Genomic DNA, 69,789 nt, shown 5'->3' on the forward strand with positions numbered 1-69,789 from the left:
GATCTGCTCGCAAGCAGGTTTTTCTCCTCCAAGACATTTTGCACACCGGAGCAGCAGAACAAGCAATCCAAAAAATGTTCCTCTTCATCTTCTTCTTCTTTTTCTTCTCACCGCTATTTATAACCACCTCAGAGGGGGTGGAGAAACAAGAAGAGCAAAGTTTGGACAAAATACGGACGCTCCATGGAGAAAACAAAAAGAAAAGAAAAGAAACCTTCTCCCACTGGGCCCTGCTGACCACAAAGCATCGGTTTCCTGACATAATTTTCGGTCTCCTGCTTTTTTTCCCCCTCCTCCTCCTCGTCCTCCCTTCTTCAAACAGCAGCACTTCCTCGTTTAGAGAAACCAAAACTTAATGTGCAGCGTGTGTGTCAGTGTGAGCGAGACCCTCGTCCCCATTCAGCAGATTTTGCTGTTTCGCTCAGAGTCCCCATTTCTATGCAACCACAAACACACACCCACACGCACACCCCAACACACACCCACACACACAAAAGGCGACATATGACACGTCCCCTCTCGTGTGCGTCCTCATGTGATCCCGCCGGGACCGCCATGTTCTCCTCTTGCCCCACCCATCCACACCCCTGGCCACGCCCACGGTCGCCACGGCAACGGGGAGAGAAACCACAGCGTGCCGATGACTTTGCCGGTCCGTGGAAATAAGCGCTTACCGCTGCCGCGTCGCCATGGCTACGGGCGGTAAACTCACACACACACACACACACACACTCACGCACGCACGCAGAGCGCCCGTGATTGCTGCCCGCGCGTGGAAACACTTGGTCAGTGATCGTCAGCTGAGATTTCTCCTTCGCTTCCTGTCAGCAGGGCCTCATTGAGCAAGACGCGGGCGGTTCTCCCTCGGAACGACTGCGGGTTAACCTGCAGGCTTTACCGCCGGTGCTGCAGAACAATGCAAAAGCGATTCGAGGGGAAAGAGGAAGCGCAAGCGTTTCCCTGCAAGAGATTTCTGTTGGGTTTCTTTTTTTTTTTTTTGGTTTTCCTTTAATTTTTTCCAGTCTGTTTCCAATCCGACGCCAGTCGAACTACAGCCGTCCTTTGTTCCAGTCCGCCAGCGGTTTTGCAACAACCAGCAACAGAAAAAAAGAAAGAAGTAAAACCGCGATGCGAAATGCGAGGATTAAACTTTCATTTTCAAGACTTCCACTCAAATTGTCTCTAAACTCTCCAGATGAGTCTTGTCAGATAACGACAGCGCCGGAACCCGTCGGCCAGCCATATCCAGCCGCATCATCGGCACATGTGGCCTCCACATTTGACTTTTTTTTTCTTTTCTTTTTTTACAGGGAAAGAGAAACCAGAAATGCTTTAAATATACAACGGGAAGGCCTCACTGAGTGTTATGTAAAGCGTCAGAATGTCTGAGCATGAACTCATTCACCACTCGGGTTTATGGTCTGGGCAGCGACTTCTGCAGGCTGAAGGAAAGAGTCATCGGCAAAATGCCAGCACCAGTCTGCTCGACGGAACCGGAAGCTTCAGAACGAAAAGTCCAACAGTCGGCTGAGATGAACCGAGCTGGAGTGGTGCGAGTAGAAACCCTGCTGGGACTCACAAGCGCCCCCTGTGGAGCGCCCGGAACAATGCCGACTGTGTCCATGAGGGGCTTGGCGGTGGCGGAGAAAGTGAACGGAAAAGTAGAGTAACTGGCAAAACACACACACACGCACACACACGCACACACACTGGAGTGGAGCCTGGAAAAGAGAGTATTTTGGGTTGCGGTGCCGCTCGGAGGAGGACGGGAGAATCTGGTACAGTAAAAGTCCAGCTTTAGCTCACCCTCATGTTACACTTCTGTGAGAAAATGGACTGTGTGTGTGTGTGTGTGTGTGTGTGTGTGTGTGTGTGCACGCGCACGAGCATTCGGTTTTGTGCCCGGCCATCTGTGCAACGCCACCCATCATTTTACGATGTAAAGAAACTGCGGAGCCAGTCGGCGAACTCGCCCGGTGGAGGTGTTCCTCAAGGATGGGCGCTAGGCCCCGCCCCGTTTCCTTCACACGCCAACATTTTCAGTCGCTTCGCTCCGTTTCACGTCGCAGTTTTCACACAGTGGGGCCATGGCCTCTGCTGATTACAGCCGCAGACACCTGAGACTGATTAGGAACCCGCACGTATGCAATTCACAGGATGCAAAAACTCAGCTGAAAAAAGAGCCCATCCAGGAACGGCGGTACGATTTAGGACATTGGGAAAATGTTGGATTGAAAAATCGTACCAATGGAGTGGAGGCAAAAAGTTATTATTTTTTGTATCTAATTGACAATTTAACTTGAATTGAAATGAATGAATTAATGAATTAACAAATGAATGAATGAATGAATGAATGAATGAATGAATGAATGAACAAGTCCAGTCCTTGTTGAGCTCAATTGGACTTTTAACTTTAAAAGACTTTAGAAATGGGAATATATATATATATATATATATATATATATATATATATATATATACATATATATATATACGAATAAAAAGTGTACATACACATATATATATTTTACCAGCAGTCTGAAGAGCTCAACACTCCCATGCTGCTGCTAGCAGTGTAGCAGATCTCGTGTCATTTGCAATAAGCCACCTCACAGTGCGGACCTCACTGGGTTGCACTTCCTCTGAAAGCAGGAACTGCAGACACTGAAGACGACGCCACCAGTGGTAATGCCACCCCCCACCCCAGCCCCCACACTCTCCCTCAAGGCCCCTGTGATTAAATTGTGAAAGAATCGACAGCGGTACACAAGTGGACCCCGTGTGTGACCTTGGTCAGTTTGCTGTGAGACTCTGGAGTAAGCAGCAACTCTGTGCTTTATTGCCAACTCACCCAGACTGAGCTTAACAAGAATGTGTCTAAAAAACAAATGAATAAATAAATCTCAGTCCAGTCCATCTTCCAGGAAGACGTGCCCACCTCCATCCATCACAGGGCTCTTTTTTTTTTTTTTTTTTTTTTTACATCACTTTTCACCACCAGGACTTTCACCAAGTTACCAAACAAAAACAACAACAAGAGTGTGTATTTATGGCTTCCTGCCCTGGAAACCACATGTTTGGTCTCTATCTGTCCGTCCGTCTGTCGCTGTTGCTATGGAATTGAACTCAAACACTCCTCCGCCGCCTCCTCTTTCCGCTGTGACCCCGCCCCCTGTCCTCCACCAGAAGCCTCCACTCAGCTCCACGCTCTGCCTGCGGGCATGAGTCAGTGGCTTCAAAATGAGAAGCACGGGGACGCTGCCGAGCCCTCAGATTTCATATTTCATGTCTTCGCGTCTGTCTGCGGTTCTACTTCACTCTTTGTGTGTGTGTGTGTGTGTGTGTGTGTGCGCGCGTGTGAGCGTGTGTGTGTGTGCGTGATTGTGTTCTTCCGTCACTGCTGAGCCTCCTGAAGAACACCAAGCCGCAGTTTAATTGGCAAAGGCTGCTCCGGCACAACTTTTGCATTAACCCTGAGGCGCTATGCTAGGCTACACTAGGTTACATAAGGCACACATGCATCAAACCTCCTGCTGCAGCCACAGTGCCCCTTTCAGAAGGAACCAGTTGTGTGAAACATAATGTAAATGTGCACACAGCGGTGTGGTATGTTGTTGGGTTTGTGTGTCTCTGTGTGTGCGTAACATGGCACTAGAGGAGCCCGCGTGCACCCCAAGCTGCAGGAGGAGTTATACAGATGTGCAAATGCAAAACATGTGTAGCCAATGTTTATTTAATGCTTCCCCGCCTCCAGGGGCCCTCCTCAGGTACATCAATCCACTGACCTCTCGTCCCGGATGGGAAGTGGCTTGCTGCTGCCCCCCTTTTTGTGCACCGCTGGGGTGGGTGTGTCTCTGTTTGACGGCAAACACTTTACACAGCAAGTCCTGATTGCAGTGTTTAAGTTTGGCTGCTATGCGTCAACGCCGAGGTCGCTGAGTGACTTCCTTCTCCTCTCGGCTGTAATCAGGGCTCGCGATATAATGTAGGTGGCGCCGGTGAGAGTAGAGTTACGTAACGTGCCTGAATGATATCTTATCTCCCGTGTTGTGATCAGAGCAGGGTGCGTGTGCAGTGCGGCGAGAGAGTCGTTAAATGATAATTAGCTTTTTTATTTTATTTTTGACGAGCTGGTGTTTTTAAACCCTTTCACAGGGTCATGGCTTCTTAGCAGCACCATGGAACTGAACGGCTCGGCCAAGCAGCACTTTTTCTATTTATTTATTTATTTATTTTTAAGTATTTTGGTTTTGATTCGACTCACTCCGCTCACTCCAGCAGTCGTTTTGTGTTAAGTTAATAACATCATCGGCTCCGGGATCAGAAAAGAGTCTTTGAAGCCGAGCGACTCCGTGCTGGCGCTGTTTAAGTTAAGCTAGCCAATTTCCTGCGCCAGCATCAACGCTAAGCACGCAGACGGGCATCTCATTAGGAGTATGACATGGACTCGGCAGATTTTACAGGATCCGACCGCAAACATCAGGCTGCAAGGAGGTTTGTTTCACCCCCGAAAAAGCAAAACTGGACCTGCAAAGACGCGCGCACACAAAAAACTTAAGTGCAGATTTAAAGATAAAACTCGAGCCTGCGATAAGCAAATTATGCCGAAATTCAGACGCTGAAAATGGTTGGGAACAGACTTTACCCAGGATTTTGTAATAACGTTTGACATGAAAGCACAAAATACAGAAAGAAGAAAAGCAACAACTTGATGCTGGCTGAGACAAATAAACTCAAACATGGGCACAACTCGGGAGAAAAACATAATTATGAAGCCTTTGAAGAGGAACAGAAACAATGATGTTATCCTCTCTTTTTTTGACTTGTGGAATATAGAAGGTAGTACTTTATGTACATGTAAATGATGTGTGTGTGTTTAGCACTGCTTTTGTGCAGGCAGAAAACTCGCCCCCCTTAACTCGAGTGTTGTTGGGTTTCTTCCAAAGGCCTGCTGATCCTGCTCGCTGCCACAGAGGATCACACGGTTATGAGAAAACTGGCCAAAAGGTCGAGCAAGACGGCGAGCCGGCTCACCATAAAAGCACAAAGCTCCACTTCAAAAAAAAAAGAAAACACGAAGAAAAATGCAGCGGAATAGCAAAAGTCGGCGGCTGCAAGTGTTTAAGTCCAAACCGTTTTCTGCTAGCGAGTAGAGCACAAAGTTGGAAACATGACGTATTGTAAGCGGGTCAGAGTTACTTCCTGGTTTCTTCTAATTCGGATGATCGGATTCCACTTTGTGATACCTGATATCCACCGACTGCTCCAGCAAAGTAGATCAGGAAATCGGGCCAAAGGAAAGACAATTGCGCTGCGTCTGAGGTGTGTCTCCGCGGCACCGGCACAGTAAGGTTACACTGCATTCCCCCACACACAGTGTCGCTATCACCACCTTGCGAGACATAAAACCGGACAACCTTGACTCTTATCCAGCACGTTTACCGCGAGAGAGAGCGGGGGGGGGGACTAACTAACCTCGGTATGCGGTTATACAACAAGTCTTTTAACAGCCTCCAAAGTAAGCAAAGCAATAGGCTGGCACGCCGAGGGGAGAACAATTAAAGAGAAACACAATGGTGTATTCAAACAGCAGGCACTCACGGGAGGCAAATAAAGGAGCCGGCGTGAGTCACTGCCCCGTGGTGAGGAAAGAGAGAGAGACAGAGAGAGAGCGAGAGAGAGAAAGAAAGAAGTAGCAGAGCCATAAAACAAATATAATCTTCCAATCAGGCCCCGTGCCTCAGTGACTCATAACGTGCTACTGTGGTAGAGTGTGTGGAAGGGATCGAGGGCCTGCACAGTTTAGTTTAGCCATTGAAGAATACGGACCTTTTGTCTTGGAAGTGCAGATAAATCTTCAATAAAAGGAAAAAAAACTCATAAATGCCCCCAAACAAAGTCGGTGTAGCGGTCGTGCCGTCACAACTTTATTATTTTTCTCCCACTGTCTGTGTTTCAGTTTCTGGGAAAAGTGGGCAGTCTGGACTCACACGAGGTCTTTGTCCAGCAGTTGGTTCACAGCAGAGGGGAACTGTGATGAAAAGCAGGTATGATGACAGAGGATTGGAATGCAACGAAATGAACCCACGCAGCGAAGGAAGATAAGCAAAAAAAAAAAAGAAGAAAAAAGGGGGGGGAGGGGGTGAAGGGAAAGGGGATGGGGGTGACGTTGTTAAGGATGGAAGGGAGTCGACATGTTCCCACTGCCAGAAACACAGCGGCCTGGTCTGCGGCCAGAGGCGCTAATTGCTATTCTAGCAATGGCGTAAAACAGCAGGAACCGGTCAGAACCGGCTTGCATTCAACATTCTACGTACAATGGCAGGCGCAAGAGCGTATTTTCCAGAATGAAAGAAACCCCCCCCCCACTGGGTTGCAATCGTGTTAGCTTAGAAGCTACCAAGGCTGGGTGAGGAGCCACGCACGGCGCTCGTTCTGGGTGGGGTTGAGGGAAACACCACAACCCCACCATCACATGATGCTCAGGACTGTTGGAACGAGGTAATGTGGACATGTGGAAGTGTAAAGTTGCAACTGTTGGAAATTCACTCACTTTTTGTGATCTTGTCTGAAATTCGCGTTTGGCTAACACGGGAGAACGATACACATAAATGGAGTAAAAGTGTGAAATATTGAATGCTTTTATCAGTAATTGATGATGACATGATTCATTTGCAAGAGCAGAAAGAATCGTGATTGTAATTACTAATTACATTATTAATTAATTCAAATTATTACAAATGACAACTGAGTTTAGCTTGATGCTAACTACTGTCGTGTTAGAGTTGCTGGGACGTTTCGACGAGGGAGAGGAGCACTTGTCTCTTTGACGCTCCCGCCACTGAATCCCTTTTCCGTACTGCGTTTTGTCTGTTTGTCCATAAAGTTTTTAACTTTTGACAAATTTGCATTTGTACAACAACCTTGACCAGCCGCGCCGGCGCGAATCGCGATACAATGCTCACACCTTCACTGGACGTCAGATACACAGTGTGGGTGTGTGCGTGTGTCTTTGTGTGTGTGTGTGTGTGTGTGTGTGTGTGTGTGCGTGTGTGTGTGTGTGTGTGCGTAGTAATGGGGGCTGCGCAGCCAGCGGGAATGAAGCGAAAGTGCAATAAAAAAAAAAAGAACAGACGGCCGGAGCCAAACAAGAGCTCCAGTGTTCAGCGAGGGCCAGATTTATGGGTTTCGGGAGGAAAGAATGCGAGGTGTCCAATTCCTCACTTGCGCTCTGCCCACAGCCCATAATCCTGCTCCCTGAAAGCTGGGCTGAGAGGAGAGGGCGTTTGAAACACGGTGGGACCTGGAACATCCCTGGAACGGCCCTCCGCAGACTCAGAGCTTGAGTTTGCAGTGAAGCGAAAAGTTCTGCAAGACGGCGCTTACACGGGCGCTGACCCGCGATGTCACGCACTGTGTGATGCACCTATAGCCTCCTCCACCTCGGCCGCAGCTGCGAAAACAAACAGGATCTGAAGCGGCTTCCTTTAAGTTGCTCTTTCCTTGTGTTTTTTTTTTTTTTTTTTTTTTACCCCCCTTTTGTTTTACTATCGACTCTTCATTGCATAACAACTGATTCTCCCTGAGAGCAGCCACACCCGCTCCAATAACTCAGCCAGACAGTTGGCTTGAATTATGAGGGAAGTGACCCACCGGAGGAGGGTCCGCCAGGGATGGTGCGAGTCTTTGTGTGTCCGTGTGTGAGCGTGAGGAGGAACCCGTCGGACCGGGCTTTCCTCCCAAATCTAGTTCCAACGAGAACAGGGTAGATGAACGTCCACCTCACTGACCCTTTCACTTCTGCAGCAACCTCAAAACAGATGTACACACACACACACACACACACACACACACACACACACACACAAACGCGCACTACAAGCCCAAACACAGACCACGCACGCTAGAAATGCATCTTCGGCCCCGGGCTGCATGACAGCGGCGTTCAAATGCAAACTCGCCTCTCGCTGGTGGAGGAAAAATAAAAAAGGGAAGAACCTATCAGGGTGTCTTTGACCGACTTCTGACTTTACAATCCTGAAAGGGGAAACATACACACACATTCCGCATCCGCCCTGCTGCGATATTTGCGCAATTGCCGCCCGCTGTAAACGTGCAGTAGTGCGATGGCCGTGAAAAGTCTTTATCAGAGAGATAACAGGCGATTACACAGTCAATGTCGTTAACGATGCCAATTCCGGTATGTAAAGTATGTTGATATTGTTGTAGTCGTCGAATTCCCCTGTTTTCCTGCCACCGAGGTCGGTGGCACCATTGGTATCTGGAAAAACATAGCGGTGGTCAACAGCGTCAGATGGAGAAAAACTTTACTCATTTACCGAACAATACACATTGTTTGCGCCGGGTAACTTCAAAGGTACACATGCTCCCTGGCCTCCGATTGGCTGTTGCAGAACCTCCGCATCCGCCAACCTGCAGCGCAAGTCCGCGGATGGAGCGACAAGACCGGTTGCCAGAATCAAAAGCTGACATTTGTAAATAATTCAGTCACTCCGCCCCCAGGGGCGAGCACATGACATCACGTCTGTTATTTTAGATTCCGGTTGTTGCCAAACAGGTTGAAGCGCTAGCTAATATCGTGGCGCGTGTGTGTGTGTGTTTGTGTGTGTGTGTGTGTGTGTGTGTGTGTGTGTGTGTGTGTGTGTGTGTGTGAGTGAGTGAGTGGGTGGGTGATCCCTGTTGACTTCCAGCCATGGTGACGTGGAAATAACAGCTGATGCACGAGTGCAGTTACAAGTCACTCATTTTTTTTAATGTGTTTTTTGCGTTGCAGGTGATGTGTCGGACTTGCGGGGGGGGGGGGGAGAGACGCCGGATTCTGTTGCGTAACCCAAATTACATAACACGTCAAACGTTTTCAGTCATTCCACCTTCACGTCATCCGAAGCGATGCCTGATCCTGCTCCAAACACCCCAGCAGTCTGACTCCTGTCACTGAATTGCGATTCTTTTTCGCTTCACAATAAACTCTATGTGTCTGTCTGTCTGTCTGTCTGTCTGTCTGTCTGTCTGTCTGGCTGCGCTCCAACACAGACACAGACACAGCTTCCGTTTCATCCACATCATACAGATTTCAGCTTCCACCTGAACCACGGGCCTCGGGTTGTGAGGACCCGTTTCACTTGTTGCACATATTCAGCCTTGTTGCACATTTGCGTGACAAAGGTCCAGGGACCGAATCGTCGCATTAAAATATTCTGCAAGTCGGCCGTGTGTGACCATGGGAATTCTTTTTGTCTGTTTGGACTTAATCGTCACCCTCCGACGCACCGGCCGTGGAAATAGATGTCCGAGGATTTTTACCTTCTTGTCTCACATAAGAAAGTAGAAAAAAGCAGGATATCTGGCTTGTGAGTTTTGTGTGAAATAACGTAAAAAGTGTGTGAAAAATAATTATATGTATCTTATCGATTTTCTTATGTATATGTCAAGTCAAATCCAGTCAAAGTTTCTTTATTGAGCACTTTTAACACAACCTCTGATGAACAACAAACACTCAAACAGCTAATTACAACAATAAAAAAAGGCATAGTCATACACAATATAACAATAAATACAACAATGCTCAGGACTGTTGGAACGAGGTAATGTGGACATGTGGAAGTGTAAAGTTGCAGCTGTTGGAAATTCACTCACTTTTTGTGATCTTGTCTGAAATTCGCGTTTGGCTAACACGGGAGAACGATACACATAAATGGAGTAAAAGTGTGAAATATTTAATGCTTTTATCAGTAATTGATGATGACATGATTCATTTGCAAGAGCAGAAAGAATCGTGATTGTAATTACTAATTACATTATTAATTAATTCTAATTATTACAAATGACAACTGAGTTTAGCTTGATGCTAACTACTGTCGTGTTAGAGTTGCTGGGACGTTTCGACGAGGGAGAGGAGCACTTGTCTCTTTGACGCTCCCGCCACTGAATCCCTTTTCCGTACTGCGTTTTGTCTTTTTGTCCATAAAGTTTTTAACTTTTGACAAATTGTCATACACAATATAACAATAAATACAACAATGGAACAACAAAGTAGTAAAGCGGTAAAGCAAGGAATAGCAAAAGCTGAATTGAACAAAATTAGAAAAAGGATAAAATAAAAAATAGATATATACTTATATATTAGGTCATTATTATTTGTTTATTTTTAGTATTTCTGTGTTTGTTTATTTATTTATTTATTGTTTTTGCTGATTTCAGCGGCGGGCCTGAAATCTTTATCTGACCAGAAGATTCCTGCTGGGTATCTGATGAGGGACAATTTCACACAAATTCTATTTTTCAAATTGTTGATATTGTGTAAAAAAAAACAAGCCCAGCGATTCCATGATTGTGAACTCTGTTTGAAACCCTTCGTAAACCTTGAGACTGTAAACTGCAGCAGCGACCTCTGTGCGCATTCCTGCTGTTTTTACAGCCTCGGGCAGCCGCCGATACCGTCCACACCCGCCAGCCGGCCGGCCGGCCAGCGGGTCAGGTCAGTCGGTGGGTCGGCCTTGCTCCCGTCCTCACAGGTGGTTGGAAAACACGTAAAAAGAAACTCCTTTCACAACTCCGGCCTTATCTCCACAGTTTGAGTCGGTGGCTCTATTTTTTTTTTTTTTTTTTTTTCCGCAGCGTCAGTCATTTAACCTTTGACCTGATACGAGGATGTGTCATCGAGCCGACTCGTCTCTTTCATCACTTCGAACGTGCTGAAGCGATTCCATCGACGTGTCGCTGCAGCGTCGCAGATACGGCCGACTGTGATCGCGCTGCAGTGCAATAAATCAGCGCTGGGTCACGCGAGTATTTACGTGCACATTTCTTAGGCACTTTACATTCACATACATTTTTTTTTCTTCCTGTTGTTCAGCAAAATGACAGATTGTGGCTCCACACTTAAACGGCAAAATCAAAAGAAAACGTCTGCGTGATGGTTTGACCTGTTTTTTTTTTCGTTTTTGTTTTGTTTTTTAAACCGAAAAATATTTGCAAAACGCCGACACGGTGGCGCAGTGGTTAGCGCTGCCGCCTCACAGCAAGAAGGTCGTGGGTTTGATTCCGGGGCCCGGGCCTGGGACCTTTCTGTGTGGAGTTTGCATGTTCTCCCTGTGTCTGCGTGGGTTCTCCGGCTTCCTCCCACACTCCAAAAACATGCATGTGAGGTCAATTGAACGCTCTAAATTGACCATAGGTGTGCATGTGAGTGTGAATGGTTGTGTTTCTATGTGGCCCTGCGATGAACTGGCGACTTGTCCAGGGTGTCACCCTGCCTTCGCCCTAAAACAGCTGGGAGAGGCTCCAGCAGACCCCCATGACCCTGAATAGGAATAAGCGGGTATAGAAGATGAATGAATGAATGAATGAACGAATGATATTTGCAAAGCCGAAAACACTCTGACGCATTGAAACATTCATCTGAGATTAGAGATTAAAACTTAGAGCAGCGTTCCTATTGGTCGACAGGAGTAGCAGTAACCCCCGGAATCCTCTCTCTCTCCCTTCTGCTGCTCTTCACCTGTTACTTCCTGTAGCCACGTAGCGCTTTAACGAATCGAAACACGAAACGCGGCGCATGCTTTTTTTTTTTTTTTTTAATAATTTTTTCAGGAGAAAACTCTCAAAAGTTGCGGCTGAAACTCGAAACTCGAAACTTGAAACTGTTTTCACACAGGACGTGCAGGAAAAGTTTGACTTCTTACGAACCTGCTGCTAATGCATGTGTATTTATGATTTTTTTTTTGACAACTGAGGCCTCGCCGGTTAAGAGTTAAGCTGGAGTTTTGCAAAGTGAAAAAAGTGAGTTCTGCACGCAGCCGACTCCCGAAGGCGCCCTGCAGCTCTTCTGAATACCAGCTGTCGACTTGTGCAGATGTGCAACAATGAAAACATCACACACACACACACACACACACACACACACCCAGGGTGGATCTCTGGTATCCAGGTGGATTTTCTTGGACATGTTCATTCCATCCAACATTGTTCCAGATAAGTAGAACCACATGCGGCTCCGTACGGTCCAATCAGATGGCGAGGTGGGCGGTTCCAAACAGCAGGTGGGCACCTCGACGCAGTTTCCAAGTTGAGGTGGGGTTTTGGATTTTTCTCAGTCAGAAACTTTCCATGGTGAGTGTTATATCATATGGAAATGAGAGAGGTTTCTATTTTGAGGACACACAAACTGACTTGTGCATGTTTGTGTGTGTGTGTGTGTGTGTGTTTTTTTTTTCTCCCAATCTTTTTTTAAATATTTGCATAATTACACTTTGGACTTTCGGTCACAAAGTTGTATTGTGTACAAAAAAAAAATCAACAACAAAACAAACATCGGCCTCTCTGTGTCGAGTAACTGAAACAAACTGCATAGTTTGTCGTGCATGACAGCGGCTGAACTTCAGCTTTTTTTCTTTTTCTTTTTCTCTCCCCATGTTTTAGATAAGCGTTTCCAGTCAGGGGCTTTTAATCTTATCTCTGAGCTTTGGCCAGATTCCTGTCCTGCAGTTTGCTCTCAAGAGGAGGATTAACCTCACTGTGTTGGCTGAACTCAAACTGCGCCCCGCGGCGTGACCTCGTGTTTCCGCGGCCTTCCCTCCTTCGCCTCGGTCCGCCTGATGAGGGCAACGACGTCGAGACGCGATTGTCAAACATCAAATTTCATATTTGTCCTCTTAGGGACTGAGTGACTAACACAAATCACTGGGTCACTGTCCACATGTTTATTACATGTTTATTACACGTTTATTACGAACCCCATTAGCTTTTGCGAGGCAGCCGTCGACATACTTTAAATTTTACAGTGTGAACTTGACGATACAAACATCACAGTACAACATACGTCACATTACAACACACCTTTAGTACATCAATTCACAGCAGTACAAATAAACAACACAAAGAATACACAGATTCTCCTCCATTTCTTTCCGTCCATAATCTGTCCATCCAAAATGTCACCGCCACAAGTCTCTGAATAGATCCATAAGCTTTTAATACAATTTTTTTTTTTGTTAAGAAGTACAGTAGTCTTTTAATTTAATTTTAAAATGAGTCATGTTCTTCTGTTGAGTGACATAATTTGGAAGCAAGTTCCACTCTTTCACATCTTTCCTTTTAAATGGATGTAGTTGCATTGCCTATTGCGGCGTTGTTGAGCTACAGCCAAAGAGGATTTTCAATAAAGTTTGTCTGGTTCCGATTCTGTAGGGCCCTTCTGGCCAGGTGACCTGTGGCCAGGGTTTGATTGAAATGTGACAGCTATTTAGTGTCTCTGACTGGTTTTATAAAAAAAAACAGAGAGAACGTGGTCAAAAAGAGCCTAAAGTCATAAAAAGTGACTTGTCTGTTCGTCTTAAGTGGACAGTCTGTAGGTGGAGGCGGGGCCTCAGGTGCACCTAAAATCTTGTTCCACACATTTATGAGCCCTCTCGTTTTTTTCTTTCTTTTCCCCCCACCCCTGGAGAGGCCAGGCTTGACTCCGCCCCACATTCCAATAAACTCGCTCTGCTTCTGAAAGGCAACAACGAGGGGAACAGATGTGATGGAGCGCTTGGAGCTCCCGCCCAGAGACGCCGCCCATCCATTGTGTGCGCCACATCCTTCCCAGTGGAGCACCGTGACGGACGCTTCCCAGCGTTCACAACGCTCTCGTCCTGGCGTTTACCACCCGGGCGGACAGGTTTGACAGCCGCGAGGCTCAGGTGGTGGTGGTGGGTGGAGGGTGACACCTGGAGATCAGAGTGGGACGGAGGAGGAGGAGGAGGAGGAGGGGGGGGGGGAGGGATTCTCTTTGTGTCAAAGGTTGAGACAAAGAGGTGGAAATGTGTTGGGTTTTTTAAAAAAAATTGTGACCAAGGGAGGTGGAGGTGGAGGTGATGGTGGAGCCGAGAGTGGTGGTGGTGGTGGTGGTGGAGGGGAAGTGGGGCCAGCGTGCCGACCTGCCACTTCCTCCTGCGGCGCCCAGATAACGGCGTGACGCCGTCCAACAGAGGAAAAGGCAATGGGTTTATTTTCTCGGGCCGGCCATTGTTATGGAAAACCAGTCACAACACCTTTTTCAGTGTTTCTCCGACCAATCTGGCAGATAAGAGCACTGATTTTACACACACACACACACACACACACACACACACACAGATACGCAAACCGGAGCGCGCACAGACGTGTTGAAACTCTCACAGCGACGCTGCATGACCTTCAGTGGTCCCTGTCTCGCCTCGCTCCCGGACGTACTCAACCACTACCTGCCTGCAGGGGGCGTCGCGCATTATTGCACAACAGGGGTGGGGGTGCCGGGCCGAGGTGGTGGCCACTGCGGCCGGAGAGGGGGTGGGGGGGAGGGGGGGAGTAGCGCTGCAAGGTCTGGAAACACTCGTCTTCGCTCCTCACCTGACACAACCTCCACCTGAGCGGCCAACGGCTGCACTCTACTGCCCCCTTCTGCCGCCTCGGCAATCAATCAATGATTTGAAAAGGGGGAGAAAAAAAAAAAACAGAAAGCAAACAAGAAAAGGTGGGTGAAGGAAAAAGCCGCCACTTTGGCAGCTTCCTGAGGATGTGGGGAGTCTCAGGGGGCTCAAGGTTTTTTTCCACAACGGCTTTCCGACGTTTCTTGAGGGGAAATCGTTGTTTTTTTTTTTTTTTTCCGCGCATATCAGCCAGTGAGCCACCTGCTGATTGAGGCCGTCCTTGGCCGACCTGCCGTCATGTGAGAGTGGCGCAGGTCGGGCATCAAGGTCTCTCTCGCTCTCCCTCTCTCTCCGTCTCTGAGTAAACAGTGGGTGAATGATTGAGCTGCCAACAAGTTGCAGAGCGTCGGCGGAGCAAATCGGACGATCGATCGGAATCCCAGGGTGACGAGTTTGGTTTCTGGTCAGTGCTCCGCTGCTTCGGTTTCCCGTCAGAGGATGACATCATCGAGTCCACCTGTCCCCCTGATCAGATCTGAGCATGCAAGTCGCCATGCCGCCACGTGTGATCAGCAGCACCCCCCCCCCCCCTCCCCATGGATGACACAACGTGGCCAGAAACACAGAAAAAGTAAAAGTCAGGAAATAGGGAAGAGTCAAGATAGTCAAGCTTGTCCCCGAGATGTTTGAGTTCAGTTTATTTTAACGTAAAAGTGACGATCAAATGGGATCTGACATAAAGTGGCACAAAATACAATGGAAGACAGTGGATCTCATTCATGGTTGCAGAGGCGTCTTGTTGTTTGTTGTTTTTTTTAGATTAAAAAGCGAATTAAAAAGTGAGCTTGGCTTCCACGGGGCCCCTGAAAGAATGTGGCTACGTGCAGCAGGTCAGACCAGTTTGGATTATCAGTAACTCTGGTTTGATCTCCGTCGTGTTTCCACCTGAACCTCACGCCTCGGGTCCACGGGTGACTGGATGGATTTTGAAAAACCGGGCAGCACCAAGGTCAGTGACTCGGCCTATTTTTTTTTTTTTTTTTTTTTCGGTGGTTACGTCACCTCTCTAAATGCTGTCCTTGTGCAGACGCACTGTTATCAGTGGCTGGTCTCGTTGTGTTTATGTGCAAAACAGAAGCATTCCAGCGGGGAGGCGGGAGGGGGCGAGACGGGTGAGATCTTCTGCTGCTGTTGGGGGAGGAGAGGTCGGAAGGGGGGAGAGAGACGAAGGGAGGGAGGATAAGAAATGACAGTGTTGTTTTTTTGTTTTGTTTTTTAACAAATGAACAGAGGGCACATCGTGACACCAGAGGGAACTGGACCAGAGTCAGAAAATAAATGAAACGGGGCCGGAATGTTGAGCGTCGCGTCACACGGACAACTCGGTGAGACACAACAATAACACACAATTAGAATCAGAGGAAGAGAGAAAGTTTGGAGGAGGCAGGAAGTGAGACTGTGGCGCAGGCTCGGCCGCTTCTGCTTTTCGACCGGGCGGTCGGGAGGCCGAGGGGGAGCCACACCCAGGGTCAGCAGAGAGAGAGAGAGAGAGAGAGAGAGAGAGAGAGAGCAAGAGAGAGAGAGAAACTGACAGCACATGCGACACACCCAAAAGTCACACATCATCCACTCCAACACAGGAAGACACACTGGAGGACCAACACACATCCGTGTGTGTGTGTGTGAGTGTGTGAGTGTGTGAGTGTGTGTGTGTTTGTGTTTTGAGGTTTTGCTAATGTCTACTGAATGGTTAAAAATAAACACAACTTGGATAGAGGTTTAGTGGAGTGTAGTAGCGTCAGTGTCGTAAGATTAAAAAAAAAAGAAAAAAAAAAGTTTTTCTTCCTTTCTTCTTTCTTCATGGATCATTTCATCCGGAAAATGAGTATTAAAAAAAAAAAACAATGATAAAAAATAAAGTCGAGCCCTGCGGGGCCACCCGGAGTTTCGGGTCACCAAAGGTCAACTAAAGGGACCAGGGGCTGCCCAGATGGCACGTGACCTCCGAGGCAGACGGAGGAATCCCTCCCTCCGCCGGCCAATCAGCCGGCGGCGAGCCGGACATGTGCAGAACTGATCAACGCCGAGCGTCTTTGTTTTCTGTCCTTCCTCTCCGGCTCTGCTGACGTCACAGACGCTTGTGTGTGTGTGTATGTGTGTGTGTGTGTTTGTGTGCATGTGTGTGTGTGTGTTTGTGTGCATGTGTGTGTGTGTGTGTGTGTGTGTGTGTGTGTTTGTGTGCATGTGTGTGTGTACGTGCAGCAGCAGCAGCAGCTCATTGTGTAGGTGCTGGAATGGAAGGCCGCCGCCCACTTTCCTCCCTCGGCCATTTGGAAAGATTTATTGGCCGCCCGGGTGGCGTGGCGTGGAAAACGGTCGACCGGACGAGTGGAAAACTGACGGGGGGAGGGGTTAATGATGGGGTTAGGAGGGCCGGGAGGCGAGGGGGGGGGGTGGAGGTGATGCGTGGGCTTCCCTCGGCCCCCGGGAACGCCCTCCTCTGCAGAGGGATTCCCCTGGATGTTGGGGGCGGGGGGGGGTTTGCAGCCCGGAGGTAAGTCACGGCAGGAGTGAGTCAGAATCAACACCCCCCAATCTACCCCCAATCTACCCCCACCCTCAACCCGAAATAGACGCTGCATGCAGAAGCAATTATCCGATCGGATGGATATAGCCGCCGCGCTCGGAGGAGCGGGAACAGGAGTGGAAAAGTTGAGTGCAGCGAGAGAGGCGGGGGAAGAAGAAAAAAAAGCGCCATTTGCTGTGACGGCGCTGGAAAGTTGAAGTCTAAAGTAAACTGCATCAAACTGAATGTGTTCAAATGTTGTATGTGCAACAGTTAGAATAAGGCGATTTTCCCGGGAGGACAAAACCTTTCCCAACTTTTACGCATTTGACTGGATTGACAAGAAAAATATGTTAAATATAAGGTTTGTTTTTTTTGTGGTAGCGACAGGAGACCCTCAGGTTCTTATCTGTTTGTTCACTGTTCTTGTGAACTGTTTGACTCACTCACTTTAAGTTGTAAGAGCATCTTACTTTGATGCTCTTACAAAGTAAGAGTGTGTGCTCTTACTTTGATGCTCTTGCAAAGTAAGAGTGTGTGCTCTTACTTTGATGCTCTTGCAAAGTAAGAGTGTGTGCTCTTACTTTGATGCTCTTACAAAGTAAGAGTGTGTGCTCTTACTTAAGTAAGATGCTCTTACAAAGTAAGAGCAACTGGATCACCTTTAATTCTGATGCACTGTGCAATTTGCCAGTCCGTTCCGAATAAAGATGTAATTAAAAAAAAACAAAAAACAAACAAACGAGGGGAAGCCTGATTATATGCAGGAAGTGGCGCTAACGTACCTCGAAAGCAGGTTGTGCCGCCTGTTGTTTGATAATTACTCATGCAGAAGTTTCCCCCGAGGAAACGCCGACGAGTTGTGCTTGTTTTTCGATTTTCCTATGAAAATAAAAAAGAAATGTGTGTACAAGCATGATGGAAGAAAGGAAGACGAGATCAACATGTTTTGTTTTGGGGTTTTTTTCACTTCAAAATTGAGGGTAAAGTTCGTGGTAACCTGGAGGTGAAACACTGCCACAAGTACCGTCTTTTCATTTTCAATCTCAAGATCAAAGGATTTTTTTTTTTTTTTTTGGACACCTTGTTGGGGACAAAAAAAAAAGAGAAAACGCTTGGATTAAGAACAAGTTATTGGCTGCAGATGAGAAGCTGCTGCTGCTGTGGAGGACAGGAACACTCTCTCTCTCTCTCTCTCCCTCTCTCTCCCTCTGTCCTCCGTCAATGGCCGATTCTTCCAGGAGTCCAAAACTCAGCTTGGCCGCCGTCCAACATTCTCTCAGACAACCAGACAAGCGAGCGCTCATTCTTCCTCTGGCCACTCCTTTTCTTTTCATTCTTTTTCATCCTTGACTGCTTGGTCAGCGCTTTTTTTTTTTATTTCTTTTTCTTATTGCCGTGTCCCCCCCGTCGCCACTCAATCGAGGCCATTGTTGTTAGAGAACCCCCAGCAGCCGCAGCAGTTAGCCAGGCGCTAACAGGGTTTAGCGGGAAAGCGTAGCCGCTGCGGCATTCTGGCAGCAGCCCGTGAAATGTGGTGAGTCGAGTGCGGAGGGTGAGGGGGGGGCTGGGGGGGGTTTGAGGGGTCGACGGGGAGGGGGTGGTCCTCCGGGGCCGGGAAACCCGCAGAGTCCCGCCACACCAGTGGTTTTCCAGTAAGCCTCTGCGAAAAGCTGTTTGCGGTTGCCATGGTGACCACGTGGCAAAGTTTTTGCGCTTTTGTGATTTTTTTTTTTTCCCTTTCTGGCGGCAGCGGCAGCAGCAGCAGCAGCAGCAGCAGCAGCGAGGTCGTTAGCGAGCAGGAATCCAGGCTGGCCAGCGGAGAGGCGGAGACACGGCGGCTGAGAATGTGCGAGTTGGTGGCAGGGAGTGAAAAGCCGCTTGATTGAGAGCTGATTCGCTTTTGTGGCTGAATGAAGGGAGAAGTTTGTCTGGCCGCCGGCCTCTCCACCGCTCGGGAAACACGATGTTCCGAGGAAAAGCTGCTCTGTACTGAACTGTATCAACCAGGCAAAACAGGTTTATTTTGTGGGGGGTTTTTTGTTTTGTTTTGTTCTTTTGGGCTGCACCTTGTATTAATCAGACTTCTTGTGCTAGATGGTTTCCCCACCGCTCAGCAACATTCCCATGTTTCAACCGCTTCATCCTCCCTCAACTGTCGCCCACTCGCTAAAATAAATGTCTTCAGCCCTGAGCTCCGACACGCTGCACACAAAAAACCGCTCGCTTTTTGAGATTCTTTCCAACTATAAAAGGTTTTGAGTATTATTTTTTTTTTTATGTTTTTGCTGATGCAGATGCGCAGCGGCAGAAGCAGCTTCAGAAGATGTCGCCATCACGGATACAAACGCAAATAAAAATTTTTCCCTTAAAACCAGAACTGCAACACAACATCAGCAGTCACATGATGGCCAAGCAACAGAGATAAATGATCAACGAGACTCTGAAGTCAAAACACAGGAAAAGTGGACTTCTCTCTACAGCTCTGCCGCATTTCATTCCTCCGGCCAGAGGGGGGCGACATTCAAATGAGCACCCCTGTCAGGGCGACCTGAGCTGAATTCCAGCCCTCCATACAATCACAACTGATGACGATTTCACTTGATTTTTTTTGTTTGTTTGTTTGTTTGTTTGAGATTTGTCTGAATATGTTGTTGTGTTTTGATGTTGTTGATGTTTTTTTTACAATGTTAAATATATTTCACCTTTTAATTTCCGCTTCACTTTGTTTAGTGAAGAAAATATCCTATCAAAATTTATCATGTGACCGGGTGGGCTCACCTTCGACTTTCTGTGTTTAAATGACTCAACAAAGTGGAGACTTATTGTCACGAACCGAGTGTGTTGTCATGTTGGAGCAAGAAACTTAAAAAAAATAAATAAATAAATAAGGCTGTGTAAATATCAGGCAGTCAGAAAAGCTCCCATAAAAAACGTTTTAGAAAGTCCAACAGTCAGGTACAACGTGGACTCGACCTGGAGCCTTTTCTTTAGATGAAAAAAAAGTTCAAACAAACTCATGACTTTGGAGTCCCTGAAAGAACTGAAAGACAGAAGAGAATTGGTCTCCTCCTAACGGACACGCTGAGGCCATTTCTCCCTCTCTTTTCTCCACCTTCTCCGTCGCGCCAAGCTAACGCTACAACTCTCCCGCTGCCGCTCCCCGCCTTTGTCTCGTGGACGGGGTTTGGCACAACTCTGTCGGAGCCGCGAGGCGACAAAAAAAGTTTCCTCCGTCCAACTCCACGTCACCTTTTGTCTCCGGTGAGATCCACTGCGCCGCTCGGTGAATGTGAGTCAGCGGTCGATCCAGCAGGAGTCGGTCTTAAATTCTAGATCCTTTTCAGTCCCAGATGTGTTTTCACAGCCCGACAAAGACTGGCAACGTTTGCACTCGATCTGTTCCAACTTCTGCCCCCTTTTTTTTCTCCTCCTCTGGTGCTGCAGTTCTAAACACTTTGGTTGCCGGGTTTGCGCGACGGTGTGGTCTTTTCTGCTGTGCCGCTTGTAATGAAAACCTTACTGAAAGATTTGAAAGCTTTTCACCAGTCAGGCTGCCTTTGATCACTTCAGTATCCAAGATTCGTTTGATTTAATGAATTCAACTGAAGGAGCTTTTTTTATTTTATTTTTTTATTTTTTTCACAAAGTCGCTCCCGGTGGTAAAAGAATCAAAAAGGGAGTTCTTGTTATGCAAAGTTGAACTTCCTCTCTCTGTTCACAAATCATCTCAGACACAGAAAAGTCGAGCACGGCGGCGAAACGTCAGCGACTTGCTGCTTCGGTTGCCTCAATGGTGGTTTTACTGTATCATTCAGTAGTTTTGCAGCACTTTCCTTCCTTTTCAACTGCTTACGAATGGCTTCATCATTGAACATCAGCGACTGATTTGATATTTCTCACTTGCTCTGTTGGGTTTTTTTCCGATGAAAATACGCTTCCTGCCATCACCTACCTTATATTGACTGTCCTGCTCGCTCCACTAGTTGAGTTTTCCAGTGGTTCCAGAGGTCAACGACCTCCCCTCCGCCCAGGTCGTTGACCTCTGGCCTCCCTCCACTGTAAATGCCCCCGCACCTCCTCCTCCTCCTCCTCCTCCAGCCCAGCCGACTCGGCCTCCACCCATAATGGGTCCTGTTGGGTTGTGGTCGTCGTTTGATTGTCCAGGTTGATTTTGTTCCCACCTCAAAAATGTTTGCTACTTATCGCTGAAGATTGAATGAAGCCATTTCTACGCGGGTGAGGAGAAAAATGTTAAGACAACCCATCCTGTCCGTTGGTATGAGTGATGTGGTGCCTTCACCATTTCATCTGCAATTTTAATTTGTGAGTTTGATTGACACGAACAACATTGCCAACCTCATCCACGACCCATTCCTGGACCTTCATTCCAAAACCACAGTCTGTTGATGAAATGTCTCTCAAACTATCTAGAGTTCCTGCATTTAGCCCTCTGTTTGTGAAAAGGGCTGATATATCCAACGCCGGTGCCCGCCGATAGACTGGACAAACTGAATACCAAGGACTCGACGTTCAACAGGTGACTCCACGACTCAACATAGCGACTTATCAAATCATCAAGAACCCCCACCCAGGATGCTCCTAAGGATAACACTACCAGGAGAAGAGTCACAGCCTCATGCAGGTGTTTTCTTTTTCCTTGTAAGCGTCACAAGTCTCAGCTCGTTCAGTTATCGCTCCCCATTGTGGACACTTCTCGGAGGGGATTCTTTCATCGTGATGCCCGACGCCTGTGCATCATTGTCACTGAAGCGCTAAAGAAGATAAACTTCCCATGATATCGCACGCATTTCCCTCACACACACACACACACACACACACACACACACACACAGCCAGACGCCGCTTTTCCCGACTAACCCACTGACTCACGCCAGGGAATCAGGCCTGAGCCGCACCACCTGGTACCACTGTTCTGCACACCTGCAGGCCGCCTGCGCGCACAAGTGTTTTCCACATGTGAGTCTGTGAGTCATGCCGTGCAAAAGTACAAAATTGCACAAACAGCCATGCGTCTTTCTTTCTTTCTTTCTTTCTTTCCACACTCAGAAAACGAGCCTTAAATAGCAGCGGTCTCGTGACCAGTGGCACAGGAAGAGGTGGGTGTTCGGGAGGAAGAGGAGGCAATCGGGTCTCCGTGCGAGTTCCACTGGTCATCTGTGGCCGTTTGTTCTCCGGCTGAATGAGCCGCGGAGTGTTAACGAGCCAGCAGAACCGTCCAGCATCTGGCCCGAGGTCGCGACCTTCCGCCCATCCTCACAAATGAGCCTTCACAGCGGCTGCTTTCACGCTCCGGCCGGGATTTGGCACTTTTTCCTTACGGGTTTGACCCCTGTGGTCGGAGCCCAGCAAGAATACTTCAACCCAACAAGACTGTCACAGTCTCTGCGAGTAACAACCCCGCTAGACACAGTCGCTGCAGTTCTGCTCGAGGCGATGACGATTGAAGACACCGTGGGCGAAATGAAGACCCATCAATGAAGGCCGAGTAATTCAGGCCCCGTTCACACAAAGCCAGGTTTCACTTTTCTATTGGTTCCTCTTCCCATTTTGACCGAGCTGGTGTTTTCAGAGGCTGAAACTGCATCGTCTGTAATTTTTGAAACCGGATTCCACAGATGGGAAAGGTTTGGAATGGTCGCCTTGTGATGCTTTGTTTAAAAAGCAATTGCTAGATTGTTTGAGGGGAAAATGACCTCCGTGCAAGTTGCATATGCACGCTCAAAGTCTTCTTCTCCGGCTTTAGGGAGTAATCTTACGGCACCGCATAAAGCCTGGCCGACGTAGTGGAGTGGTTTCAGTCATTCTTATCCTGAAGCTAGCGTTTTAGGTGGCGACTTCAAGCTTCGAGCTTCAAGGTAAAGGTTCAAGGATCAGAAAATGGTCGGTTTCAAAAAATACTATCTTTGTGTGCACACGGCCTCGAAAAAAAAACAAAACACATTTTGATTGCAAAATATGTTTTCAGATAAAAAGCAGGAAGTGAGGACAGGTTGGAGCGACAGAAATAGCGCCTCCTCCCTTCAGACGTGTGAGAATTTCCTGCCGGATGCCTTCCAGGCAGGGGGGAGGTCGACTTTTAGCATCAGCTGACGCGGGGTGGAGGAGGTCTATGAAGGGTCAGCTGATTGGTTCGCATCGCTTCCAAGAACTGACATCGGTTTGATTAATTCCCTCCGTCCCGACAAAAAGGAAGAAAAAAACACACACACACACACGAACACAATTAAAGTGATGAAGCTGCAGAAAGCGATGATGACCGTCGAGTCAGAGCCGCAGAAAAGAAAACGGAGGATCGGTTTCACACTCAGGCCGTAAATACTGCACCCGCGCAGACGCTCGTGTCGCTTTTCTATCGGCCAGGTGAGAGTTTGTCTTGCGAGTGGACAGAGACTCGCCGGCTCATGACATCACCGGCATGAAGCGGCACCAGCCTGATAAGGTGCGGTTGTGATGGAGAGAGGCATCCTCGCTATCATCATCATCTTCGTCATCGTCTTCGTCATCATCATCATCATCATCATCATTGCAATCATTATAATCGTTATCATCTCCATCATCATCATTGTCATCATCATCTTTATCATTATCATTGTTGTCATCGTCGTCATCATCATCATCATCATCATTATCATAATCATCATCTTCATCATTATCATTGGCTTCATCATTATCATTGGCTTCATCATCATCATCCAGCAGTTTTGAACACAATTCCTGGTTGCGGTGCTCCAGAAGTTGCAAATCCTTATGAATGTGTGTTGCGGCTGCTTCATAATGTATTTAATGGTCTAGTTTTCACCGGCAGAAAACTGTTTAAGTTTCCCGACCAAAATTAGAGAAGAGGCCATAATGACTTGATTGGTGTTACCACAAACTCTCAATCCCAGAGAGAACGGAGTGGGTGTGGGTGTGGGTGTGTTGAGGGGGGTCGAGGGGTGGGACGCCACTGGTCGCTGATGGGTATCTTGAGAAAGTCCCCGACAACATTCCTGAAACTGAGCCAGAACCCTTGAGGTGAGTTCTGGGCGGCATTGTGGCTGCCATATAATATTGTTTTTTTGTTTTATTTTTCAAGAAGATAAAAAAACAGAAGCTGCAGCATGTGTCTTTCAGATTGTTCACCCTCGAGGCGCCATGGGATTTGAAGAAGGCTCTTGTTTACATGCGGCCAGTCAAATTATTTGCTGGTCCAATGAGGCTCCAGGCGTTGGCTGAAACAAACCAGTTCTTTTCTCGGGCTCTGTAAACACTTCATTTATCCAGTTATCTAAAATAAACTTCTTTATGACTTGGCAAATGTTGACCCAATGTTTGAAGTCTCCTGAAGAAAAAAAAAAAAAAAGACAAAATACCAGTTCCCACAAATGAATGGTCGCATTCCGGAGAAGTGTAGGCGTGTCACTGTAAAACACACACATGTAAATCAAATTTTACATCATAGACCATTAATTTTAAAAGATGGTGATTTTAAGATGTGATTTTATCAAGCACATCACTTTGGTTCAGGCTCCTTTGTCCACTGTCCTGTCCTTGTGTAGATGCCAAAGTAAATTTGGACCGAATGACTCAAATAGACACAGAAACATGCCTAACTTGCAATCAATTCAGCTGTTAACTTTCAGTGGTGGCTAATGGCTAGTTTAGTCACAGCTTATTGCACAGAGCAAACAAGTTAAAAATCCTTCTGATAAAATTCCTTTTACAGGTGACCTGCCGCGTCTCAGGTTAATGTGGAAGGCGGACAAGTGGGCACTGGCCTCAGCGAGCCTGTAGTGAGCTAACCATTAGCCAGACCTGGCTGGACACAAAAAATTCCTTGTCTCACTGTAACGCTCAACTCTATCTTTTCACTATCCACCTACTTTAAGCAGTGCTGACAAATAATAGCGCACAATGTCTTCTTGTATGTATCTTGTACTTAATCTCCTCATGTTCTACTGATACTCCTGCGGATTTTTTATCTCCTCCTCCAGTGAGGCAGCCCTAAAACATGTGAGGGCTTTTATATTCTCCTAATTTCTGTTGCTGCCTAAACTGAACTGAAAAAAAAAAAAAAAAAATACCCGATAAGTCAATTTTGGTCAACACGACAGCGCTAATCTTTTGTTTTTCAGGTGGGCGTGGCAGCCAGTCAAAACAGAGGAGTCATTGCCGGATTGTGATTGTGGCCAAACAGGGAGCAGAACACAATGACCCTCAGTGATCGTCGGACAGTGTCTGTACGTCGTGGGAATGACTTCTGAAGAAAAACTGATTAAGCATGTCCAGACTTTTATCAACTTTTGTCATCTTTGCTTCCAGCTTCAACACATCCCTTCCTCTTATTTAGTTTTTTTTTTTTTTTTAAGAATCACATCTTTTTGCCTTGAAAATGGACGCTGGCAACGTGATTGCGGCTTCGTGCGACGCTCTGACTCAACCCCTTTCTTTCAGCAGGGAGGCTCAAGAGGTGTTTGGATTTCACCAGGAGCTCTTTATACTTGAATATCCTGCTGCATGTTCCTTCCTGGAAAACAAACAAGTGTCACAGCCAGACGGGAAACACGTCTGCAGACAGACATTCGGAACCGTCGGGTCGGGAGGAGAAGAAGACAATCTGCCGCTACTTATCGTTGTGTAATTTGTCTTCGGGCCGAAACCCAGAATTACAGGCTTTGTGCACACACACAAAAAAAAAAAAAAAAGACGCAAGGCACGACCACCCACAACTTTCAAGCACTTTTCTAAATCTTAGCTGCACACAGGAACAATTTACCAAACTGGAAGAAAAAAAGTTCAAAGAAAAGAAAATTGAGGTGGGATATGGTTACGGCCCATCGGTTGAGATCAGAATGTTCTCGCCTTCAAAAAAAAATGAAAAAAAAAAACCACACAAAAAACAGGCACTGCAGGGGGTGCTTCTGGAAAATGTTTACACGCTGAGTTTCTGTTTCTGCTGGTATTTGCCGAGGAAACTGTGGAATTGCTGCTTTGTTTGGCCACATCCTTAATGGGAGGCGGACAATAAGACACACATCCGGCCCTGCAGGACAGAAAACACGCTGAACTGCACACTGTACTGCACACTGTAATCACACGATGTACTACACATGACATCTGGAGCCTCCGTGCAGAAGAAAGGAAAAAAAAAAAAAAAAAATGTTTTCTGAATGGACCCATGTGCTAATTTTCAAAAAAAACAAAAAAACAAACAAAGGCAAAACATATTTTCTGTGCTGATGATTGATGGTTATTGACTCTGTTTCAGCCTAAAGAGACGGTTGCTGTTTACGACCCCGCTTCTCCGTCTACCTGCTGACGTTGTGTCGGCTGCTGCAGGTGTGACGCGGCCATATCTCAACCACACAGTCGGGAACTTGGTTTTCTTTTCTTCTTTTTTGTGACACGTCGACGTCTCGGTGGAATTCTTCGCCAGTGACAGCAGCTCGTTAATTCATCAGTGGCGGTGGCGGCAAACGTATGGGGAAACACAACATTACACACGTCAAGGAGTCACGCGTCCTTTGACAAGCGCCGACACGAACGCCTCTGTTTGCCTTTACGGCCCTCAGAAGCTGAGGGTTTTGTTTTCTCTCGTGCTTGGCGAACGTCTTCGACCGAGTCGTTCCTCTCAGAGACAGTCAGTCCCCTCGGAGACGGCGTGAGCTAATAAAGAGCGCATCGTACTGCCAGGTCCTGCTGCCGGAGTCGAGCCAAAGCAAAGTCATATTTTCACAGATAAGCTTTGACGTGGTGGTTCCGTATCTAACCGGGATTCAAGCTACTTGTGTAACCAATGGATTTATTACCTCATGGTCAGTATGACCTTGTATAACTCAGCCCGACTTCATACCAAATCCACAAAAATAACAGAAGCATTTTCCTCTTCATCCCCTCGTCGTCCAGTCGCTTGCTGCCCTCAGCTCTGCGGCTTTAAAGTCTTTTTTTGAGAAGCGCACAGAAACAGAAGCTTCATTTTCATGGACTTTTGTGGTTTTATCCGGAAATCCCCCTCAAGAACAAAAACTATTGAGTGTCATTCAGGTGTATTTTCTGTTTTATTGTTGTTTTTTATTTTTTATTTTTTTGTATTCTTACCCAGTGGCCCTCTGAACCGGCCAAATGGGGCTGGTTGTGGCGCTCAGACAGCCGAAGCTGGACTAGAGCTGCGGTTTAGGCATTTGGAAGAGGGCGGCGACTGAGGGAGAAGGGGGAGGGGCCGGAGGGGCGGACCCCGGGGCCCACAAGGTTTATATAGTTAAAGAGCTTTGCCTCTCCTCCTGCCTTGTGTCTGTGAGCTCCTGTTTGGGCCTCTCTCCCTCCAGCGCAGTCTCTCTCTCTCTCACTCTCTCGCTCGCTCGCTCACTCACTCACTCACTCACTCACGATGCAGAGATCCTCGTTCTCCGTGCGCTCCACCACCTCCAGCAGGGCCCCTGCCGTCTCCATCAACCGCACCTCGGCAATGCCCATCTACAAGGCCGCCAGCATTCACGGCGCCGGCACCGGTGGACGGATCAGTGTCTCCTCCACCATGCGCAGCAGCCTGGGCTCCAGCATGGGCATGGGCATGGGGTCCGGCATGGCGGGCGGCGCCGGCATTCAGGTGAGCACCAGCGGCAAGCACGGCGACATCATGGGCAACGAGAAGTTTGCCATGCAGAACCTGAACGACCGGCTGGCCAACTACCTGGAGACGGTGAGGAACCTGGAGCAGGCCAACCACAAGCTGGAGGTGAAGATCAAGGAGGCCCTGGAGAAGAGCGGCCCTGACCTCAAGGACTACAGCAAGTACCAGGCCATCCTGGATGACCTGAGGAGGAAGGTGAGGAGCAGGAGGTGGGGGCATGGGGGGGTTGTGTTGTTGAGTGTTCTTTGATCTGGTGAACTTTTTGGCGTTTTTGGGAGTTGGGGAGGTTGGAGGGGTCGAAGCCTGCCAAAAAATACCTTCAACACCTCATCAGCTCAGCTCTGTTCAGGTCTGGGTGCCCGGGCTGGTATCTGGTCCACTGGGGGGTCTGAGGAGATGGACGGAGGTGGGGGTTGGACCGGAAGCACTATGCTAGAGGAATGTTGAAGCGTCACGGGTCACGGAGACAGGAAAGACAGAGGGAGGAAACCAGAGAAAGAGACTAAAGGTTTTTACAGAGTGAGCAGGGCTTCAGAGTCGTATGTCAGGACCCGAACGGCCGTTTTCCTTCTTTGTGCTGAATGAAAAGCACTTTGTGGGTGATCAAACACCCGTGTGTACACATAAAACTGCGGGGACGAGGAAAGAGGAAGAGGAATGGCTGGCCTTTCATTCATCGCCTCATGAAAAAGCTGTTGCCAGTTTCAATTAGACCCACTGAAAGTCAATTGGCCAACAACCGAATTTTTAAGAATTTATGTTAACAATTATTTTTTTCACTTTAGAGTAAATACAACTCGACTGTAATGACTCCAAAAGGCTTCTGGGAACAAAAAAACTGTTTCCAAAGGCAGCGTGCCAGGGTCACTTCTGCTTGCGTGGTTGTTGACAGACAAACAAAGAATTGGCTTTTGTCGAAAGTTTTGCCTGCCTGATCTTTTCGCTGCTGAGATCACAGCTTCAAGGTCCACTTGTCTCTAAAGTGGAAGGTCAACAGAAGAGAAAGACATCGGATAATGATTCCAAAATGTGACACAGAATACAAAAAGAGACGCTATTTAGTGCTTTATTGATCAAGTCAACAGTCCAGTTCCAAGTTTGTCCAGGCAACTTGTGGACTGAACTGCTGGGCTGTTGTTTGCTCTGGGTTTTTTTTTTCCTTCCTTCCATTTGCTCTAATGAAAGAAAACATTTCCACTCCCTCAATTCCATCAGTTCATCCACTGAAAGCAGTTTTAAAAACCCAACCGCCCATGCAAATCCAATGCGGGCGTGCACGTTCACATGACACACGACCATCCTCACGCAAATCAGTCATCCCTGTCCCGCTAGTGTGATGATCCCGCTGCCTGGCAGCCAGTGATTGGCCCTTGGACTTTGTTACCTGGATACCGCCCCCCGACCCTGCCCCCACCCACCCCGATCCCAGCCCCCTTTGTTATCTACCTTGCCGCGACAGCTAAAGCAAACACAGCGGCTCGTCTGTCTTGTTCACCACCCTCACTTACACTTTCATGGTCATGAGTATGTTTTACTTTGCGATATGAAAAAAAAAACTGGACTTGTTCTCAAAGCGCAGCGGCGCCCGCTTTGTGTCATCAAAACATTATTTGTGTGTGTGTGTGTAACCCGTTCCAGGTGTTTGACGCCATCACCGACAATGCCCGCCTGGTCCTCAACATCGACAACGCTCGCCTGGCGGCCGACGACTTCAGAGTGAAGTAAGCAAGCCAGCAAGCTCCGCCCACGGTTCCGCCGACACCTGACAATGCCTGGGCAGTGCACGCCCTGTTTATTGCAGAATGAGTAGGATGTGCGATGACATGAGTGTTTGTCTTTCACTCATAAAGAGTCAACAGCAGACAAACACAGCTGGCGTGTGGCCCACATGACCCACGGCGGTGTTTGAAGAAAAAAAGCTTAAAGAAAACATACCATCGAATGTATTTCAAAAAAGAAATGCCTGTTTCAAGCCTTTAATCACTCAGGACAAATTCTCAGTGTTGAAACAGTCTCCATGTGTGAATTTGAGCAGCTGCACCACCCTTGTCCTCACCGCCCTCCTCTCTGCCCTGCCCTGCCCTGCTGTGCCCTCACCTCCCCTCCCCTCCCCCGGTCAGGTACGAGTCTGAGTTGGCCATCCGGCAGTCGGTGGAGGCCGACATCGTGGGTCTGAGGAAGGTCATCGACGACACCAACCTGAGCCGCCTCAACCTGGAGAGCGAAATCGAGGCCCTGAAGGAGGAGCTGATCCACCTCAAGAAGAACCACGACAATGTGAGTTCGGAGGCAATACAGAGTGAAATCTGGTCGCCAAACTTCCACGCCCATCAAAATTCCGCAAATGCTGTGCAGAACTCCTGTTTCCTGCATTTCGAGCAAACGCCTCAATAATTTTATTGTTTCATAATTTGTTCCTTGAGATTCAGATCCAGCTCAGAAAGACATTGAAAACAGGCCATAAAGATGGATGTCCGTTTTAAGGTCTAACAAGAAAGTTTCTTTGTTACTCTGTAACATTTTAGAGTGACAGAAACAAAAGAGTGTTACATTTTTAGCTGCCTGATTCATTTGTGAAGGTTGACGCAAATTCCGTTGAGGTTTCAAAGGTTCAGCTACCTCTAAATCGATGAATATTGTCATTGAATATGTTAACCAGCCTCTAATTGTAACCCTACAATCATCAACCCAAACACACACACTTACTCTTTAGCTGTGTTTGTGAAAGACTTTGCATGTTACATGTACGCGGTAAAGTGTACAGTAACAACTAAAACATTTTTGACCTCACAGCTAAAAACCAAACCTATTTGGATGGAAGCTGAATATCTACATTAGCTCCTAGTGTTTCTGCAAGGTCTTTAGCTTAACCTCAGTTTCCAGTCCGTGGAAGGCCACAGGATGTGTGCGCGCTACCTCAGGGCCGACATTTTATTTGCACTTTTCAACACGGTTCAATGAATTCCCAACCACGACAACCGTTAAAAGATCCCTAAGCACCATTTCCTCCAACGTCCACACCTTTTCGCAGACCAGGGTAAATATTTGCCCACTAACCTGAAAAGTCACCAATCCCTGTTGAGCATTGCTGTCCATGTGTGTGTACGTCAGGTCGTGTATAGAGTCAAGCATGTGGGTGGTGCACTTATTGCCACGAGTGCGGCTGGCGCATCTTGATGGATGGGGTTTGACAATGTGGGGATTGGAAAATCTTGAAGTAGAAGTTGTGGGAAGTCCATTCTGAACGACGGTTCCCTTCCACATTTGGCTACAGAGGAAACTCCAGAGATTTAAAATGACTATAATTTGGACGCACGCTGAAAGACATAATGGTTTGCTTACTCAGTGAATTTAGTGTGTGTGTGTATGTGGGCCAAGAGACTAAAGTGTATATTTGCCCAACCAAAATGCGATAATGGCTGGAAGGGATTAAGTGTCAGAGTGAGGTCTTGACTCAATTAAAACTCTGTGATTTAAGTGTTGCATCGTCTATTTTGGGCAGACAAAATTTACATTTCAAATGAATACATGAGGTTTTCCTTCCCTGCAGTTCGTGGCGACATAGCAGGAATCTTGTAGCGGGAATCTTGTTTACGCCCTTAATGGCTTCTTATCTACACAGGAAGTTATGGAGCTCCGCAACCAAATTGCCAAGTCAGGGGTCCACGTAGACGTTGATGCTCCCAAAGGGCAGGACCTCGCTCAGCTCATGGCAGAAATCAGGGCCAAGTATGAGAAAATGGCCCTGAAGAACCAGGAGGATCTCAAGGCGTGGCATGAATCTCAGGTGAGACACCAGGGCGTCATCAGCATACGTCATCAGCACAGAAAATTGTGAAAAATACTCACGTGTCGATCGATGTTTCAGATGATCGAGGTGCAGACCCAGGTTAGCCAGAACACAGAGGCCCTCAAGGGCGCCCAGACAGAGGTGAGCGACCTTCGGCGACAGATACAGACCCTGGAGATCGAGCTGGAGTCACAGAAGAGCCTGGTGAGAAGCGCTCCGTCAGCATGCACTTCATTTAACCCAACACGTTTATCCCTGCGCCGGCAAACTCAGCACTCTGACTTCAAGTCTCCCACAGCAACTTTGTTGACATAGGCTCTGCGTTCCGGCTACTTGCAGTCAAAACATTAACCTTTTCTTCCTCCTCCTTCTCCGCTGACAGAAAGCCTCCCTGGAAGGGTCGCTAAGGGACACCGAGCTGCGCTACAACATGGAGATCGAGTCCCTCAACACCATCCTCCTGAACCTGGAGGCAGAGCTCACAGACCTGCGTAACAACATCAAGATTCAGGCGCAAGATTACGAGGCCCTGCTAAACACCAAGATGAAGCTGGAGGCCGAGATCGCCACCTACAGACGGCTGCTGGATGGCGAAGACTTCCAGTACGTTGTTTTTCCGTGATCATTTATTTTAGGTAGATGGGAAAAAAGGCATACCTGACTGCCACTGACCGCATCTCCATCCTTTCAGGCTCCAGGATGCGCTCAACGAGCAGATCACCAGAACGGTGAAGACCAAAGTGATGAGAGTCACCGAGACCCTGGTGGACGGCAAAGTGGTTTCCAGCAGCACAGAAACCCAGAACCTGTAAAGACAGGAAGCAACAACCAGCTACAGTCACAAGAATATTGGCACAAAATGGATCCCCCCCCTTTCCCCCCCCCAAGATGTACTTCCCTTATTTTCCATAAAGCACTAACCAGCACTGCATTTTGTTGGACTTCCTTTTTCACCACACAGGCTAGTCAAGATTAAAACTGGATTGGGGAGGGTGGAATCATGCTCTATTTATTTCATCGCCACTTATTTATGTGTTTGTGCGTACACCTGCAGATGTTTACAAAACTTCTGAATTCTCAGATTCGGAGACAAACTAATTAAACGCATAAGATGTTTAAAATTCATATTAACAAAAGCGTCCAGATAATGAAAATCTTGTCTCTCTTTTTTTTTTTTTTTTACGTCATCGCCCCTGGTTTTTCATCTGTCCAGGTTAAAGCCGCCGTTGTGCTCAATAAAGTTTTTGTGAGTCAAACCGTCTTGTCGTCTCATTCTTTACATGACTGAAGTGAATCACGTGTGAATGAGCAGGTTTATCAAACAGGAAGTGATGACGGGAGACAGAGACTAGTTTTCACTCCCACTGATCAACCAGAACATTAAAACCCCTGACAACAGGGGCAAAGGTCAACAACAGCTGCGTAGATCAGCCACGCCCGTCCTTTGTGGCGTAACCCAGCGACACACTGGTCCCCCTGCAGGAAGAGCTGTGCTATAACACCATCAGGCGGTTTGTAGTTACGGAGTTAGTTAGTTAGTTAGTTAGTTAGTTAGTTAATTGTCATTTCACCAAATATTGAAAATTAAAAAACTGATAAGCAAAATTACATTTCTCACCAGCAAAACTGTGAAAAAGAAAGAGCTCCAGGCGTCAATTTGGCCTTTGGTCCTAATCTAGTAAAGCTACCTGAGACACCTGAAAATGTTGGCGAAGGGAACATTTCCAATTTGCAGTTTTACCGATTATCATTTCAACAGCTCAATCAATGTCACTGTCTTCCTGAGTCGCCCGTGGGCGCACCTGGCCCTGCGGGGGTCGTTAGCCACAGACCTGAGCGCGTGGCGAAAACCGCCATTCACACTCCCGGGGAGGAGGTCGGAGGGCCTAGTGGGCGGCCCACAACTCCGTTCACTTTGCCCCGCTATGACCCAAAGTCTAAAGTGTGAAAGGTGAAAACGCGATAAAGATATGAGAGGAGTGGCAGACAGGAGTATATATAGAAGACCCGATGAGCTCCACGCCACTTCTCTCTGCTGCGAAGCAACTCAGTTCCACGAGGCTCCTCTCCTTCCTCTGATTGATCCACGCACTTCTAACAATGCAAAGGCAAATGTCCAGGCACTATTCCCACAGCGCCAGCGGAGGCGCCGGAGGCCGTGGGGTCAAGATCTTTCATTCTTCATGCAATAGTTAGTAATAATGTAATAGCGATCCAAGCATTTTTCTTATTTGTTTTGACCTGGTTGGATAAGATTTCTAATGTTAAAAGTCCCACAGCAGTTATCAGCTGTGACAGAAATATTCTTCTCTGATCAAAATAACTGGAAACCTGCAAAGACAGAGTCGTTATGATCCCACCATTCATTTGTGTAACGTTAATGTCTTTCCATACATAGAGTGCAGATTTGCTGGAAACAAATCTGCACCGGTGTTACGGCCTCTGCCGTTTCCGCGGTATTGTGTGTGTGTGTGCGTCTCTCTCTCTCTCTCTCTCTCTCTCTCTCTCGCTCCTGCTCTGTGTGTGTGTGTGTGTGTGTGTGTGTGTGGATGTGCGAGTGTGGGTGTGGCTGTCCCGCATTACCCAGATGCCGAGCACCTGGGCTGCCGAGGGCTGGACCTGCCCGAAGAGATCTCTACCAACCACGGAAAGGCCCCGGAAAAGAGGGAGAGCATAAAGACGCTGGCCGACCTCCATTCGAGAGCTGGCTGTAGGCGGCCAAGCTCGTGTGTCAAACTTTGAGTCACTAGACTGCTAAACCGTGTGGTTTTGTTTGGGGCATTAGTTGGGTTTTTTGGTTGAGACTGCAAGAGGAACTTTACCTTTCACATTTCCTCCTGCACTTCACCTTAGATCCTTTGTTAGTCACATTAGAAATGGGTGCTGTTGAGTTCTGTGTTCCCCCTTTTGGTTAGTTAAGAGTAGATAGGTTGTTGTTTTCCTTCTTGTTACCCACTTTGTAAGGTACGTAATACTTCTAGGAAGTCTCTTTTTGTTCTTTCTCCCTCCCCCCAGCACCCATTAAGTTCCTTGTCCACCTCAACCTTTTGTTTATATCCACATTTCTTATTTTTTGTAATAAATAACTTTTTGTTTAACCACGTACATCTGGTTTCTATGTTCCTTCCCTTTCCCCTCACGAGCTGGTTGTAACATAAATGGGGGCTCGTCCGGGATAAACTCAATAACAGAGACCCGGAGGACAAAAGTTGTTTTTTATTGAAAGTAAGTTGTGTGGGTGAAACGAACAAACAAAAGGGTTAAACATGGCGTCCTTTAGTTTAACAAGTTTTTTCACAAATCCTTCATTCGAGCAACTGGATAAATGCAGAGTGGAGGATTTGACTGCCATAGCTATGCACATCAATGTCTCTTTTGCTAAGCCAATTCTGAAAAAAAACTTAAAATCACTGGTCCTGGTTAAGTTGATGGAAATGGGGATAATTGAGGTGTCGGTGCTTCCTGAGTCGCCCGTGGGCGCACCTGGCCCTGCGGGGGTCGTTAGCCACAGACCTGAGCGCGTGGCGAAAACCGCCATTCACACTCCCGGGGAGGAGGTCGGAGGGCCTAGTGGGCGGCCCACAACTCCGTTCACTTTGCCCCGCTATGACCCAAAGTCTAAAGTGTGAAAGGTGGAAACGCGATAAAGATATGAGAGGAGTGGCAGACAGGAGTATATATAGAAGACCCGATGAGCTCCACGCCACTTCTCTCTGCTGCGAAGCAACTCAGTTCCACGAGGCTCCTCTCCTTCCTCTGATTGGTCCACGCACTTCTAACAATGCAAAGGCAAATGTCCAGGCACTATTCCCACAGCGTCAGCGGAGGCGCCGGAGGCCGTGGGGTCAAGATCTCCTCCTCCTCGCTGGGTGGCATGGCCGGCATGGGCGGCATGGGCTACGGGTTCGAGTACTCGTCCGGCGGCAACATGACCAGCCTGGCCATCGCCAACGAGAAGGTCACCATGCAGAACCTGAACGACCGCCTGGCCAGCTACCTGGATAAGGTGAAGACTCTGGAGAAGGCCAACAGCACCCTGGAGTTCAAGATCAGGGAGTACATCGAGAGGAAAGGGCCCATGGAAGGGAGGGACTTCGGCAAGTTTGAAGCCATCATCGCAGAACTGAGGGCCAAGGTCAGTTCCACGACTGCTTATTCTTCATGAACAGTTTATAATGGGGGTGGGGGATTTAAGGAGGGAGTTTGACACATAAAAAATCTCTAAAATGTTGACCGTTTGAAAATTCAAAAAGTCCAACTTTCCATTGCGCACCTGGTTTTTGTCAAAATTATGTGAAAGGATAACAGAGCAGGAAATGTGGGTGCGGTCACATGGTGTCTGTGTGTCCCAACTTTCACTCAGCAGAATTCTCTTCAAATCCACATTGTTAAAGTCATATCAGGAGGGTCCAAAGGCCTCCACACGCTCAACGGCTTGATGAAAACATTTTTATGATTGTGTACTTTTGCCCTGATACACTTTATGGTTCTTCTGGATTTTACAACCCCAAAGCTCGGTCCCAATCTGAAGCCACTGTAACCAAATCAAAAAACATGAATCTCTCCATTCTTCCACATTCAGACGAAGGAGTGATCCTTCGCTTCAAACAATATCTGACAAACATGGACTTGGGGAATGTGCTACAATAGAGACTACCTCAAAAAACTCAAACTCGGTACCTTGTCTTTCAGATCTTTGACAGGATCAAGGGCAACGCCCAACTGGCTATCTCGCTTGACAATGCACGGCTGGCCTCCGACGACTTCAGAGTCAAGTGAGTTCTTTTACTTTACAATCAGGTTCTGGCACGACCTCCTCCTCATGAAAACCTAATTTGATAAACGATGATGCGCTCCTCCAGGATGGAGTACGAGATGTCCATGCGTCAGACTGTGGAGGCCGACGTGACCCGGCTGAGGAAACTCCTGGACGACACCAACGTTACCCGCATGCATCTGGAGGGCGACATCGAGTCTCTGAAGGAGGAGCTGATCATGCTGAAGAAGAACCACCTGGCGGTGAGAAGATTTCTTTGCTGGAGGAAGCCTCCACTTGGCCCGGTCCAGCTGAGGGCTCAGCCCAAAAAAACAGGTGTGTTGCTAAGCACTCCCCTGATCGTTTCCCCTCTCAACAGGACCTCGCCGAGCTGCGCTCCCAGATCAGCTCCATGGGTGTCCACGTGGACGTCGATGCTCCCAAAGGCCATGACCTGGCCAAGATCATGGAGGAGATGCGGGAGAAGTACGAGAGGATAGCGCTGAAGAACCAACAGGAGCTCAAAGTGTGGCACGATTCACAGGTAGGTCTTGAGATTGGCTGTTAACTCTGCAAATCTTTTCTGTTTGCCATGTGTAATTCTTTTTGGGTTTATTTCTTGTCTCCAGTTGTCAGAAGTGCAGTTCCAGGTGACAGAGAGCACGACAGCCCTGAAGGAAGCGTCGATGACTTTGTCAGAAACCAGGCGGCGATATCAGGGTCTGGAAATTGAACTACAGTCGGCCCTCAGTCTGGTAAGAGTGGTTCCGTGTCTCCCATCGGACAGTTTTTCTGCCTTAATGAGTCTTTGAAAGGTCGCCTGAGTGCTTTGCGAGTAACCGAACGTCCCGTCCTCATCCCCTCAACAGAAAGCCTCACTGGAGGCCACGCTGCGCGACGTCGAGGCGCGCTACAACATGGAGCTGGAGAAGTACAACTCCATCATCCTGAGGCTGCAGGAGGAGCTCCAGCAGATCCGCAACGACATCCAGCTCAAATCCCGCGAGTACGAGACCCTGCTCAACATCAAGGTCAAACTGGAGGCTGAGATCATGGAGTACAGGAGGCTGCTGGACGGTGGCCCCATGCTGCAGTGAGTGCGAGGGGGGGAAGAGGTGGGATGATTGGGTAAAATTAACAGGAAGTGGTTCAATCAAGGCATCGGGAGTGCTGGCTTTCTACGCTGGATTTTTTTTTCAGCCGGGTAATTTATACAGACAATAATGACATAAGACATAATGGACAACAACAACATAGAGTATGCATCTGGTTGTCCAAGGACATTTGCAACACTGAACTGTAACAGAAAGTAGGGTGTTGTATAATTGGATTCAAGCTTTTTCAATAATAATAATAATAATAATAATAATAACACTCTTTTGTTTGCCTTCCCAGACTGGAGGATGCAATTGACTCAAAGAAGATCCAGACCAAAGTGGTGACCGTCACTCAGACTCTGGTGGACGGCAAACTGGTGTCGGAGAGCAAAGACGTGCAATCCAGTGAACACAGTCAGTAACAAGAAGAAAAAAGTCAAAACTGAACCAAAATGAGAGAAGTCCTAAGAAAATAAAAATGCACAAAACGTGAATTGTCACATCCTTGTGTCAACTCTTTCTTTCGCAGTCTGCCAAATCATCAACACAATCACTCCGTGAAATCACTCACACATAGCATACACGCAACTCAGAGATCACAGTCTGAATTTCTCATCGTTGTGCAATTTAAAGTAAAAGGAGGAGAAACTCAAAAAAAAAAGGCTATCAGATGTTACTACAGACAAGACAATGTTTTTATCACTGATGCTCACACAATCAGTCCAAAATGTGTCCAAAAACTTTGGGCACATTGTTATTATCATTATTATTATCATGAGTGTACGGTGAAAATTAACGGCTACTTTATGTGTGGGAACAGTGGATTTGTTGATCCATCTTTTGTTTTTTTTAAAGTGTTTATTAGCTTGGTAGAAGGCAACATATATAAACATTCAAAGTCAGTGTAGAAGTATACAAAAAGAAAATAAGAGGCCATCATGCACAAAGTTTCCCAGTTAAGAAATAGTCCCACGCACAATTCTGAGCAAACATTCCACAGGCCGTTATCACCCATTCGCAACCCTCTCGGATAACCGCTGGCTGTCGACCTTCCACGGAGCATGGAGAGATACAGAATAATAACAAATCTATCTCAAATATTGAGATTCACGTAATTTTCACCGCGACTCCCTGTTTTCAGAGGGAGACGGAAGGCAGCTTGGCAGACGGGAAGGACAAAACAAAAGTGGTCTTCTTAAGAACAGTAGAAGCGGTTGCTTGGCCAAGACCCAACCCCGCCGAGGAGCGCCTGGCCGCCTGCCACCAGCCTACCACACGCCCGCTAGTCTGCTGTGTGTGCGGGAAATTCTTCGGGCCTCTGAGAAATTCACATGAGGTGACCTGCAGCTCTTTTTTCGCCCGCGACCCCTGAAACGAGTGGACGGAGCCTCGTTCCCATGTCCCGAGTTGTGTCTCTCTGGCGTTCCGCTGTTTATTTATTTACTTTCCTATTAGCCGCTCTGGTGCGGGTCTCTGGCCAGCTTGACGTCAGCTGCCCACGTCTGCGACTCCGTTGCACGTGTGGAATGAAGCCGATTCGCCAGTTTTGTTCGGTGCGACTCTGCAATTCAGTCTTTCTCGTCTAAGAGACGGTTGCCTGAACGCGTCATGTGCCCCGTCCACAGTCACGGGTGAGGTTGTAAAGTCCTTCCCCTCGCCCCTCCGACACTCTGGGTCGTGAGATACCAGAATGAGACGTGTTTCGTTCAGCTCGTGATTCCAACCCGAAAACACACCAAGCACCAGGCTCCCGACAACAGTCCCAACCTCTGCTGGGCTACCGGCAAGGGGCGGAGCAAGGAGGGTCCTGCACTCTTCAGATGAAAGCTCTGGAACAAGGCGAGAGACTCTGTTCACGCCTACCGTCAGAAATCCACAGCAGCTTTGGAGCGGAGCGCCAAGTCAACCTTTGGCCAGCAGCACTGAAATTCCACATGTGCAGCGATGACTCTGCATTCTGTCGAGGCGCTACAGTGTTGCTTCAACCGCTGACCTCTCTGCAGACATTACAGGCCAAAAAGTGCGACACGTAAATTTGGCCCAACTGGAAAAATCATGTCAATTATTATTTTTTTCCTGGTTAGATGATCTAAATCTAAATCACAGCGTGATTATATTTGGCCCGCGGGGCCATACTAAATCTTCCACTGCTATTATACAGCACATTTACCGCTAAATAATACCAATCTCAGAATGCTCTGCTTGTATGGAAAAAGGTTACTGTTGAAATTTAAATCAGAACGTTGCATGTTTACACTGCATTTATTTTTATTTGTTTTAAATTGAAATTGGATTTTGCATCTGTGCAATTTGAAGTTATTTTTTTGTACGCTAATAAGCTTTTCTTGTTCCATACTCAGGTTAAAGCCAAACTTGTTTGGGTCCACATGAAAAGGTTCACTGTTATATCTGTTATTATATATATATCAAGATATCAAGTTTTCATTTTTGGGCAAGGACGGTCAAACGGTTTGCTTTTCATATTGGCGCCTGAGGCCAAATCTCAACAGTTCCCATATTCCAGACATTCAAACAGACATTCCAAGTGGGCTGTAATCTGATCTGCGGCTGGGGCGTCAACATCTGCTTCTTGATGCTCCGCGTCGTCCGAGTCCTGCCAAGTGTTAAACAACTGCACAAAAACTTGGACGCCGCGTTGAGAAATGACGTCCGAGTTGCAGGCTCGTTGCATCACCCAGACTGGAGAATTAAAAGCTCCAGCAGCTTCCCTCCCTACTCGTCCCTTTTTTCTTTATTCCCCTCCCCCACACCCTCCTTCTATCCTATTTGACAGATCACCAGCAGGCTCCTCCGCAGCAGATATAAGGATCACAGATAAGGTTTTATTAAGCCAGAATGCAGGAGTTCATTCACAACTCCAGGGCCGGTCATGAGTCATTGGGTGATGGTCGGAGACCTTGCGGTCTTCGTCCCCGTCACTGAACAGTTTCCGTGCCGAGCTCCGCATAGATGAGGCATGAATCACGCATTTCTCTTTTTTTTTTTTTCCTCTTTTTCACACCACTTTTCCTGAACAGAAACTCCCTTTTTGGAGCTGCACAGCAACACATCTGTCGGGCGTGTCGGTCACGGAACAGCAACACTCGCCGGGCCGGCCAAACTCCCCTTCTCTCCCCCAGTGGCGGAGGGCGTAACGGCGTCCGTCCGGGCAGCCGAGAGGGACGGACGAAAGGCCGAGTGACAGAAAGGCAGAAAGGAGGGGGTGGTGGTGGAGGTGGTGGTGGTGGTGGTGGTGGCAGGATGGAATGAAAGCAGAGGAAAGGGGAAAGCTGTTTGTCGGAGGAAGGTTCCGGTGGCGCACGTTGGCACGATTGACAGGAAGCAGCACATTTAGCCCTCTGTTTGCAGCCTCCTGCTAAAACTGTGGCTTTTTTCGGGGAGGCATCGCACATGTTTTGGAAGTGGGTTAAAAACAGGGCAGTATTTAGTTGGCCTTGGAAGTGAATGCGGCGAAATGTGGAACTTTTTAAATTGATGGGCAGAATGGACAATGACATCTGGAATAAATATAATGGCAAATATAGAGAGACTTCTTCTTCTGCTGCTGCTGCTTCTTCTTCTTCTTCTTCTTCTGCTTCTTCTTCTTCTTCTGCTTCTTTTTCTTCTTCTTCTTCTTCTTCTTCTTCTTCTGCTTCTTCTTCTTCTTCTTCTTCCCACGTTGACATCTTTAGCCCCACGCTAACTCACACACATGACTGGTTTTTACCTTGAATGACTTCCTCCAGGAACAAGACAGGTTGTTTTTTTTTTGTTTTCTTGAACCCTCTGCCAATTTTTTTTTTTTTACTTTCATCTTCACATTTCTGCCTTTTTCCCACCCTCCCTTTGCAACCCCGTGCTCTGCTGCTACCCCCGTTGCTGCCCTCCACCTCTGCTCAGAACAAAAAAAAAAAGTGTGGGAGAGCCGAGGCGCGGAGAAGGAGGAGGAGGAGGAGGAGGAGGAGGCCGGAGGTCTGTTGAGTAAGACGCGAGCTGGGCAGACGGCCACCGTCCCGCCACCGTTTTCCTCCCGCCCACTTCTTCAGACTCTCCGGTCCCGCTGCGTTTTGGAAATTTGAGTCTCTCTCTTCCTCTCTCTCCTCGGTGAAAACCGAAGCGCTGAGCTGGCTGAACGCGCACACGGTGACTCATGCGTCTGGTTTCTGTGGAAAAGCGAGCCGAAAAGAGACGCTCACGGTCACCGCCCTCGGTCTGGATAAAAATACAGGCCGGCAGTTTGTTGGCGAGGCTGGAGGACACACGATGACACGTTTATAACATGTGTTTTGGGCGGGAAAACTACAGATGATAGTATCAGAGCGGGATAAATGTGTTTGATGTGTGTCTCTTGACTTTTTTTTTACTTTTCAAATCTATTTATATCAAGAATCTGCCTCAATTCTCACAATTAAAGCTCACTTTCCTGGGTTTTGGAATGTGAATAATTTTAGAAGAGAGTATCATACGCTATTCTAAAATGCACTGAGAATATCTATTCAAGTTAGAATAGACAGAAAAATAAATAATTTATCTATAAGATAGATAGATAGAAGGAGGGATAGATGGATAGATACTTTATTTATCCCTAAGGAGGAGTTTCAGGTGTCACACCATACATAAAAGACTGTTTAACAATAGACAATGAAATACGCAGACATCGTAAATGATAACAGCAGATAAACATGCAAAATGTTAGGGAAGCAATATAACGTGTACGTGTGAGAGGTAGCAACATGATAAGGTATTAAAATGAGTATGTACAATGTACTACGTTGACCTTATGTTGCCTTGGACTGGTTTTTATTCTCTTTTTTTCTTGTGTGTGTGTGTGTGTGTGTGTGTGTGTGTGTGTGTGCGTGTGTGTGTGTGTGTTTGAATCCACTCAGACTCCACCTGAATCCATGGTTTAAATGAGTGACTAGTCAACATTCCAGACCAAGGGGAGCGTAACCAGTGAAAGCGCTCGGCTCCGTCCGAGGCCTCAAGGACAGTAGAAGGTAGAAACCGGTGCAAGCTTGAGCCCTGTGGCTGTGTGTGTCTGTGTGTGTTTAAACTCAACACGTCGACACGAGCAGTTTTGTGAAAGAATGCAAAGGTCAAAGTGCAATGACCTCTGGAAACAAAGACTTGGGGTTTTTTTTATTGCCGCACCCTGTTTTGACGGCCATCCAACTTTCACATCTGAAACAGGTTGCAAGTTCTGCTGATTTTGGGGAAGGTTGTCGGGCGTTTCTCTGAACGTCTTCTTTTTCACACAGTTTGTCACTTTTGACAAACTGAAAAATTAGCAAAAGCTAATGTAAAGTCGTTTTAACCGGATGTCTTTTGCTTGCAAGGGAACAAAGATTCACTTCCCCCCAAAAAACCTCCAGACTCACTGGGTGTTGATGGCTGCAGTTCATCATCCAGCTCTAAATGATACATTACAAAAAATAAATAAATAAATGGAATGGAATGGGACCTCCAAAGAACTCAGAACCACCGGCTCTTCTTTTGTCCGACTGCCGGTCCGTAATGACACCTTTGCTGTTTACCAGCAGCGTGTTTACAAGTAGACTGAGCGTGCTCCACGTTTGACAATATGGAAAAGGTGGATTCATTCAGCCCTGCCCGCGTCTTCCAAATTGCATCTACTGCATTATGGACAGACAGGAATGCAAGAGAAGGAAATGTGTTTCAGACGCCGGCCCAGTGTGGGAAACACTGAAGGCTGAGTTTAAGGCACAAATCTGGACTGGAGCAGATTTGAAAAATCAGACATTTGCAAAAATAAAAAGATGATTCAATTGATGAATAAAGTACCAGTTAAACTCAAACAGTCTGTGTTAGAATAGCTAATAAGAAATTAAATTACACTAATGGTAATACATCATTGCAGTCGTTATTTTAATTTGCCACAATATTTTTCAAATAATGCTACATTTATATTTTTGCAATATTATTTTTCAATCTCTTAAATCAAAGAAATTGAACTATCTTTTTTTTCAAGTTTTAGTCATAGTGTCTTTTTAATTCCTATTTTCTTTTATTCCATTTCTTTTTCTTTGTTTATAAAATACTTCTGCTCCCGCTCTCCTTTTTTCGGCTTCATGCAGTACGTATTTAAAAGCTTTTTATGTCCCCCATGATTTATCTTGAACCTGATCCACAAACAGCAGGATGTTAGTCAGGAGCTTTAAATTATAGGAATTGTTTTGGGGGGGCTTTTTTTTTTTCATTCTTATTTTTTTTAGAAGGGAGGAATTCCATGAGGGGAAGGGAGAGGCCGCGATTAAAGAGCTGCAGAGGTTGGAATGCCCTCTGTCATAACATCGTGCTCAGGAAGGGCGACGCATGAACAGGAAAACAGAAACATCGCTGGATGATGTGTGTGTGTGTGTGTGTGTGTGCGTGTGTGTGTGTGTGTGTGTGTGTGTGTGTGTGTGTGTGTGTGTGTCTTTTCCCACTCTTTGCAAGCGTACCAAGGCTCCACAAAGGCCTCTGTGCTTCTGCCTTGCCGTGAAATCTAAATCAGAGCAAATGAGACGGACAGAGAAATCGCCAGGAGAGGTGGGCGGGGCTTCAAAGGTTTCTCTCGAAGGGTTCGCAATAAAACTTTGCCGGGATTTAATTGGAATCGGAGTGCTGGCCGAGTCCCAGAATGAATTATCACCGAGTGTTTTGTCGTACTCGAGCTCACTCCTTTCTTTGTTTTGGTTACGTGAGCTGCAGGGGAAACTGTCAGCTGTATAATAAGTAACAAATCAAATCATGGTGTGCAATAAGTAACCAAAAAAAAGATGAACAGAGGTACTTATGATTGAAAAAAAGTTGCAAGTGAGACTGATGGTAGACAAAAGAAAGATCTTGGATGCCGAGTCATGTGACTCCCTTCTGCTGTCCAATCAGAAGGCCTGTTCTGTTGCCGGATGACTCCACCGTCGATATCAGTTACAATATTTCCAGGTTTTGCTGTAAATTTCCAAATTTTTTCTGTGTTTTAACAACAAATCACGAATCAAATGGATCAAACTAAGGAAGAGATTCAGAAACGTTTCACCCCGTTCACGTTTCTGTGTCGTGGCCGTGAAACCGGGCGACTGGCTGGTGTCGGAGTCGCAGCTCGCTCCCCTGAGGATCGTGTTGCAGCAGACGCAATATTGCTCGAGCCTCAGCTGGCCCGCACAAAGGACAATTTCCGACGAGCTCAGTCGGGTATTTCACAGGTGGCGTCACTTGTCCTCTGCCTGACCGAGAGGGACGAGAAACAGCAGAGCCCAGTGAGAAATACCTGCCCATCAGTTTGAAGTTCTTCTTCTTCTTCTTCTTCTTCTTCTTCTTCTTCTTTTGTTCCTCCTAATTCTTGAAAAGAGAAGCGAGAAGAGCTCAGTGTTTGCTCTTCTTTTGTCGGGGGATCTTTGGAAAAGCAAACCTTTCATGGGCAAGCGTCGCCCACTTGGCGTCTTCACTCGCCGTCTCGGGGAGAGAAAAGAAATCCTCGCCGCTGTTTGTCCAAGATGTTGTCTTCACTTCTTTCTGAAGGATGAAGGGATAAGGGGATGGGGAGAGGGAGAGGAGCAGCAGGCTCATTTATCTTGGTGTTTGTCGTACAGTCGAGGGTCAAAGGTCAAGTTCATGTAAGGATCCTTTGCTTCTTTGACCGTTTCCTTTGTCTGTTTTTTGGGGGGATTTTTTTTTTTACTTTGCAAAGTTTCGTTTCATTTCCTCATGTGTAACGTCCTCGTTCATCTTTTTGTTTTTAGGCTTCCCAGCTTGCTTCGATTGCTTCGAGGGCCGAAAATGCCTGTGTTGGGGGGGGCTACACGAGGTGTTTGCTAATAAAGGACCTGACAGGGCGGAAGCAAACTGAGACTTGCACCTTGCATCCCTCTTTTCGTTCCTTTGTCAGAAACGCACGTGTCCTTTTGTTTCGTTTCTTTTTTTTTGTCCTTTTTTTTTTTTTTATTTATGACAGATTTGTATTCCGAGCGGCTGAGCACTCAAACAAACCGGCTAATCAGTCACCTCAGCCGGTCAGGTTCACTCGGAGATCCCGCTGCTTCGTGTTTGTTGTCGTCCCGTCGCCGTGACGACGCGGCCAAACACAGTCTGTCACATCGTGAGCAGGGGTCACAGCTGGGGTTTTTTTTTTTTGTTGTTTTTTGTTTTTGCTTTTCTTTTATTCCAGCGGTTTCCGTGTCAGCGGAACGGAGGGATCGTGTGTCCAACACCTGGACATTTGGAGCCATTTGCCGTGTTTTCCGTAACTGGATCCTGGAGCCGCTCCAGGCTGCACTTTGTCCTCATAGTGCTTTTTTATGTCAGCGTCTTCAACGCCTCTAATTGTGCGTAACGGTGCACCTGAAGTGTTAACAAGCGGCCGGCCAGGGTTCGTCAACGCGCTGACACCCGCCTCCCTGAGTGTGACATCACAGCAGCTCCCTGCGCAGCGGCCCTTATAAAGGCAAACCCGGAGCGAAGGACCTTTGACCCGGACAACTTTCTTTCTAATCTCTGCCTGTGCATCAGTTTGCGTGAGTTGCCAGGAATTAAACACTGAGATCCGCCTGCTGCAAAAAGCGTCCCCCCCCTACTCTCCCCACCCTTCCTGAGGACACCCCCCCACCACCACCACCACCAATCCCCCCGCCGCCGACCTCCTTCCCCTCGCCTCCTCCAAGGGAGCGTCTCCCACTTCTCAGCGCTTTCGCTAACAGACAGGAAGTGCCTCGACGGCCTGACAGGATGTGCGGCGGGGCAGCACCCTCCTCCCCCACCCCCCGACATTGCTGTCATTTCTCCGGAGAAGGCCGACGGCCTCCAGGATTTTTACCACGGAGCGTTCGCACTTCGCTCCCCCTTGTGTCAGCGCATGCATGCACGCACGCACGCACGCACGCACGCACGCACGCACGCACGGGCTCCCACATGAGCGGCCGGAAGACGTTACACAAGAGGCGAGCGAAATGAAATTCTTGAGATGTCGTGCCCCGCAGGCCGGGGAGTGGGTGGGGATGGGGGGTGGAGGGGGCAGGTTTTATAAATCCCAATTTAATGATCGGGGTCTGATCCAGCCGCTGAAACGTACCAAACATTCTCGGATGGCCGCGGTAGGTCGAGCAGCAATAACGCAGCTCGGCTCGGCTCGGCTCAGCTCAGCTCAGCTCAGCTCGGCCCTCCCCGGCGGAGAAGCAGCAGCAGCAGCAGCAGCAGCAGCAGCAAGCTAGTCCGCCGTCCGGTCCCAGTGATGTGACCAAAAAAGGCCTTGCCTTGTTGTCTGATATCAGCTCTTCCCAACCCTGATCTCTCACCCACCCTGCCATTGATTGCTACCTAATTGCTGTCTTAGGGTCAACCTTGAAAAAAAAAAAAACAGGTGTGACTAATGAGCAGGTGTGACGGGCGGGGCGCAGCAGGAATATTGCATGGACTTCTTTTAAATGTCCTGCAGGCGTGGGGATATAAAAAAGTCACCACACCGAGAGCCTTTGGACCCGATTTAATGGTTGACTAATGAGGCTGATAGGGTGCAGGCATGTGGGAAAATTCAGACAGACTGTAAAAAGAGTGATTTTTATCTGCACTGGGCAAACATTTACAGCTGAGGAGATTAGCTTACCACGACGAGCCGCAGCGGATAGATCAGTAACACCAAAAGAATTACGGGGCTGTGGTGAGGCGCTAATCTGCTGCTGTGATCGCTGCCCTGTATTATCGCACAGGGCAAACAAGACCTTGACGAGATTTGGAGGAGGAACAACAGAGAGAGGAGGCGGGACGTTCTGGCAGAAGTGAAAAAAAAAAAATTAATCTTCATGCTGGATCCCTTCAAAAACTCTTGTTTTTTGGCTCGGCCCCTGCGCTCCGGTTACGTAAGAGAGCTGAAGCGCTCACTTCCTGTGGTCCTCGGAGGCAGTTTTTCACTCAGGCTATGTAAGGGAGCCTCCCGCCAGTGATTTCACCCCGGTGGCATCTTTTGCATTTGGTCAAGTGAGCTCACTGGGTTGACTCTCCGTTGTTTTTTTTGTGCGTACGTCTCGGACTTGACTTCACCTAATGTGGCCATCCTCCAGGGAGTCGGCACACCTCGACTCGCCCCTCAGATTGCAGCCGTACTCCCCTAGAACTCGCCGCTCAATCAGGAATGATATCAGCAGGGCTTCCTTATAAGAGCAGAGAGAAGAGCGCGGCTCAGTGCTGCTCCCAGCTTGGAGATTAAGGTGATTGAATGGCCCAAGGGTTCAGGTTCAAGCGTTCACCCAATCACTAACAGATCTTTTGTGGTACCACGACTACGGCGCGGGGGTCGGGGGGTTGTGTCTCAGAGAGGGCGAAACCAGTTCATCCTATCACCAGACTGGCTTACCTATCGCGTAGGGCTGTGAGTGACTAACTGGCTGATATCAAACCCTTTATCAGGTAAACTACGAAGATAAGAGTTTGTCTGGGTGACAAACAACACCACTAGAATCGGGATAATCTCGAGGCCTAGTGGGCCGGATTGGGGGTTCGCCCAGGATTAGGCCAAAGAATCTTGGGCCAACTGTCTTTGCTCAGCACCTGTCATGACCACGTGAAGGAATAATGGGTCAAGCATGCTGTGTTATTCCACAAAGACGCTGGCCGACGCATTTCGCAACCGGCGTCACCTGCTCCAAATCATAGCAAGAACGTTGGGAAAGTCTTGCCAAAGTCATGACACGGGTTTGTGTAGGACAACCCATCACCTCCCTCCCTGTGACATCACTGAGCGATACCCGAACCCCGGAGGACTTTCTCAACCCTAGGGCTGACGTAATCCATGAAACACAGTCCTGGCAGCCAGCTGCAAAAATATCCAAGGTCACCTCTTTTAGCTTGAAACTACAGGAGGCATTGTTATATCTGGTCTTGGAGGTTCACTTGGATCCGACCGAGTGCAAGGGGCGGTTTTGCTAAGGATTAGTCCAGACTGGGGCAAAATAAACACACAGCTATAAATGGGACACCTAATTCCTTTGCTCTGCAGTTCGCGTCTGTCTTCAATCCAAGTGCAATATGAGGCCAACAGACGTTTCCGTGAGCAAGGCCTCTGCAGAATCTCATGGGAGCCATTTGCTTGTCATGAAGGAGTTTGGGAGTAAGGAGGGGGTGAGGGAGGGGAAGGCTGAGATAGGCAGGACAGAAGAGGAGGAATGTGGAAAGGAATTGAGAAACTGTCGAGATAAGAGGAAATGCGATTGCACCGACGTCTCATCAAAACAAGCCCGGTGCCACCGTAAGCCTCCTCCCTCGAACCGCTTCAGGCGAGGCGTAAAGATCAGCGCAAACCAAGCGCATCGCCGCAGGGATTCATTGGAAAGAAGACAATCAGCGGGACGCAAGCAGCGCCGTCCAGGCATGTTAGCGCAGCGGTAACAGTTTTCTCGCCACGCTGTTTTCACAGAGCGGCGAGCATTCGCTAGCTGTTTTAGCCTCTGGCGCAGCAGAAGATAAACGACTTTACAAAGGGTTGATGACAACTTCAAGCGTCACCAAACCCCCCCCCCCCCCCCCCCCCTAAACTTTTCAGGTGTAGATTCAGCTATCATCACCTGGCAAGAAAAAAAAAATAAACCTCTTTCGGTGTTGTAAATGGACGAGGCGCTAATAATTTGGACTAAAACTAAAACCACTCGCATACACCAACAGAACTGTGCTGAAGCGAGGTCCGTCACTGATAACGGCCCCCTTGGAAACACTTTGGTCTGTTTCTCTACCTCTGCTGTATCATTTTTTTCTTTTTCTTTTTTTTTGTGACGTGACACCAGATTCTGAAGGTCATCCATTATTTTCTTTCCATATTCCCCTCGCAGCTGCTTCCTGTCAGCGCTCATGTTGACTCATATCTTTGTATTCATGTCTCTCTGCGTGAACGCTGAGCTGCCGAGGGGCCTCTCGCCGCTATGTTTACGCGGCCATAAATCAGCTGGGTCTGTTTGCCCGTCCTGTTGACGGCACAAATCGGCCTCTCAGTCGGACAGTGTGTGTGTGTGTGTGTGTGTGTGTGTGTGTGTGTGTGTGTGTGTGCGAGCGCTTGCCTTACGTAATGCTGACAGGGGCTGCGGAGAGGGGAGGGGTTGCTCTTGCGTTCACACGGCGACGACGCAGCAAATCAGGCATTTTTACGACACCTGCACTTTTAAAATACACACATACACACACACACTCACATACATGTCAATTTGACTTCCACACAGGAAGTTGTTGGGGGCTGATTACATCCGCGGCACTATTAAACAACCTTCTCAAGGGAACATTTGCAGCATCGGTTTCGCTTTTTAGCCATAAATCCGATAATACAGACATCTCACTGTCATCTCCCCGCCAGAACTTTAATACCGGGACATTTAATAAGACCTTTCGCCCATCATTTTCTCCTGATTGTGCCAGCAAAAAAAAAAAAGAAAAAAACAATGCGGTTCTTTGAGCGGCCGGCCTGCAGGGGGTGATGCGGTCGGCCGACTGCGACGCCCTGAAAGAGCCTCAGTTTGCGTTTTTTTTTTTTTTTTTTTTTTTCTCAGAGTGTCTCGGCAGCCAAGAATCTAAGAGAGGGATTCTGCCAGGAAGGACACAGTGGTCGCACTCAAACGAGGCCTTGTTTCACCCCCAGAGGGATAATTGGCCCTGACATCTGCACCGCTGGGCGCCATTCCTCTGTTCGCTGCGCAGCGGCCCTCCATTCACTTCACCTCTGGAGTTCAAAGGCAGCCATTAGGCCCAAGTAATTTGCGGTGAATGAAATGCGGCAGATTGAAAGCATGTGGTCTGTTTTTTTTTATTTATCTGTGAAATATGTTGTCAAAACATTTGTGTTTCATCAGTTTGTGTTATCTCGTTAGCTATCAAAATGTTTGTCGGACTGGCAATTCTTTGGTTTCTGTTTTGCTGCAGTCAAATCTTTTAAGAGTGAACGCGATTTATTAGAGCTGGAACAAAAACAAATTTTATACCCACCACACGTACTGCAGGGTCTCTTTTAGCAGTTCCTTGAAAAGTCATATATTCAATTATACACAAAAACACAGACAAAGACAAAACATGAAGACAGTGTGTAGTCTTAACTGGTTTCAATCTGTGTCAAACCCACTTTCGTGTGACCCTGGCAGTGTCTAATCGTTATGAACGCTTGAAAGATTCGGCCGTGTGTGACGCCCACAACCGTCAATAAACCTGGGGGCAATAAATACTCTACCTACTATGACTCGGCACGGTGTGGGTGTCTTTTATGGTTGTTGATCAAGGGTTCTACGAGAGCCAAGATGTGACCTGCTGCTGGTCAGGACACATCGAGGTTCATTTAGCAGCCAATGACTGAAGGCCTGTCGCTTCTGAACCAACCTATTTCCTTTTTAATCCTTCTTTTGATGAAAAAATATATATATATGTCCCACCCCTTTAAGAGAGTCTCACATTTTCGAGTTTAGTCTGGTTTCCTCCGAATGAAAGTTCCAACATGTGAGCTACTGCATGGCAGCGAGCAGGGGGAAAAAATGACAGGGTCAAAACCCACTCTGGGAAACTTTCCACAGAGAAAAGTAGACACAACTCCCTGACGCACGCACGCACACGCACACACACACACACACACACACACACACATACACAGGGTTTATTCATAGTGTAATCATTTATGACATTTCATCTCCATTCCCATCCCCCGTGCCATTTGGTTTAATTTTCCTCAAACTTTTTAAACACTCAAGAACGTCCGGGAAAGGACGGGAGTCAAACACTTTTAGGGCCTTTTCTAGGGGCGTTAAGATCCCATTTGTTTCATGTGGTCTCTGTGTTTTACATACGCTTGTGTTTGTAAATGCTGCCGACTTGTCAAAGGTTGCGGTGTCGTGAATCATCTCACAAGAAAAAAAAAAAAAAAACACGACGGGCACAAACTGAAAGGAAAGTGGTTGTTTTTGATCTCGGGGGTTGTGGAGAATTCCTCAACATGTGTCACTTCTTACAAAACCAAAAAGCTCCAGTCTCCAGCAATCACTGAACCTCCATTAAACTACAGTCTTGGAGTCAGAGCCTCAGGTTTCAGTGTCTCAAGTCCTGGAGGAAGTTTTAGCCAGAATTGAAAGAACAGTTTCCAGTGGGTGGCTTCTACTCGACTAGTTATTTTCAGTTTTGCTGTTCATGACGTCCAGTAGTTCGAGTGAACTGAGACTTTACTTATGTTTTCTATTTGTCGTCACACTTAGGAAAGCTGAGATCCCAGATGGAAAGTTTCAGGAATCCTGTGGCTCAATTTCACACGTTCGTCTTCGAAAAAGCCCATTGAAGGCATTTTGTAATACACGCTGGCAGCAGCTTCCTTTTTCTGTTGTAGCTAAATGCCTCTTCCCAGCTGTCTCCCCGCCATCTTTCTCCCCAGAGGATCGGTCTCATCCTATTTCGACCAGAAAATGAAAATGACCTTTTAAAGGCGGCTCTGTGAAGATTACGATTTAGCAAACAGGGCATCTGTAACGTTCAAGCTGTCAGTGTCCGTTTCAGATGATGGATGAGTTTGCTGCCGACGTATTTCAACACAAAGCTCTCCGTCCGCGTCTGTCGTCCAAAGACGTGCCACAAGCAGGAGAAAGAGCCAAGAGTTTCCTGTCTGCGGCCGCCAAAATGGCTCGTGGCGTCTATGAATGGGAGCCGCTGTGTGTGTGACACTTTGTGTGAATAACGGACTTGTCTCTTGGTACAGTAGCATATTTCTGCCGGCAGTAGATCAGCAGTACATCATTTTTTTTTTCCTTCCCAGCTGTCATGCTAGGGATGTTAGGCAGAGAGTGTAAAGTGTGAAGACCAGAAGCGGTACGTGCTAAACTTCCTGGGTGGTACTGTGATAAAAACAAATCATGTCACACTGACATTAAGTTCAGATCCTGCGCTTGCAGATGGAATGCGTGTGCATCAAGGGGATATCGGGGGGGCTCACTGTTGTGGAAACAATGATGGAATAGTTTGGCAGTAACTAAGCTTTTTTTCTCTGTATATTTTTGATAACCAGCAAAAGGGAAAACAAATAAAGTTATCTCTCCTCCCCAGTCCTCGAGCTCAGCCCCTATAAACACTCTCTCAGCCTGCTGACTTCCCAGACGGACGCGCATCATTTGCATGAGTACAAACAGCCGACTTGTCTTTCAGGAACTGCCGTGTTAGCCGTTGCCGTGGAGACGAGGCCGAGGTTTTGGGCAAAACAGAGGAGGCATCCAGCTCGTCTGGGGAAATTTGTGGCGGGCAACGCCGCAGAATTTGGTTATTGAAATCCAAAGCCTGGAGCTCTGATGTCATACTGCTGTCAATCAGAGAGCGCAAGAATCTAACACCTTTAGAAAGGAAAAAAAAATATTGTTTTAAAACATTTATTGTCAGTGAAGACACACGACCTGGACATGGCTTGAAAAATAATATAACTTTTTAAAAGTGCATTAGAAGAGACTGGTGTTGTCATCATGTTGGTAGCACAGTAACACAGTAATGACGAATGGCACAGCTTACGGAGTCCATTTGATGAAATTCTTCGCTTCTATAGGAGGGCTGCACTGCCCCCTAGTGATCCTTGGAAAAAAGACTAATTCAACCGGGACCTGCTGCTCCGAGAGTATCAGTAGTCAAAAGTCAATTTCATCTGCTCATTTCTCTACTCGAGAACACACACACACACACACACACACACACACACACACACACACACACACACACGCGCACCTGCAAAGGAATGTCATATCATCACCAACCATCGTCAGGTCCATGAATGCTTCCAGCATCCATTGATATGTTGAGTTCGCCTGTGATGCTTCCTGGGTGCCTTTGTGATGTCACAAGGGGCACCAACACCTCTCTGACACCTGCCACCATAGTGACAACCAGCCAGGTATTGTGAAAGACAAACACAACACAACATCAGTACTGGCTGGACGTTTGAACAGTGTTTTGGTTTTTCTTAGCAGGAGGCTACAAACAGAGGGCTAAATGGTGAGGACTATGTTCCCATGTGAGGCTGCTCCTCTGGAGTCCTGTGTGAAATGAGTGGGAGTTTTACCAATCATTGCTACGGATCTACAGTCTGAAATGTATGTAAAAAAAAAATGCATTGACAGTTTAATTTCCCTGCGATGAACTGGCAACTTGTCCAGGGTGTCACCCTGCCTTCGCCCTATGACATCTGGGATAGGCTCCAGCAGACCCCCGTGACCCTGAATAGGAATAATATAGAAGATGGATGAATGAATGAGTTTCATTTCCTCCACCTGACTCTGCCCAGTTAAAACTTGATTATAAACGTGACATACAAAAATCACATTCCCCAACATTCTGATGTTTCCCAGCAACAGAATATAGAATAAACTGCAGAATTGCGCTTTGCTCTTGCCTTAGAATGTTTTTGTCACATATAAGGCCCCGGCACGCTCAGACGACCCTAATGTGCAGCAAAGCGAAGCGTTCCACCTGGGGGGACGCAGCCAAGACCGGAATGGGCCATCACCACTGACAAGCGACAAGACGTTCTTTCACATGTCAGTGTCAGAAAACGCTGTCAGTTTCATGCACAGCGGCTGAATCCGACGGTGAGTAGAAAAAAAAAACAACAACTTTGGTTTGACTCTAAAAAAAAAAACAAAGCACTTTAACCTTTAACGCAAATGGGGGCTTGTGATGCAGTTACAATAAATGTAGATTAAGATAAGACGTTATCATAAATATTGTAATTATTAAAGCACTGAGGTTTATTGTACAATCAGTGCTGTTGAAGCAACTCATTCCCTTTAATGATGAGAAGCAAGCATTTAATGCCGACCGGGTAGAAACGTTATTTCACGAGGCCTATTTCACTGTGTGATAATATTGTTTTAATAGTCAAGTCAGTGCAAAAATTCTCAGTTAAAAGGACAGCAGCTAGCTAGGAGCAGCGCAAGCCTGGACACGTGCCGGGATTAGATGGGCAAGTGAAGTGTGTTGAATAGACAAGTTCTGAAGCCAACCTGCTCATATAGACTCAGCATGTATTTATTTTGATGTATTTATGTATTTGTTTTAATAATGTATGTGTAAAGCAGTATAATAATCATCTACACTGCCAGTGGATGTTTTCATGTCTCAACACTGTACTCTCTGTCCCATGTGTGGCCCACAGAGGGACCTTTCAACTTTAAAACACAGAACCTCCAGAGTTCCAACAGCATCAAACAACCATCCAACCAATAAAAAATTAAAAAAAAAAAAAAAAAAAAGGGGAAAAAAGGATGGCTTCCGACATCTGGACAGAGTGTGAGCAGCTCATGAAGCAAATGGAGTGGCACGAGGTGGTCTCCACGCTCATCGACGTCATCAACGACAAGGCGCCCAGGCCCATGGCCCCGCCCTCGCCGCCGCCCTCGCCGGTCTTTCCACCCTCGCCACCCTCGCTGCTCTCTCTGCTCTCTCCGTCGCCTCCCCCTCCTCCCACTGCCACCGGCAGCGAACAGACAGACGCCTCTCAGCTGGTTTACACCGTGCTGGACACCCCCATGGTGGAAGCGCCACCCTTCTTTGTGGAGACCCTCCCCCTGTGTGCCTCGGAGGTGTGGGAGGAGCATGTGGTGGTGGCGGCGGCGGCGGCAGAGGCAGAACCACCACCTGGCCATCAGCAGCAGGAACAAGGTGACGGGCAACACGCCATCATACTGTGCGATATTTACGATCAGGAGAACGAGTTCGGCGAGGGGCAGGTGAGTTAGCTCAACCTTTTGTCACTGAGGTCCTTTAGTTCAATCGCAGTGTGATTAAATGTCCACAAAAAAAAAAACTCATTGGTAAAACAGTTGTCTACCTCGGCCACATCACAGAGATCAAGCATCCAAAACTCAAATGAAGTTATTACTGAAGTGATCTTTTTTTTTCCTTGAATTATCAAGCTTTTTAGCCCAGAGCCATCTTGAAAAGCTCATTTCAGTCTGTCTGTTTCCGCCCAAACCATTCAGAGGCCTTTAAGAAGAACAAGGGACAGGGGGGGGGGGGGCGCTTGGCGAGTGACTAAAACAGGAAGTCGTAAACAATATCTCTTGTCAGTGTGGATGATGCGGCAGCAGTCAGTTTTTGTGTATGGAAGCATATGATTAGGATCTATTACGATCTTATGGGGGGGGGGGGGAGTTAAGCGGGATTTAACCAACCAATTGACCAACTCACCCGACAGGGAAGAAGTCTGATTGGTCTTCTTCTCACCACCTCTGCCATTGTGCACATTTGTGTTCCCAGTACGACGACATGCACATGTTTGTCGGCCCCTCACAAATCAACCAGAATCTTCGTCCGGTCGGACGTCTGTAAGTATCAGAGGCACTACAACAGGTTTGACAAAAAGAAATTACAAGAGAAGAAGGCAAGAGCTTCTTCCTGTTTTTATCTTCATCGCACCCGTTGCCTCAATATCTTGCAGGAACGGAGAGATGGTCTATGAGATCACACCCAATGACTATGGGCCCTGCGTCTACGAGGCTCCGCCCCCTTTCATGTACAATCCAAGGTGAGAGAACAGGTTTGATGTAGTTTTTGTGGGAGGAAAAAAAAAAAACAACTACCAAGCCCAAAGCTCCAACCATGGGCAGATGTAGAAAAATGCTGCTTTTGCTGTCATTTATTTTTGCTTGTGTGCAGGAAAAGAAGATGCTCCGACAGGCAGGGCGCCAACGAGCCCTACATCAAGAAACCGCTCAACGCCTTCATGATCTTCAGGAAGGAGGAGAGAGAAAATGTGATGGCCGAAGTGAAAATCACCGACAGTGCCACCGTCAATTCCATACTGGGCCGCAGGGTGAGTGCTTCAGCTTCAGCCCTCAAAGTCTGACTTCAGAAAACACCCGACTGGTCAGACTCATCAGACTCGTCAAGGCTTTGACAGAAGCCGTGTGTAACCCAAATCTGGTACCGGTATGATACTGGAAACACTGAACATAGCTGAGAAAGTTGGCATAATAAAGACTTAAAGTCTCTGTCGTTTAATTAATGGGAATAATTGAACTGCATGCCTGGCCGCCCGGCTGGCTGACCGTGCTTCGTCTCCTTTGTCCGCAGTGGAGGTCGATGAGCAAACAGGAACAGGCGAAATACTACATGATGGCCAAGAAGGAGAAGCAGCTGCACGCACAGCGATACCCCAACTGGTCCGCCGTTCACAACTATGTACGTGGGCGACGCACGGCCGACGACGACCAATCGCTCTCCGTTTCTGTCGGCTGACTTTTTAAACTCTGTGTGCAGGGTAAAAAAAGGCGGTACGACCGGAGCAGAGGCAAGGCCCTCCCAAGGGCAGATCACGAGAAAGACTGACGAGGCGGTCCCGAGTCTCGCCAGGATGGCGGCTCCTCCGCTGGCATCAAGACCCCCCAGGGGAGCCCCGGACGGCACAGTCACTTCACAAAGACTGTTGGGGTTTTTTCTCTCTGTCTCTCTCTTTTTTTCTTTTGTAAATAAGAGAGGAACTATTTAAATGCTAGGTTTTTCCAAAGCATTTCAAAGCACATACATAAAACACATTTTTTTTTAATTTTTTTTTTACAGTTTATTTAAGATATTTAAGACATTTTAGCTTCATCTTAATCAAAGAAATGACACTTTGACGTGTGACTTTTATCTTTATCATGCTGGAAAACAAGAAGGAAAAAAAAGGAACAGTTCACATTGACTTGAATGACACGTCAATGACAAGTGACCCATGTTTAAAACCAGGTCACTACACAAGTAAGAACATGAAATATAGAATATACAATTATTACAAATTGCTGCTAAAAACACCCTTCCCTCTCACTATGAGAGCTGTGATAAGTTTGCTTGTTATTTATCTTTTTAACTGATCATACTTGAATAGTTTGTTTTTAATCCAATGAGGGTGGGAGTAGAGGGGTGGATCCCTGGCGTCCTCTAGTGGCCACTTGACCCCAGTGCTGCCGTGTGGTTAATGTCTGTGACCAGTAGTCGAGTTGTAGAAAGAAATTCAGGGTGGATGGTCTTTTTTTTTTCACCTTAAAATAGGACTTCTGAATCCTCTCAAATCAAATCAAGCCAAGTTAATTTTAAGTGAAAATTCATGACAATTATCTATTTTTAGTGTTCCTGAAGACAGTACGGAATTTACAACTTATTTTCAACATTTTACAACACTTTCCTGATTTTCACCTGGGGTGAACAGCTTTTAGTTTCGCAGTTTCAACAGTTTCCAGTGACTGTTGTAATCATGTTTTTTTGTTGACAATTGTAATTATGTTTTTTCATTTCAGGTTCTTGCTTACTGATTGTTAGCTAAGCAATGACTTTCAAGCCAGTTGCAAGTGCAACATGAATAAGAAAATGAAAATGCATATAGGAATATTTATTTAAAAAATATTTAATATTTATTAATGATTTAATAAATATTAATGATTTTATTTATGAGTCAAAAAATGCAGCCACGTTCTTAAAATGAAAAAGCATTCTGCTATAATAATAGATAATAATAATAATAAAACTTTATTTGTACAGCGCAAAATCACAACCAAAGGCGTCTCAAAGCGCTTTATACAATCAGAGAGAACCAACCGGGCCCCCGGAGCAAGCAAGATGCGACAGTGTCTTGGAAAAACTCCCCTGTGGGAAGAAACCGAGGGCAGAACCAGACTCCAGAGGGCCATCATCTGCCCCATCATAGTTGGGGTGAAATACAATAATAGAGGAGAGGCAGAGAAAGAGAGAAAGGAGCAGAGTGAGCCAGGGTGGCAGACAGGACAGAGTGAAAAACAGATACACCAACCAGGCAGGATACACCAACTGTCTTCAGGAACACTAAAAGTAGATAATTGTCATGAATTTTCACTTAAAATAAACGTGGCTGTTGCTTTTTAATTTTCAAACGTTACATTCCAAATTGAATTTTGGTAACTCTTTGCTGGTGCATGTTTTGAAAACGTGATCTCAAATGTCTATTTCATTTTCATTTTCATTTAAGTACAAGAATGAGCACTCTTGAATAAGAAAATGAAAATGCAGATTGATTTATTAACGATTTTAATTATGAGTCAAATAGTGCTGCTCCGTTCTTAAAATGAAAAAGCATTTCTGCTGTTGCGTTTTCAAGATCACAAGAACAAGTCCATTTAACAAGTCCATTTACCCTAACTTAACCCGTTAATAGCATACTATGTTTTCACCAACCCATGCAGCACTGGTGCCCCTGATGCTGGAAGCCATGCAGTAAATGCTGGACGGCTTGGAACGAGTGAGAAGTGTATTGTTTTGCCTGTAGTTTCACTTCAGTGTATCCCGCTATACCCAAAAAGGTCCACTCTTGGGCTCGCTGCTGTTAGCGGTGCTGTTCCTCTTTGCTCTTGCACAGTGTTGTTTCCCCTCTCAATAAAGCATTCCATGTCTGTTGGAAACTTGTGTTTCAATGTGTGCACAGTAACCGCAGGGCCACTCGCAAAAAAATAAAGAATAATAAAAATAAAAATAAAAATGACGACCAGACGCCACTGAGTGGAGCTCTTCCCTCAAACGTCCGCACGTCGTCGGGAACTCAAGCGCGCATCGGGTGTTTATTACGTGTGGAACAATACTTCCTCTCTGAACTGGCGTCATCGCCAGAAGACCCGAACCAAGAGAAAACGCGACGATGCCAGCAGCAGCTCTGCAATCTTTTTTTTTTATTATTTATTGCCTTTAACAATTTGCCACTGTCGAGCACAACAGATTTGGGTTTTGATTTCAGGTAATATTTTTTATATGAAGTATTTATTTTTTTTCTCTTCATTTTCTCAATCTCTCATTGGGTTTTTAACGGGTTGTTGATGATGATAATACGGCTTTTTGATTTTTGATTTTTTTTTTTTTTTTTTTTTTTTTTTTTTTTTTTGTGTGTGTGTGTGTGTGTGTGTGTGTGTGTGTGTGTGTGTGTGTGTGTGTGTGTGTGTGTGTGTGTGTGTGTTCTTTCCCAAGTGAGCCCTTGGCTAAAAACCTCTCCACTGCGATTTTAAGGGGGCTTGCTTTCTTTCAGGATTGTTTCTCTACACACGGATAGGGGTTAAATATAGAGGTCTTCAAAATAAAAATCCATTGTTGAGCTGAAATCTGCTGTGAAAACATTTTTTTTTTCACAGCAGTTTTGGCCGGACAGGAAGTCTGTGTCCTTCCCCAGCGCTGCAGATTCACGGCTGAAACTCCATAACTGTCATCGGTGCCAGTTTTTTTTTTTTTTTTTTTTCTGTTTTTCCAGAAGCAAGATAATCTCAATGAGTGTGACATGAAACATTTATAGCCTGATAAACATTCAATCCCAGTCTCCACCCAAATGTTCCACCTTAACGAGCTATACACTTTTTTTGGGGGGGGGGGGTCTGGAGACACTTGTTTCCGGCTTTTGTCTCCTCTCTGTGTGCTCAAGTGTCAGATTTGATGTCTCCGTTAAAGATGGAGATGGAAGGAAGTGTTTTTCTCCACCGAAAGGTTTTTTGTTTTTAAAAGTCTTTGTTTTGTTCCTGTGACTTCCGTTTGTTCTTCAGATTTCTGGTGAAAACACGTCATAATTCTCAGCGGTGTTCCACTTTAGTACGTCGTCATGCAAAAAGGCCTCGTGCAGTTTAACCTCGCCAGATTTCATTCTCCCTGGATGCAGTCGTGATGCAGTCAGACTTTGAGCCCGCTGTCAACATGACAAATCGAGACTCTCGGGTAGACCGAGCCGCTTCGATTCCAACGCTGCAGCCCGCCTCCCTCTGAGCAGACACTTAATTCCAGCACTGTGTCGCCCAATGGGTCTGTTGCGGTAAAGATAAAAGTTGCTCAGTCTCAGTGAAGCTCTTTGCGTTCTTGGAGGAGGATGGGTCGCAGAGAGAGAGGCAGTGTATCTATCATCTACATGTGGTAGGCCTGTGTTCATGCTAGATGAGCTGTGGGTTCAACCAGTGCGCACGCACACACACACACACACACACACACACACACACACACACACACCGCACACAACTCACACGCCCTTGGCATGGATGACTGCAGACCTTGGCTTCACGAGAGTTCGCTGCAAATGCTTCAAAGTTTTCAGACAGCTTAAGGTTTAGCCGAAGAAGAGGAAAAGAACTGAGGTGGTCGTTAATATGGGGGCACCTCAGGGCTGGAGATGGTTCCAGTCAGTTGGGAGACTCAGGTATCATCAGGCCTGACATCACCGCCTCTTTTATTTGCTCTCCTTATGTTCCTCCAAATCAAAATTACTTTGCCGCTCATCTGTTTTCCCATATTTGGACCTGATTTGTCTCCTCTTCTTCTGCTTGTATCCGAGGCTTTATCCTTTTGACTTTTTTTTTTTTTTTTTTTACTGCCTTGCCTTATCCAGAAGGAAAAAAAAAACTCTGTACACCAGAAATATGTCGTTAATCTTCACTGATCCAGCCTGAAAGTGATTCAAGTCAGGAATGCTGCAGGACGGTAGCCACGTCTTTGCCTCGGCTTCTTCTTCTTCTTCTTCTGCATCATATTCTTCCCCTGGAATTCTTTTTTTCTCTTTATTTATTACCATGAAATTAACAGAATGTCACATACCGGCCGTGGCTACTCCTTTGTTTGCTGTCATATTTTCCAGCGACCAGAGGAGAACTTTGCCAGCACCTGAGTTGATTAGGAGTTCATTTCTTGGCATGTAAAACCAGGAGGGGGGCTGGTTGTAAACTCCGTCTGTGGCGGCGTTGTGAGCTCATGTCTGAGACTCGTGCCTGAACAGCACATATATTGGAGGGGGCTGGCTTGGAGCAGAGCAAAAAAAAAAAATATGAGAGGAGGACAGAGAGAGATGGATGGATGGAGACAGGAAGGAAGGACACCTGGAGGACTAATAAAAACACCATCAACGTCAGGGCCGGGGAGACGAGCGAGACATTAAAAAAGGAACAAATGGGAGAATAGAGTGAAGTGGGAGTTGGGGGAGCAGTGTGTAAATATAATCATGGAGTGGGGGAGTGGGGATTGGAGTCGCATCAAGAATTTCCCTTTTAAGGGTTCCAGCCTCACTCCTCCAAAAACCCTCGGAGCTCACGCTTTGTGGCCAAAACACACAGGGGAGACGAAATAAACAACAGCAAGAGAGGCTGCAAGAGAGGCTCAAATCTTTCCTGGTTGTCCCACATCTGAACACTAACAACCCCCCAACTAGCACCCCCACCAGCACCAGCACCACCACTGCCTCATTGTTCGTGATGCTTCCTCCGTTTCCTCCTCTCTAGAACCCAGACAAAAAGTTACCAAAAAGACCCCTGGCAGTGTCTTCAGTCCACTGCAACAAGTTTTTTTAAGTGCAGAGTAAACATGATCCCTGCTTGGCCTGGCTCTGAGCTGCTGTCCCGTCCGGCATCACGCACAGCTGCCGCTTCAAGCCGTTGTTTTCCTAGACAATACCGACCGTGCGCTGCCCTCAGCCCAGCCCAGCCGAGGGGAGACTCCCAGCGTGAGCAGGAAGCCGGCGAGGAGGAGAGATGGGTGGGGGTGAGAACAGAGAGGTGATTGTATATGTAAGAGTGAGGCGACGCCAGTCCAGGGGCGAGAGGAGAAGCAGGAGGGAGTGAGGGAGGAACGGAGGGACGGAGGAGCTAACTGGGTTCTCAGGCGAGAAGTGAGGTGGGCTGGCAGAGGTGGGAGAGGGAACAGCGTGAGGCTGGAAGGTTTTTGGCCGGATCCAGGTGTGATGAGGCAGTGGTGGAGGGAGACTCAGCGAGGGGATTCAAGTCGGCGTCGGCCGCCGCGGAGGAATAGGGAGTCCACGCGTGTGCAGCCGAGCCCAGAGCGAGGAGAGGAGGTGTTTCTTTTTTTAAAGTGCGTGTGCAGGGGGAAGGCGGCGGGGCAGCGGCATATCCTTCCCTCCGTCCCCTGAAACACAGCCAGGAAAAGGGGAAGGGCCTCGCTCCGCTCCTCTCCAGCTGACAAAAACAGCTGGACAGGGGCACCCCTCCCCCTCCCTCTGCCCCCCTGCTCTCTCCCTCCAGCCGGGGACGCAGAGGGAGCGAGTCAGGAGTCGGGCCAGGAGCAGAACGGAGAGGAGAGCAGAGGAGGAGGAGGAGGAGGAACAAGTGCGCAGGGTCTAGACTGAACGTCCACCCTTATGGGTTGCGTCCTGAGCTCGGACTGGTGCGCAGTGGAAGAGGTGCAGCCAGTGCCGGTGACCAGGAGCTCGTCTCTGAAGAGAAGGAGCGTGGAGAGGAGCGACAGCGGCAGGATGAGGCTGCAGAAGGTCAGTGTTGCGATCGGGTCAAAGGTTGAACGACAATAACAAGAAGAAGAAAGTGAAAAAAGGGGAGAATCTGGTGTTTTGGGATTTATGTTTTCCAGCGTCGTCAGGAAATAAGAATTCAGTGAGCGATGATTCATTCAGACAGTCAGGTGATGAAATAATTAAATCCCCGTGTTGTGAGAAAATTGCTCTGCAGGCTGTTTTAGTGACGTGTTTACTCTGCCAGTGCCCTCTGCGACCAGCTTGTTGTTGCCACCTAAGTCACATTTGGAAAACTTCAGTTTTAGCCCCGGTATGAGCATGTAAACTCAGGGCTAAATATTCAATTTTCTGCAGATCTGCAGTGGTTTTGCATTTATTTATTTATTTTGTAGTTGTTCTTTTTCGACACTAGAAAAATATTGTTTTGCTTTTTTGGAGCTTTAAAATATTTGTTTTCCCATTTTTTAAGTCAAAAATGCAGTTAAGATACAACACCACAAATTTTCCTCAATGCGTTTTGCAGTTTTGGCTGGACGCATGTTGATTGGAATACCTCGTGCAAGGTCGCTGGAGGCTGTGCTCTACTGAAATTTAAAATCACTCCGACGCCTTCAGGTAGAAAGCATGAACGAGCAGACGAGGGATAAAGCGGCCTGAGACTGCGATCAACACACAAATCCGTATTTTCTGTTTATTAATTTGACTTTTCGAAAAACTCAGAGGAAAAGCAATGATCTGAAGGAATGTATGCATCGGGATGTCGCAACATGACAGACACGACACAACACGGAGTGGGAGTTTCCTCGAGGGTGGCCAAGCGAAGGTCTGGCATCCATTAGCAGCATCAGATCGGTGCGTTATCATCATCAGAGCCATGTGTGAACCATTAATGCCGGGAACTAGCTCTGATTCCAAAGTGTCTGAGAATGAGTTGTACGTGCGTCGCTGACACGTGGGGAGCAAACAGAGCTGAGCAGCGATGGGAAGTGCTGTTTACACCGGGGTTACGGCAAGATTGGCGCCTGCGTTTTGCTTTGGCCTCCATTCAAACGGTGATGCGCGTGACGACGGCGCCTTCCGAAGTCTGAGGTCACATCTGTGTAGACACAATGGCACTGTTGAGATGTCCTCACTGCTGCTGCTGCTGCTGCTGCTGCTGGGGACTCGACACAATGTGTGACAGTGTCAGTGGAAGTGGAGGCTCCGGAGTCTTGAGACATCCTGGCGTGATGTTTGGAGAACTCGGAGAGCCTTGACCGCCGCGCCGGATCGCCATGCAGGCCATCCAGATGTGCACGTTTTTTTGGTTCCCTTGTTGAGCCTGTGTGAGCGCTGGAAGCTGAACGGCGGTCCCCGGGGCTCGCTATCACATGCTGAGCAGCGTGGGAACATGGAGCCCTCTGGACGACGTCATCCCGATGTGGTCGACCCCTCTGCAGGGAGTGTGCGGGGGAGGTGTGGGAACCAGAGGGTCTCGTGTGGTCACCTTCTGTTTATTTTTTCCTTCTTAATGCTCTTTTATGCATATTTTTCAACATAAAAGCCATCACGATGGTCATTATTATTGTCAAAGTTGTTTTCTGGTGGAGCTGGAAGTGTGATGATGTGTCGTAATCGCTGGCCAGCTGCAAACATCCCTCACATACATCCCCCCGGTTTGACTAACAGCACAGACTTTGTGGGAGCTGGATTATATAATTTGCGAATCTTACGTCATGGATCCTGGGAAAGGGATGTTTATTGCACTTTGTTTTAACGCGACGTGTTTCTCCTCTGCTGGGAGAGATTTGTGCTTTTGTTTATTCGTTGAAACGACTGCACAGAGCACATAAAGCCTCTTGGATGTTTACATTCCCATCGACCAAGTCGCTGGCTGATTTTAGTCCTTTAAAACCCCCCAAAACATGCTATTGATGTGGTGAAGACTGGCATGAGTGAGGCGTCTTTATTTCATGTTTTATTCAGGAATCCAGCGGCACAGTCTTGTGCCGTGAACTTAAGGACGGCACTTGAGTTCCAGCGAAGCTATTGAGCCGTGTTTTGTTTTACTTCATATAAACAAAGAAAGCTTTCAAAGGTCCCCATGTTCTACCCTTTTCAGATATTTATTTTGTGTGATGAAATGAGGCAAAGACTCTTTAGGGTTACAGAAGCGGCATATTTAGCCTTCTGTTTAAAGCCTCCTGACGAAAACGCTGCTTTGTTAAACCTCCCACAGGGGACAAAAATACAAGGTGGTCTCAGAGGGCCAACACCTGGCTAACTAAAGGAACGTTAACTCGTAAAATGGGAGCCACAAAAGTGAAACACTGAACCACAGAACATAATCAAGCTTCGGTTTTCTCATCATTTCTGCCTTTTTGTGGCTCTACAAGGGACTTTCATAGATACAGAGAATCAGATGGCACTCAGCACTGATTGGAGAGTCTGACTGTGTGCGCTCCGTGGGGAGCGTCAATCAAAAGCCACATTCTGGCTGTGCTTTATTTTCTCGACACCGGCCGTTGATTTATGACAAAAACACAATGCCGCATCGAGGAAACTTGGAGCCGGCTGTCAGGCCCGTAAACTCCAGCGAAAAACGTTTCCCGCGGCGGCGGCTAGCGGAATGGGGAGAGGTCTTATCATAGGGTTAAGTACTGTCCAAAACGAGCGGAGTCGCCCCCTGCTGGCCATTGCAAGCACTGTGTTCCACGGCTTCCACCTCGGTAGCCGTTTGTAGTTTTCCTACACCTTTGCATTCGGTCGAAACCGCTGTTTGGACTAAAAACTCAAACTTGTGTTTGCGCCTCTGCATGCGTGTGTGTGTGTGTGTTTTTGACTCTATGAATACATCCAGACCTGGTGCGGTGACAGTGGTTTTTGCGCGCATTTATCTTGCGTCCCTATAATTTCTCAAGAGCGAGAGAACGTTTTGAAATGGCCATGACAGATTTCTGAGGCTTTTAGCCACAGGCCTCCATGACAAACACACACACATAACACACACACACACATACACGCGCGCGCACACCCAACTCAGTAAGCAGCATTGACCGGGAGGGTTAAATATAGGTGCCCCCGAGACCCAGAAAAGAGGAGAAAGACGAAGAGAGGGAGGAAAAGTCACACACTCGTACACGTTTTAATTCCCTTTGTGGACTCTGGGTTCTCAGAGGGTGGCTGTCGCCAAGCAGATTCCTGCGGCTTCAGCCGTCCCCGAAACGCCGAAGCCGACGATTGAGGAATGCTTCTCCTCGTTCTTGTTGTTGTTGTTGTCATGCGCGGCGGGCACGGGCATGAAAAGACGACCGCGGGGAGAAACGGGAAGGACATAAACCATTTCCACCCTGGTCGAAGGCTGAAAGAAAACAACGGAGGCCAGCACCACCCTTAAAAGAAACACCACGGTGCCAAATACGCAGGATCGTTTTATTTTTTTTCCTCCTCGTCCCTCGCCCAAAAATGTCAGAGGGTGGAGGTGGTTGGAGGAGAGGTGTTGATGCACGCCCAGTTGTTTTGAAAACGTTGGCCCTGAACGCCAGGAGTTTTCATTGAGCTCTCGGGCACAATCAACCTGAGCACGTGCTCGGCCCCTGCGCCTCACACACTCTCGCTCCCTCGGACTCATGCTCCTCCAACAGCTGCACCTTATCAGGGTTTGGCGCGGTGCTGTCTTGCACAATCCTTTCGACGAGCCGCCCCCTCTTTTTTTTTTTACCCTCCTCCCCTCATTTCCTGTTGGCTCGAGTCCCAACTTTATCCCCACCACCACCACCACCACCACCACAGCCCCTCACGTTTACCTCCTTTCGCCCCCCCTTGTCCTCCAGCTTCCCTTCATGCACCATGCAGAAACACACCTGGCACACTTGTGGCACCTCAAGCTGAGGCCCGCGGTGTTGCATTGCGCTGCGGTTCAGGCCGTGGTCATTCCGAAATGTTCGTGTAGGATTTACAAGCCGCTCCCCTTCCCAAGCCCGCACCCCGCTCCCCTTCTTTCCTCATCCCCATCCTTCTTCCAGTGAGACCCTCCCCCACTTTGCTCACCAAGTCACCCCTCATTCCAATCCCAAGCACTGGCTTCCTGTCTCTCATGGCCCCCTCGGTCTTTTTTGTTAGTCTTGCACACGACCCCGTGCGTTTACGCTTCTCACCGAATGCCTTTCTCTCTGCTTCCAAAATCCACCTCTGCTTTGACTCCGCCTGTTCCCACTCAGCCTGGTATGATCAAAAAGAAAATGAACCAAAAACAATGGGAGCGCCTCCCTCCACCCCCAGTCTATCGGTTTTACTTTTTTCTTTCAAATGCAAGCCGGAAATTCTTGGAAAGTGAGCACACAGGGTTGCCGCACGTGTTGTTTCTGTTCATACTGTACATCATCATGACCCGCAGCCACTGATTGGTGGGGGGGTTTACTGTGATGCTTTTGTTAACCTGCCCGTCCGTCAAACACATATGGAAGTGACTAAAAGATTGAGGCACCAGACAGAAGTAATGCTGCGTGCATTACGAGTCAGCGGCTGGGGGACATTATGGGCTAACAATGTGAGGCAGGCAAATCAAAAGGAATGAACCTATAGGCACGCTGGGATATAAATTCTGTATAATGACAAGCATAAGGGTCTCAGCCTGCTGGTCCATTTGGTACCTCGCAAAATAAATAAATGCACAACACACATGTCTTTGGTCGTATGATGTCATCTGTTTATTTATCTATTCTCAAGGATTTATTTAGCTGGATAACTTTGATGTGCAAAGAAAGAGAACAATATAAAGAGTTGGGGGGGGGGGAGTAAACGCGTTTCTCCTACTCACCACCGGGTGTCGCTACAGATGCACAAGTGTGCAGAAGTGTCTGTGCAGGTGTTGGTCAGGGTACAGCTGTATGCGTTTGCGCCATGGTTTGTTCCAGCAAAGGTTACTTTGCACAAAAATGTCTATAGAAAGTCACAGTGCTACTGTGGTGTTTTCACATGGCGCTACACACAAAGCGATATCGAATCGCACCGGAAAGTACTTGTTTTTTTTCTTTTCTTTTTTTTATGAGGACAGCATGACGTTTGCTCCCACTTATGCTCTGCTGGTTGGTGTAAACAGACGGAGGAACCCGACCCAGGTGCACGTGGAACTTGTACTTAAAAACGTTCCACGATTAGAAGATGGTGCTAACGTGTATGCTTGAAAGTTCAAGTTGGCAAGTAGAATTTAAAAGCCCTTTAGGTCTGAAACACTTTGCATACGTCCCTCTAGACTGAGCGTTTGAATAAATAAATAAATAAATAAATAAATAAATAAATAAATAAGAGCCACTGAGCAAACAGAAACTCTGAATGCATCACCTCACTCAGGTTTTCCTCCAAGTACACGGTCTGAGTAGTGGCCAATCGGTCTCGACTATTCCAGCGCTCCCCTCTGGGATTTGACCAATCAGGAGGCGTAGCTGCGGTAATAGTACTCCACGCGCGCTCCCAGGGACGCGTGACCCCGCCCACCAGGCACCAGTCGTGTGTAGAGGGTGGACCGGGGCAAGGAAAACAAGTTGTCTCCAGTCTCACGCCGTGTTGCTGATGGTCGCACCGAGGATGAGGGGCTGCGTTTAAACCGGGCAGGACCATGATTAGCGGGAAAGCGAACAAGGTAGGCGAACGTTTCATTAGCCTGTACATTACAGTTATAGTAATACTAGTAGTACTAGTAGTCGTTGTAGTACTACTAGTAGTAGTTGTAGTAGTGGTGGTGTGGTGGTATTGGTAGTGTCGTACTCAGGAGGAATTTCAGTTTCTCGAAGTTGGTCATGATGCTGCGACTCGCCTCGCTGTCTTAACTGCACATGCGCCGTGTGTTTTAAGTGTCCGTGGTGTTATAAGTGGCAGTACACATCACTCCGGACGTACTTAACAGGCTTAACAAGCTTACACAAGTAGCTTAAACGCGGCTACAAACAAGTTGCGCCGACAAGTTACGCCATGGTTTTTCTCACACAAACGCAGCATGGCGGAATTATTTAGTATGACATTAAAATGATGTGACGTGTTCTTTAAAAGGTAGGAGGGGGCGAAGGGGTCTGTGTGTCATGTGATGTATTAAGTAAGTAGACCCCCCCCCACACACACACACACACACACACACACACCATCTCCACCCTCCGCAATGTAACTGCGTCATCGACCGTCACTTTTTGTCGACGTCACAGTGTCCGAGGAGCGGGAAAAGTTGGGGTTTTCCTCGCGAGCTGCGGTTTAGCTTCATACTCGTGAACATTAAATATTATATATATATAATATATATATAATATATATTTAAAAGAGCGGCATGTTTAACCGTTTTTAATGTACTTTTTGTGATTCCGTGTCATTCTGATGGCTTAAAGTGTTGCTGAGTATCTTTGTATAGTACAGTAATGAAAGTTGTACAATGATTTATGTCTATCTGGAGCCCTTGTGAAGAGAAATAGCCCTAAAGCACAGAGAACATGCTGCAGATTTAGTTAAATCTGCCCCAAGAGTGGATGCTGTGACTACAAATCTGGCAGCTGTGACTGATGCTTTGCACAGATAGTTTGATTCACAGCCCACTGTCTTCTTGCGTATAGCCGTGTGTATGTTTTCCTTCCCGACACTAGGTTTACATTGGGTCACGCACTGGCCCTTTGGTGTTGTCAGACTTCCCATCCTGCCTTGCGGCCCCGAGGAAAGGGGGTGGCGGATTGACAGCATGATAACATTGTACAGGCTCTCCCCAACCTTTCCTCTTCTGATAACAGGCCTGTCATTAGCAATTTTCCTCCCGTATGAAGTGTACTGTATGTACGGCGCACACAGCGGTCACAGTGAAGCTGAGGGTGGAGTCTTTGATTAAAGCTTGATATTCTGTTGGTAAAAAAGGAAAAACGTAGGGTGGAACTTCCTCCTTCGGGTACAGTTCTAAAGCCATGTGGTTCTTTTGGCTGTCAGTGGCCGACAATACTGTCACTGTACTGGCATTGCAGTGGGCATTCTGTATTTGTAATTACTGGGCGGTGTGACAGAGTGGTTCGATGGGCCAGAATTAGACCACGATGTCTGTGTTTACTCGGGACGCCCCCCTGTTGGGTGTTCACTTTTCCAATGAAGGTTGCTCTGGGCTGAGATTTACAGTAGCAGCCTTTCACTCACTCTCACCTGGGATGGGGGGGGAGTCCCTGCAGCACTAAAGAGGGAAAGGATGCAAATGGTATGCACCAACCATATCGAAGGGCAGCGGGGGATTTTCTTTGGCTGCAATCTGATCAGATAGACGACTTGCCAAACCGTGACTTAATGGTCAACCCCTGGATGACACGTGCTGAGATCGTTTGGAAACACAAGGGTGATATT

The 69,789-nt window shown here is 47.4% G+C and overlaps 4 protein-coding genes and 1 long non-coding RNA gene across 6 annotated transcripts in view; 4 read left to right on the plus strand and 1 right to left on the minus strand.

The window, feature by feature from the left end:
* Positions 1 to 12,713: 12,713 nt before the first annotated feature.
* Positions 12,714 to 14,492, minus strand: LOC142888382 (uncharacterized). Its single transcript, XR_012926687.1, has 2 exons — positions 13,855 to 14,492; positions 12,714 to 13,730 (listed from the first exon to the last, which is right to left on the minus strand). It is a non-coding gene; the product is annotated as an uncharacterized LOC142888382 (long non-coding RNA).
* A 12,757-nt stretch (positions 14,493 to 27,249) lies between these two features.
* On the plus strand, positions 27,250 to 32,656 carry LOC142888383 (keratin, type I cytoskeletal 18-like). The gene is made up of 7 exons (XM_076026626.1): positions 27,250 to 27,805; positions 29,249 to 29,331; positions 29,731 to 29,887; positions 31,233 to 31,397; positions 31,479 to 31,604; positions 31,783 to 32,003; positions 32,092 to 32,656. The coding sequence occupies exons 1-7, from the start codon at positions 27,368 to 27,370 to the stop codon at positions 32,210 to 32,212; spliced, it is 1,311 nt and encodes a 436-aa protein (XP_075882741.1). The 5' UTR covers positions 27,250 to 27,367; the 3' UTR covers positions 32,213 to 32,656.
* Positions 32,657 to 35,093: 2,437 nt separating this feature from the next.
* Positions 35,094 to 37,753, plus strand: LOC142888384 (keratin, type I cytoskeletal 18-like). The gene is made up of 7 exons (XM_076026627.1): positions 35,094 to 35,535; positions 36,093 to 36,175; positions 36,263 to 36,419; positions 36,536 to 36,700; positions 36,786 to 36,911; positions 37,026 to 37,249; positions 37,552 to 37,753. Exons 1-7 carry the CDS (start codon positions 35,182 to 35,184, stop codon positions 37,673 to 37,675), a joined length of 1,233 nt encoding a protein of 410 aa, XP_075882742.1. The 5' UTR covers positions 35,094 to 35,181; the 3' UTR covers positions 37,676 to 37,753.
* Positions 37,754 to 53,671: 15,918 nt separating this feature from the next.
* LOC142888044 (uncharacterized) lies at positions 53,672 to 56,613 on the plus strand. 2 transcript variants are annotated; one of them, XM_076026042.1, is made up of 7 exons: positions 53,672 to 53,815; positions 54,382 to 54,955; positions 55,485 to 55,552; positions 55,666 to 55,752; positions 55,884 to 56,040; positions 56,301 to 56,408; positions 56,487 to 56,613. In XM_076026042.1, exons 2-7 carry the CDS (start codon positions 54,491 to 54,493, stop codon positions 56,553 to 56,555), a joined length of 954 nt encoding a protein of 317 aa, XP_075882157.1. In that variant the 5' UTR covers positions 53,672 to 53,815; positions 54,382 to 54,490; the 3' UTR covers positions 56,556 to 56,613. The 2 variants fall into 2 exon arrangements, with proteins under 2 accessions (XP_075882157.1, XP_075882158.1); XM_076026043.1 differs by lacking the exon at positions 56,301 to 56,408 and having other exon boundaries at positions 56,487 to 56,594.
* A 5,252-nt stretch (positions 56,614 to 61,865) lies between these two features.
* The window catches only part of tns2a (tensin 2a), a 42,818-nt gene continuing 34,894 nt past the window's right edge, over positions 61,866 to 69,789 (plus strand). The window contains exon 1 of the mRNA XM_076026628.1: positions 61,866 to 62,469. Within this exon, the coding sequence (XP_075882743.1) occupies positions 62,341 to 62,469 (129 nt within the window). The 5' untranslated portion in view covers positions 61,866 to 62,340. The remainder of the gene's footprint in view (positions 62,470 to 69,789) is intronic.

The sequence above is a fragment of the Nelusetta ayraudi genome, unplaced genomic scaffold (assembly GCF_046127955.1).
Source record: "Nelusetta ayraudi isolate G7.1 ecotype Tasmania unplaced genomic scaffold, CSIRO-AGI_Nayr_v1 ptg000019l, whole genome shotgun sequence".
NCBI lineage: Eukaryota > Metazoa > Chordata > Actinopteri > Tetraodontiformes > Monacanthidae > Nelusetta > Nelusetta ayraudi.

Bases quoted from the DNA above. Each gene is read 5' to 3' on its own strand.
- LOC142888383 (XM_076026626.1), top strand. From the start codon at position 27,368: ATGCAGAGATCCTCGTTCTCCGTGCGCTCCACCACCTCCAGCAGGGCC. The intron at 31,605-31,782 runs GTGAGAAGCGCT...CTCCGCTGACAG, and splicing joins TGGAGTCACAGAAGAGCCTG to AAAGCCTCCCTGGAAGGGTC. The intron at 32,004-32,091 runs GTACGTTGTTTT...CCATCCTTTCAG, and splicing joins CTGGATGGCGAAGACTTCCA to GCTCCAGGATGCGCTCAACG.
- LOC142888384 (XM_076026627.1), top strand. From the start codon at position 35,182: ATGCAAAGGCAAATGTCCAGGCACTATTCCCACAGCGTCAGCGGAGGC. The intron at 35,536-36,092 runs GTCAGTTCCACG...CTTGTCTTTCAG, and splicing joins TCGCAGAACTGAGGGCCAAG to ATCTTTGACAGGATCAAGGG. The intron at 36,912-37,025 runs GTAAGAGTGGTT...TCCCCTCAACAG, and splicing joins TACAGTCGGCCCTCAGTCTG to AAAGCCTCACTGGAGGCCAC.
- LOC142888044 (XM_076026042.1), top strand. From the start codon at position 54,491: ATGGCTTCCGACATCTGGACAGAGTGTGAGCAGCTCATGAAGCAAATG. The intron at 55,553-55,665 runs GTAAGTATCAGA...AATATCTTGCAG, and splicing joins CTTCGTCCGGTCGGACGTCT to GAACGGAGAGATGGTCTATG. The intron at 56,041-56,300 runs GTGAGTGCTTCA...CTTTGTCCGCAG, and splicing joins ATTCCATACTGGGCCGCAGG to TGGAGGTCGATGAGCAAACA.